The following is a 72,089-nucleotide window of genomic DNA, read 5'->3' as shown; positions in this document are numbered from 1 at the left end:
TTTTCTCATATATGTTGAGGGATTCTGTCTCAGACATAATTAAAGGATCTAACCGTGTTTTATTACTGAATAGTTTATTCTCTAATTGTCTGCCTCTCCGTAAAGGATTACAATTCTGGTTTTAGAACCCTTTCAGAAATTCTGGTTCGGCTGTGTCAATATGTCACCAAACTCGTCTAATCATGCACGGCGCAATTTCTCGTGTCCAGCAATATAGTCTCCTATTACCGAAGGACATGTCCATGGAAAATGTATCAGACAATCTAAAAGAAGCACTGAGGAAAAAAAAAAAAAAACAACAACAACCATAGACATAAGCCTATAATCCAAGCAGAGAGCTATATGAACGATGAGAATCCTTTGGAACTTTGCATTCCCGGCCAATTCCTGTGTGACAGAACAACTGCCTTGAGCAATACCCGCTGAAAGAAATCTCGCTCGCGGTTCTGCTAACTCTGCCCACACATTCACCGGAAAAGAATGATCCATCAATACTGCCCAGTATACCAAACACTACCATAAAGTAGCTAGAGATGAACAGAAAAATATCCCAACTACTAGTACAAGAAATATGGGTTGAAAATTGCTTTTCAATCTATGTGGCAGAACAAGAAGTGGCAGCCTGAAAAACATGAAGATAGCAACTTTCTATACTCTACAAAGCATCCAATACCATTTTGGATTCACAATTTTTATAAACAAACACATTGAACAAGTTAAATGAAAACACAATAAAATAAAGAAAAGAACATACCACTGGATCTGAGATTTCATAGATAGCATAATTGGCCTGCTTAACAGTTGCAAACGTCAGGAAAGCAACCCTCCAATGGGATTCGGGGTCGTGACTTAGTCTCACTTTTGTCACCACCCCCACCTTATCAAAAAACTTCCCGAGATCCTCCTCAGTAGCATAATTATCTAACCCTCCAACAAAGACCTTAAATCGCACGTCTTGACGCTCCTCAACTTCATTTCTCACTTCTTCCCCTTAGTGTCTTTCCATCTTCTCCCTCTCAACTTCCGCCATGTATTCTTTTTCCATTCCCTAAGCAACATTTCCATCAAATCTCCCTTGACCACCTGCTTCTTCAAAGTCTATATATACTTCCCGTTCCTACAATTGCACCGCTATTCAGCTCCTTTGTTATAAATGTGATAAGCCCCAATTTGAGAGAAATTTACAATAACCCAAACACAACATGGTATTGATGCCAAAGCATAAACACTAAACATATGCATGTTCCTGAACAATAACAAGATAACCAAAAGAAAGAAAGAAACTCTGATCATAAAAACAATAACAGGAACAATAGCAAATCATTGGAATATAATATAATTCAAGTCACAATTTCCAAATTGTGTTTCTTTTTCACTCTTTCTTTCCTTTTCTTTTCATTTTCACTGTATCATAATGGCATGCAAACCGGCAGCTACTAGCTATGTGTACCTTCATTAGAAGGAAGATTCTGAGGTGCAGCTTCATCATCATTTGGAGGTGGTAAAGCTGGTTGGATCTTTTCCAGAGCGATGATTGGGGATACTGTAGTGGAGGGTTTCATAGCCTGCAGAGGCATCTTTTCTGTTATTTCTGTTAGTTTCTTGAACCCTGAAGCAGTGAAGTACTTCGTGACTAGAAAAAAGGAAAAAGAAAAGGAAATGTGGAAAGCAAGTGCGATTTATGGATTTCTTCTCTCTTCTCAACTTCTTGGGAGGGAATTATTTATTTCCTTTTGTTTTTCAAAAAACTTTACAAGAAAATTGGAATAGTGATACGGTGTGGATTTTGAGTTTTTCATTGTCGATAGGGCCTTTCAGAGCACATAGAAGGGCAAATGGGCTGCAGACCGTGTGGTTTCTCTTTGAGTAACTCCAGAATTTGAACCTTCTCAAGCACCAGAGTGAGAGGGAGTATTAGCTTGTTTGTGGTTAAAACAACATCAAAATGCAAGTTTTAAGGGAGAAAACAAGTCTGTAATTTTCTGCAGAATAGCATGAACAAGAGAAGATATACACCGTAAAAACTTATCACACTTTTCTTTCTTTTTCTCTCATGCACAAAAAAAAAAAAAACTAACATTTCCTAGCCTTACACTTTTTCATCTTATTCACTTTTTAATCTAATTATAATTACTTTCTTTCACTTTTAATGTAACAATAATTAATTTCTTTCTAAAATAAATTAACGAACTAAAATCAAGGTTAAATAGATATCACAGAAACTTACTATTTACAACATATTAACTTTAATATTCTCTACCTTAATATGCTAAACTTGAACCCTTAAGTATATTTTTCAGCTTTTGAAATTTATCCTTTGACAATGTTTTTGTAAAGACATCAGCCACCGCTCCTCTGATTTGTAGAAATCCATATTAACCACTCCTTCCTCCATTGCTTTATGAATGAAATGATGTTCAAGTGCAATGTTTTTGGTTTTATTGTGAAAAACTTGATTCTTTGCCATTATTGTAGCTGATTTATTTTCACAAAACAATGTTATTGGCTCTTCATGCTTTTCAACTATTTCTTTCATAATTCTTCTTTACCAAATAGCTTGTTGAGTAACTACAATATATTCAAGTTAACAGATGATTGAGCTCCTAAATGTTGCTTCTTCAAACACCAAGCAAACACATCTGAACTAAGAGAAAAAACATAACTTGAAATACTTCTCGTATCATCAACACATTCATCTCAATCACCATTATAAAATTCAATCAATTTCAGCTGAGAAATTCTGTCAAATCTAATTCCATACAACATAGTGTCTTGTATCTAAGCACCTTTTTAGTAGCTCTAGGATGAAAGTGACTAGGAGAATTCATCAACCTAGATAGCAAACTTGCTATAAATATTACATCAAGCCTTATAGTTGTCAAGTACAATAGATTCCCAATTAAACTTCTATAAAAAGTAATATCCATCTTTTTTCCTCCATCTTTCATTAACTTTTCATTCGCCACCAAAGGCATATTAATAATTTTGTAGACAAACATTCTAAACTTTTTTAGAATTCTTCCAACAAAATCCTTGTATATTTTTTAATAAAGAATGAAAGGTTTAATGAAAAATGACAACAATACCCTTGAAAAAGTAAGTTTTAGGTATACATAGATGAAGGGCATTTTACTAATTGAACAAAGAGTTGGTAAATATAAATAGGATGGGAAAAAAAAAGAAACTGGAAAATAAAAGAGAAAAGACCGTAAGTCAAAGAAGAAAGCAGAAGCAAAGAAAAGAGGGAAAGATAAAGGAAAGAGAAGAGAGTTATAGAAAATAAGTTTAAAATGTAAGATTTAAATTTTAATATGTATAAGGGTTGTTATTAGTTAAGATTTTGAATTTGTTGAAGATTAAAGTTTTGAAGATTATGTTTTGGGTTTAATTTATGAGTTGATTGGAATATTATGGGCAATGGTTTAATTTGTTGGAATTTTAGATGATTTTGTTATGAATAATGATTTTGAGATTGATTTAATTGATGTTTTGGATGTAAGAATATTGATAAATCATGAAAATCCTTGCTGGAAATCTAGACAGTATCGTCTTCAGGTTGAAGGTCATGAAATTTCATTTTGGTCCCTCAATATTAGAAATTTACAATTTAGTACTTGAACTTTGGAAAAAATACATTTTGGTCCCTGAAGCGTAATTCGAGATTCCAAAAAGAATTGAGGATGAATTATGGGTAAACTTTCAGTATAGTTATGAGTTTATGATATTTTCAGTTTTGTTCTCTAATTTGATAAAATTACAATTTAACCCCTTAAAATATGAGAAAAATCTAGATTAGTCCCTAGTTGTAATTTAATCATTTTTTGGATTGGTTTAATGAGTAATTGAGGTTTATTCAAATAATCCTGATATTTTATCTGCAAGACATCAATAAGATTTCATTTGATATCTATTTTTGTGTTATTTTTGTTTTCGAGTTAGTTGAGTGGGTAATTTCTCACATGTTAGAATACTTGAATTGTTAACATGGAATTGATCACACTTGGAATCCTTATATTGTTATTTATTCCTTGTTTATGATTAAGCATGATCATTTTTTGAAATTGAATCTTTGATACGAGCTATTATGCACTTCTGAATTGATAGCTCCTCATTTGATTGATGTCATAAGTTAAGCCTTAAAATATGATATGTTTGTTTGATTGTGATATGAACGTTGATATGACATTTAGAATACTCATGCTAACAAGGTAGTGTCGGTTTTTTTTCACATCATATTTGAACCTTAGTTGGTCAGAAGAGTCGTCAACTTGTATGGATTGATCATCCCATATCTGGAGCCATATGCTCATTGTATTTTGATTTTCTGATGAACCTTACCTTATGATATTTCTTGTTATAGCTTGTTTGTGAAACTGTCTTATAAAAGGCCAAAGTCAAATTTGTATATGTTTCTATTTGCCTTTATTACCTTGTATATGTATATTAAACGTTATTTACTCACTGAGTTGTCACCCTTTTATTATTTATCATTTTCAGGTGTATAATTTTGCTAGTAAGTCTCTTTATTTGGACTTCAGAACCTGCTCTTTTATTGTAATGAATGTTATTCAATATGTCTAGTTAGTGTTCTACAATTGCGATAATTGTATTAAATCTTGTATTAAGACATTGTTTTATATCACGGTCTTTAATTATCATATCAAAAGCTACGTAAAACTTTAGTTTGTTTAAATGGTAAAAGTTTGTATGTAAGTTTAGGTGCATACAAGTATGAAAGCCTGGAAGGGGACCTTGCCTATGTATCGGTCATGGATCTAAGAATTGGGTTGTGACAATCCTTTTGATAAATAAAGACACCTCTATCATCTTGGTAAACCGTAATACCCAAAAAATAATGTACCAACCCTATATCATTCATCTCATTTCTTCTAATCATTTCCTTCTTAAAGTCTTCAATCCATCTTCTATTATTACTTATAATCACTAAATCATAACATATAATGCAATAATAAGAGCAACATTCTCTCCTTATTTCTTCACATACAAAGTAGGCTCACTTTTTGTTCTTTCAAACCTATGCTGAAAGAAGTAACTATCAATTTGGTTGTATCAAGTTCTTAGAGCTTGTTTTAGCCTATATAATACCTTTTCTAGCAAATATGTCTTATCTTCTTATCCACTAACAACAAAACCTTATGGTTTCTCTACATAGACTTCTTCCTTCAACTCCTTATTTAAAAAGGCTAACTTTAATAACAACCAACCATTGTGAGTTACAAGTTCAATGAATGCTCTAACAATATCCAAACAAGCTACTAAAGCAAAAACTTTATTGAAATCAATTCCAAGCATTTGAGAATAACCCTTTATTTACTAGTCGTACTTGTTCTTTTACACGAAACCATTTTGATTGTGCTTCACCTTATAAATCCTTTTTAAACCAATCACTTCTTTGTATTTTGGCTTATCGACCAACACCTAAGTTTTGTATTTCTCAGTCATCTCTATTTCTTTCTCCATAGCTCATTTCTAGTCTTTCTCCTTAGTTGCTTCTTTGAAATTCTTTGGTTCAATAACAAAAAAGTTACACCTTGTATACGTAAACTTCTCATCTTCTTTAAAATTGAGCTAGAAGATGATGATGCAATTGTTATAAGACTTGGATGCTCTCTTTTTTTCTTCATTTCCTTTTTCTTGAATTGATTTTTTTGCTTCAAATCACAAACTGAATCATTATCACCTTCAGTTTTGCCTTTTTCCCACTTCCATCTTACTTTTTCATCAAACAACACATCTTTGTTGATAAGAACTTTCTTAGTTTTTAGATTATACATCTTGTAGCACTTTGATATAGAGTTAAGAAAGATGAATTTAACACTAGTTTCTTCCAATTTATGCCTTTTCTCTTTTGGAATCTAATCATAACATACACAACCAAACACTTTTAGATGATTCATAAAAGGCTTCCTTGTTCCCCAAGCTTTAATAGTGTTTGATTATTTAAGGCTTTTATTGAACATACGTTGATTAAATAAACTACTTTATTTATAGTTTCAGCTCAAAAACTTCCTAGAAAACCCTTCTCTAACAACAAAGACTTGGCCATTTCCATCACTATTTATTTATTTTTTCTCTTGGATACCCCTTTTTTGTTATGGAGTATAACCAACTATCAACTACCATTTCACACCTTTATCTTCACAAAACTTCTCAAATCCACCTGACGTATACTCATTTCCACAATCACTTTTCAAAAATTTTATCTTGCAACCACTTTGCTTTTCAACAAGTGCTTTAAACTTCTTGAGCATGTTGAAAACTTCATATTTATGCTTCATAAAGTAAACTCAAGTCATTATACTATAATCATCTATGAATAAGATGAAATAATTATTCATTGAATTTAAATGAGTTTGAATAGGACAACATATATCCGCATTCGCCAGCTCAAGCTTTTATTTGGCTCACCATACTACTTTTTTAGAAAAAGATTGTTGATGATATTTTTCAAAAGCACAACCTTCATAAACACCATCCTTCTTTTCAATAAATGAAATTCTTTACACCTTAATTTTTCTATTGAAGTAACATAAGGTGTTGCTAAAGTTTGAATTACCAAACCTTTTATACCAAAGCCATAAGTCATCTTCTCAATTAATGTTCATTTCCACACTATTTATATGTTGTAAGTTCAAAGAAAAACATATATTTACCATCTTAACTCATGTTAATACTCATCTCAACACATCTTTATCATACATGGTGTAATAATCATCTTCAAAAAACAATGCATACCCATGCTTCATAAGTTTTCCAACACTTGATAGATTCTGGTTAGCTTGTGAAACACGCAAGACTTCATGTATTACCTATTTCCCTCTTTTCATTTGAATTTAATTTGCACCCAAACCATTTTCTTCAATCAAATCTACATTCCCAATCTTCACTCTAGACTTTATATTAGTGTTTAGTTAACAAAAAAGTCTTCCATTTGTTGTCATTTGATTGTTGCACACACTGTTAATGAGTCATTAGTCATTTTTCTGTTCTAATACACTTTGACAAGCATAAAACAAACTTTCTTCAATTATTTTCTCTTATGAATAACTTGCTTGTTGTTTCCCTTTCATTCTATAATAATTTGATATATGACCAAATCTTTTACAATTGAAACATTGAGTTCTTTCTTTTTGCCAGCAATCTCTAGCAACATGTTCTGGCTTATCGCAATGAAAACATCTTCATGAAGAGTTATCATCGTTTAGTTTACTGTCAAAGATTCCTCTGTTGCAAAATCAAATATGCATCTCCCCTTGATACTTCCAATGCTATCTCTCTCTCTACCTTTGCCAATTTGTCTAACTCCTCTAAATGACTCAAACTTCTTTTTCCTTCACTTGACCACCATTTCCCTTAGTTTTGATTGTCAAGAGTAAGTTTAGATTAAAATGCACTTTTAACAGATTTTTCAGATGATTGTACCAATCTTTTCTCAAATGACTTCAAAGTGCCCATCAATTTTTGAATGATTAACTTAGACAAATCCTTAGTTTCTTCAACAATAGCATTAAAATTTTTAGGCAAGCTAATCAGAACTTTCTCTGTAATTTTTCTATGAGGAATTTCTTCCCCACATATTCTTATTTGATTTACAAGTTCTATCAACCTATTAGGAAACTCCTCAAATTATTCATTCTCATTCAATTTCAAATTCTAAAATTCTTTTTTAAGACTTTGTAGTTTTATTATTCTTACCTTTATATCTCCTTTAAGTTCTTGTTGAAGAACCTTTCATGCTTGCTTTGCTTAAATGGCTCTTATGACTTTTGGAAAGATAGAATAGCTATACCTAATTAATCCAAGAGCTCTAGCATTTTTACTATTTCTATCCATCAAATCTCCAACTTGTGCTACAGGCAAGTTGTCTATTGATTCAAACTCTCAAAATCAGTCTTATTCATCTCCCACAAATCAAGTGAAATGAGCAAAGTTTTCATCTTTATGCTTTAAAATCCATAATTTTCTCTTGTAAATATAAGAGGTTGGACATAACTTCAGTTTAAGTTGCTTGTCTTGGTCATCTCTTGCAAATCAGCTTTCTTTACTTGATTTCACCTCCAAACTCGTATTCCTTCGCCCTCAGCTCTATTACCATTATTGTTAGCTAAATTATTAGCTTATGTGTGGTTAAACAACTTCAAAATGTAGGTTTCAAGGGAGAAAATAAATCTATAATTTTCTGCAAAATGGCATGGACAAGAGGAGATATACACCGTAGAGACTTACCACACTTTTCTTTCTTTTTTCTTTCTTTTTTCACTCAGACATCTCCAGAACTTTATATATATACACAAAAAGAAAAAACACATCTTAGCCTTACACTCATCTTAATCACGTTTTAATCTAGCTATAATTATTGTCACAATAACTTTCTGGTTACAGCATATTAACCTTAACAATATTGAATATGTAGTCGATAGAAACAACGTCTCCTAAAGCAAGAATATAAAGAAAATTTATCCCACCAAGTACAGAAATTTAAGATAAAGGATATATAAAACTTTAAGTAGGACTTTTCCTTTTGTTTGCACAGTAAGCCCATAATAAATTGTTCGGAACATATGCTTCTCTGTGCTCTGACTTTACCCTTGGCAAAACACTAACAGTGTAAGCCTCTACAGTTTTAGTATCCTCTAGTTTTGATCCCGCATAATACTCACATCATGCTAATAATAGGATGAATATTAGGCAAAGTACTACAGTGTGGGATTGCATGCCTTATTTGGTGCTGCATTGGCCACCAGATTGGTGGCAGCTGAAGTATTTCAAGGATATTCTCCTGAAGTTTTATTACAAGGAAAAATAAAACAGGGATCAGCTTCTGCTAATAGTTAGAGTAGAAGTACAACCTCCTAAGTCTAGCCAGAATATTATCGTATACAATCAACTACAAAAAGGCTTTAAAACAATTTTTATGTTGAAACCTCTGACTATATGCAAAGCAATTGTACCGCGATCAGTTAAAAATCTGGATGGTTAAAACTTTTTCTGAAGGTCTGCAAGTAACAAATGCCTACAACCTACTTCAACACTGAACTAGTTAGAGTAGAAATACTGGTGCAGCCGCGCCAGCAAACCTTCATAGCAATCATTATCCATCTTGAGGGACCATTTTATATATAAACAATTTGCGCTACATGATTCACATTTGTATGAAGAAATAACCAAATTCGCCAGTGATATTGGTGTGAACCTCTTCTGCTGCTTGATGTGTCATCATTCACACGACTATGACGGTAATCAGGTGGGTATGATCTTGCATGCACCTGAATGAAGACAAACATGTTTTAACAAGTAAAATACTAAAAAAGCATGAGGCAAAGAAGGCACACGGTGTGGGATTTTCAAGAACAGAAAATAACGATACATCATTTGATGCAGCAGACAGATGATTACTGGATGTGTAATATCCATGCCCTAGCTGGAAGGCCTCCACTGAAAATCCCCTCTACCTATCTCGCCTGCAAGAAACGAAGCTACCTTGCAAAATCCAAAATATAACAGGAAGCGAAGGAAAATGGGATTAACAGCACAGTACATGTATGTATATTTTATGTTGAATACACATACTTCCCCTGTATGCTGCAGTCGATGCTCTTGTACAATACAGTCCAGGGTAGATGGGATTATATGACACAGGGCAGATAAACCTGGATGTGCAATCCATGCCATAGCTTTGATCATACCCTCTACCATTCTCATAATCAAAACGAGCCATTGAGCGTCTGACAAAAGATTCAGTAGAGCTAGGGCGAATTTCCTCCTGATAAGAACAAGATAAAGTTAACAAGGTCACAGAGGCTGCAACAGTCGCAAATGAAAAACAAAATTCAAAATGATGCTGACTATTGCAGAACGAGCACGTTTTTAACCACAAATGTAACTGTAATCATGAATATGACTTTCGTGATGATATGAACGCTGTCCCATGTATCCGTAAGATGAAACTGTCAAAGCAAACAGACAGGAATAAGCTGAAGGAAAAGGAAAGTTGGGGGAGAAGGGGTGGTTGCGGTGGTTTACTGTTGGTAATACGATAAAGGAAAAACATACCAGGAAACCTTCTATTATATGAACTCTCCAGCGAAGAAAGCTGCCTTCTTTCTCTATGATCTGTGGCCCAATGAGTATCCATCTGAGAGTCATGAAAGCCCTGTGGAACTTTAAATCTGCAGCTAATTTCCTTGCGAACAGAACAACTGCCTCGAGCTAATTTCCTTGCTGGATTAGTTCTTGCCGGAAGTCATGCAAATGCTGCCCTGATCTTAACTGAAAAGAACGGATCCATCTCTGTAAGTCAACCCCTCTTCGCATTGACATAATTACAGTGCAATGCATTACGAAGATAGCCCATTATCGATTAGTATAACCTCATTTTCTTGCATTTTAACTTGCAGCATTTTCAGATGTTAAAAAAATCATGCAATGTAACTGACAATGATGGCAGTGAACAACAATATTATCTTTTCACCTTCACACGCACGTGGTGTCGTGACGATCATTTTCTTGGTTTGGAATCTCTAGGATAATGCGAGAAAGAACAAGGAATTCTTGTTTCTTATAAATAAAAAGAGGATGAAATCGTCACCTAATATTTTGGTCACTAAAAATCCTAATTGATCTCAGAATCTGGATAATGGAATTGGTTATATATAGAAAAGACATATTATCCCTAGTACACCTTATCTAAGATAAATTGCATTGTTTGTTTGTATGATATAAACTAAAGTATTGTTGTGTTTTCTAGTCATTAGTCTGTCTAAGATTTAAGAAAAGTTTTCTTCGATAAGGAGATATATATCTTATCAGATTAAAACCTAGCAATTCTAGAGTCAAAACATATTTTTATATTTTTTTTCTTTTAATATTAGGAATATGTTTTACTTATAAGTTCATAATCATTGATATTGGGACAAATAAATGTTTTTTGTTATTTTTAAAATGTTTACCAAATTCTCATGACTTTAATAAAGTAGTTACTAAATCCAAAAACACATAAAAATAAAAAGACTATTTTTATGATTTTTTTAATATGCTAAAATATACAAATATAATTTATTTTTTAGAGAATTGACCAATTGCAAATTCAAATAAAAATTGTACTTTTGAAAGAAAATTTTTTGTTGTTGTTTTTTTTTGTGGAATGGAATCGATTCGTATAATACCAAAAAATATCTCGTGTATAAATCACAATTTTAAATATTAAATATGTGAGGATATAAAAAAAATAGAAAATTCAAAATTAATTATAAAATGATCTTTCAAAAATTAAAAATTGAACAAAGACCATATTTAGTAAGACACAAAAAAATTGTTTTTATCAAAGCTATTTTAATCATGATATCTTTTCAAGACAAATTATTGCTCATCAAATCAAAACTAAACAAAGCCAAACATCCACACAAATCTTACTAATTTCATGAACTTCATTCAAACTTCAAGCTAATTCAAATAAATCAACATATACCCAAACATAAATCATGAACCAATATTTAATATCCAAAAAGCCATCACAACCCAAAAAATAAACTCGCAATTCAAATCAAATAATGTCAAAAATATACACAATAATAAACAATTTATCTCAAATTTCACAATGTTATGAAATTTATCCAAAAATAATTTGAGTTTATAGATTGACTTTATAAGATGTTTAAAATGTTCAAGGCATACTGAAAGGCAGGTTGGTGGATCTGATGCTCTCTAGTCTCCTCTCTGCTCATACGTTAGCAATGCTCCTTCACACTCTCCAAGGAATGACCTTTCAAAACTCTGGTCCTTTTTTCCTTTCTTTCTTCTCACACGGTTGTTTCTCCTCCTTAGATCTCCCTTGTCATGATTATTTCGCTAACAATGTCTCTTACTATTGTTGGATTATTGATGAAGAGTGGTTGTTACCAAAAGACAAGAGAAAGTGAGGGTCGATGCAGGTCTTGTTACTGTTGATGGCAGCTACAATGACAAAGTGGAGATGGAAAGAGAGGGAGACAATGAGGGGTGGCGTTAAGGGTTCTCATAGTGGCAACAGGGGGTTTGTGTTGTTAATGCATTCATCCATGACTAGTCTGGCTTTGTTGAAGAGGCTAATGGTTGCTATGTGGTAAAGCTTAATGTGGAGTTGATGTTCTTTATTTCAAGAGAGAGGGGTAGTTGTTGTGTGGGTGAAAGTTGCTAGTCTTAGACAATGAAGGAGTTGTTAGAGAGAAAAGGAGGCTGAAAATTTCATGTGTTCAAATTGTTTTGATGTATTAATCTCAAAAATGATTTTTAAAAAATGAAAAAACATCATTTTGACTTTGAATCGCAACCGCTACCACAATCTTAAATAGGCTCTAATGCTTTTTAAAAGAGAGTGGGGTCACGGTTACAATGGTGATGAAAAAGAAAAAATATGGTTAACTTGATTTGGGTTTTTTTTTATGTTTATTAATGTGGGTCTCCGGGTCAGCTTGCGCGCACCTCGACTAATCTCATGAGCCCTGAAGTTAACGACCATGTAAACCTCTAGTGGCCCTAAGGTTTATGGAACTCGAATTGATGACCTTTAGAAAGCAAACCTAGAACCTAACCAATTGAGCTACACCCCTCAAGGTTAATTTAGGTTTTTTTTGTGTTAAGGGTGGTGGCTCAGTTATTATTTTATTTTTGTTGAAAATAAAAGTTTTGGATGGAGCTCATAGGCCAATGTTGGTTGGCGATTGGGAGAAGGATATAATGGGTTGAAAATAATTCTTTTTTATTCTCTTGTGTATCTAACGGTTGGCCCCAACAAAAAATAAGTTTAGAGTTTTTCTAGAGTCACTTTTTTTAGAGTGTGTGAGCTCGTAAGAAAAATGTAGGAAATTCTTTTTTGGTGTTTTTATGTTAGTTTTCTTTTAATGGCCTCTCCCCTAAAATTTCTTGTCCCTCTTGTTGTGTAAGATTATCACCTATTTATAGGTGGAAAGTTTTGTCTTCTTCCCCTAATTGTTTGGTCCCCAAGCAACTAAAAAACATTGTGGTCCCTCATTTTTTTTCCTTTGTATTTTGGTCTTTTTTCTCCAAATATTTCTTTTGTTTCTTTTTTTATTATTTTTTTAAAGCAATGTCAACTCAATGAAAAAGATCAATGATTTTGAAAATGGTGCATTAAAAGCTAAACGGGTTGAAAAAGAAATTTAAAATTTGAATTCTTTTGAGAAGACGCTAAAAATGTTAAACATGACGCAAATACATCAAAAGCATGTTTTTTTTATTTTTTATGTAAAAAATATTTAGAAAAATAGAGGGTTAAAAATTGAGTTATTACATGTTAACATAATTAATACAATTCGCTACAGCTTCGTGATTTTTAAAAGTTTCAAAACAATAATATTTTCTTCTAGTACCAAGTCTATAGTGAGCAAGCTTAACCTTTTTCATCCTCCCAAACTTTTCAAGGTGCTTCCTAACATGTTCTTCATACCATGCATGTGGCACCGCATTAAGAATTACTTCATCTAGTAATACATGTGAATGTGTGTGTCAGAACAATTGTATATGTATAATTCCAATAATGTTAAAGGAAAGAATTGCAACTCTAAAACAATATCTTTTATAATTTGGTTAAATAAAGTCCATAAACAGTTTCATGCAAGATATAAGATGAAAAATGCTTCCTTGGGAATAATGTAAACGATGTATATATCCTTATAAAGGCTCCCTTTTTTTATTGCATGCATTGCAGAAAAAAGGTACTTAATAAGTCTTCTGAAAACAAGTCCTATTAATCAACTTCATCTAAAATTTTCACCAAAAGAAAAACTCCATATATAATATCCTAAGGATCTATCATTTCCAACCTCCACACATTCAAAGAGGCACAAACTTGCTCCCCGTGATCGTTCGTGGAACAAAAAATTATATACAGCCTTTTGCATATTAATTAGGAGGAAATGTTTTTTGATAGGTAACAATCTATTATTTTTTGTTTTCATTCCTTATGTTGTGGTATGCATCTTACATGCTAGAGGCCATTCACTATGTTAACAAGATCTACAGTAATAAAATTAGGCCTGGACAGTGGAAAAGATTTGAAATATACATAAGAATCTTTACATGAAAAGGGAATATACATGTTGAAAGTAAACTAGATTTCAGTTCCAAAAAACAAAGGAACCGGTCTACTAGTTGAGAATCAGTTGATCGACTGAAATAAGTTGAATCGGTCAACCAGTTCAGCTGGCAGAATATAATTCATGTTCAGATTAGAATTTTCTTGTATTAGTTTAATTCCTTGATTATCTAGGAATTTATACATATAAAAAGGCTTGTAATTCAGCATTATGAAAAAGCAACAAAAAGAGAGAGAATAGCTAAGAAAGCTTAGAGAGAAATACTTAATAAAAGTATATATTCCTCTCAATTTTCTTCATGTTCTTGATTTTTTGACATTACATTACTGTTTTTGATCTTCTACCACACTCATCTTTTTCCAACAAATGGTATAAGAGCTTAGGTCTGATTATTTAACATGGTCAACCAAACTTTTCACTTCAATGTCCTAGGTTAACAAAAGACAATTATGAAACTTGATGTATTCGAGTAAAAGCTTGGCTAGATTCCCAAGATATATTGAACACAGTTGAAAAAGATTTGGAGGAGCTTATAGATGGAGCAGCATTGACTTCAGTCTAAAGGGAGGTCAAGTAAAAGGCACGAAAGAAAGATCAACAAGCACTAACAATCATCCACCAATGTTTGGATGATGCAACTTTTAAGATAGTGACCAACGCAACCATTGCCAAGTAAGCATGAGAAGTTTTACAAAAATCAAACCAAGAAGCTAACAATGTGAGAAAAGTATGTCTATAAAATTTACTTAGTGACTTTGAAAAGTTATATATGTTTGAATCGGAGAATATTTCAGAATACTTTACAAAAGGATTGGTCACATGCAATTAAATAAAGAGATATGAGGAGAAGATGAAAGATACGTGTGTGGAAGAGAAGATCCTACACTCATGGTAAAAAAAAATTCTATTATGTTTTAGTTGCGATAGAGGAGTCGCAAAATATGGATTTTCTTACTATTCAATGTCTCATGGGAAAATTACAAGCTCATAAGGAAAGAATCAATGAAATTCAAGAAGATATAGGTGCACAAGTACTTTTTCAAAACAAGATGGTTCTGGAAATTTCTAATGGGGTAGAGGATATGGACAAAGCAAAAGAAGAAGAGGAAGAGGCAGATTTGGAAGAGAACGTCTTATCAGCCTTAACAAGTCAACTAGTCAACTGTCTGAAGCAAATTGGTCAACCAGTTACTTTGACAGTGGCAATCCAAAATCCATGTTTAACAAAAATGCTATAATTGTCAAAAGTTAAGTCACTATGCTAGGGATTGTTGGAGTTCAACTAAGAAGGTTGAGGAGAATGCAAGTATAGTGATAGAAAAAGAGAAGGAAGCCACCCTACTACTAGTACATGATGAGAGAATGCAAGATAAAAAGAATATATGGTATCTAGACAATAGAGCCAACAACCATATATGTGGGTACAAAAACAAGTTTCATAGAGTTTAATAAAGCAATTAGAGGTAATGTCACATTTACGGATCATTCAAAGGTTGTCATCAAAGGAAAATGTATGATTTTGATTAAATTTAAAGATAGAAGTCATTAATTTATTGGTAATGTTTATTATATACCAAGAATAAAAAGCAACATATTACGCTTAAGATAATTATTGAAGAAGGGGTATGACATTAAGATAAAAGATCATACATTGACATTACTTGACACTAAAGGAGCTATAATTGCAAAGGTAGTCATGACAAAGAATAGAATGTTCTTACTAAACATATAAATGGATGTGCCTAAATGCATATGTGAAGGATGAGACTTGGCTTTGAAATATGAGACTTATTCATGTAAGCTTTGATAGCTTAAAGATAATGGCACAAAAAGAGATGTTGAAGGCTCTATCATCCATTATACATCCAAATTAGTTTGTGTGAAGGATGTTTAGTGGGTAAGTAAGTTTGCAAGAGCTTTTTGAATAAGGCTACATCTAAAGCAATTCAACCTCTACAATAAATATATGTCAATGTTTGTGGTCTTGTCAAACCAGATTTATTTAGTAAAAATCTATATTTTTTTACTTTTTATTGATGATTATAGTAGAAAACTTAGTTATATTTTAAAAAAAAAAAATCTAACGTGTTTAGTTGTGTTAAGAAATTTAAAGCATTAGTTGAAGGAAAGTGGTTATTCTATAAAATCAATTAGGACGGATAAGAGGTGAATTTTGTTCTAATGATTTTAATGAGATTTGTGAAGATCATGGTACAAAAAGAATCCTAATGGTGCCTAGATCCCCATAACAAAATGGTATGGTGGAGAGAAGGAATAAAAGCATCCTTAACATGGCAAAAAGCATGATCAAAACCAAAAAAAATGCCTCAAAAGTTTTGGATCGAAGTTGTAGATTATACTACTATTTGTCAAATAGATGTCCTATTAAAGTTTGACTAGCATGACTCCACAAGAAGCATGGAGTGGAAAAAAGTCGAGTGTCTCTCACTTGAAAGTTTTTAGGAGCATTGGCTATGTGCATGTAGATGATCAAGTAAGGACCAAGTTAGATGGAAAAAGCAAAAGGATGATCTTTGTGGGTTATGATCAAAAGTTCAAAAGATACAAGTTGTATAACTCTAATGAACAAAAGATGGTGATTAGTAGATATGTTGAGTTCAATGAAGAATGAGCATGGGATTGGAAAGTAAAGGATGGTGAGAAATATGAATTTCTACCAATTCTTGATAAAGAGGATGAAAGATATGAAGATCATCAAGAACTTTTAGTTACACCTCCACAAACATCAATGAACTCAACTTCTCTTTTTTCTTCTTCTTCTTCTAGTGGAAGCTCAAGTTGTGGCACTTCACCAAGTCTCCCAAGAAAGATGAGGAGCCTTGATGACTTATATGAGGTAACTAATTCAATTGATGATGATGTCGCATTATAGTGTCACCTTTCTACATGTGATCCTATAATGTTTGAAGAAGCAATAAAGGATGCAAAATGGAGAATTTCTATGGATAAGGAGATTGCATCAATTGAGAAAAATGACACATGGAGATTGATTTCTAGACTAAATAAAAAGAAGTCAATAGGTGTCAAGTGGATCTACAAAGAAAAAAAGAATGTCAAATAAGAGATGGAGAGTTACAAGGCAAGGTTAGTGGCAAAAAGTTATAATCAAACGCATATGATTGACTATAATGAGATTTTTGCTCTCGTTGTTAGATTGAAGACCATTCAATTAATCATCATCACTATTGCCCAACATAGATGGAGAATCTATTAAATGGATGTCAAATCAGCCTTTCTTAATGGTTTTCTTGAAGAAGAGGTCTATATTGAGCAACCTATAGGATATGAGGTGAAGGGAAATGAAGATAAGTTATTAAAGTTGAAAAAAGTATTATATGGATTAAAGTTATACGATTGACGTCGTATTGATGGTTATTTCTTAAAGAATGTATTTTTCAAATGCCCCCATGAATATTTTATTTATGTAAAGATCAAAGAAAGTGGTGATACTCTTATTATATGTTTGTGTGTGGATGACTTGATCTTTATAGGAAATAATCCAAAGATGTTTGGGGACTTCGAGCAATTAATGATCAATGAGTTTAAGATGATCGATATTGGTATCATGTCCTACTACTTAAGGATTGAGATCAAATAAAAAGAAGATGGAATCTTTATAAATCAATAAGAGTTTGCGATAGATGTTCTCAAGAAGTTCAAGATGGAGGATTATGCAAGAGTAAATATTCTGGTTGAGTTTGGAGTTAATATGTCAAAGAATGATGAAGGAGAGAAGATAAACTCTACAACATTTAGGAGCTTAGAGGTAAGTTCTAGATATTTGACATGTAGTCATCCGGATATTCTTTTTGGAGTAGGACATATGAGTAGATTTATGTAGATACCAACTATGACACATTTTAAATCATTGAAGCAAATTCTTCGATATATTAAAGTTACTATTGATTTTGGCTTGTTCTATAGTTATTTTAATAGCTTTGAACTTATGGTTTATAATGATAGTAACTGGTTTATATGGATGATAAGATGAGCACTACAGGTTTTATTTTTTACATAGGAGACAGAGCATTCATATGAAGTTCAAAGAAGCAATCCATAGCACTTTGTCAACATGTGAATCTGAATATGTAGCTACTATATCATGTATTTGTCATTTCATATGGCTAAGGAGATTATTGAATGAACTATGAATGCCGCAAGATAAACCTATTGAAATTTATATGGACAACTCACCAGCCATTACATTAACAAATAATCTAGTATTTCATGATAGAAGTAAGCATATTAACACAAGATTTAATTAACTACGAGATTGCATTGCAAATAAGTTGAAGTCAAGTATGTGAAGAAATAAGACCAAGTTGCTGATATATTCACAAAGCCACTCAGTTATGAAGTTTTTATCAATGTGAGAGTTGTGTTAGGAGTTATGAAGAAATTAAGTTCAAGGGGGGATGTTGAAATCAAACCAGATTCCAGTTTTGAAAAAAAAGGAACCAGTTGACCGGCTAGAATAAGTTGAATTGGTCGACCAGTTCAGAAATGGTCAACTAGTTTAGTCAACATAATACAATTCATGTTTAGATTAGGATTTCATTATATTAGTTTAATTCCTTGATTGTTTAGGACTTTATGCCAATAAAAACAATTAAATTCAGCATTATGAAAAAAAAACAAAACAAAAAAAGAGAGAATAGCTAAGAGAGTTTAAATAGAAACACTTAATACAAATATATCTTCCTCTCAATCTTCTTTTTGTTCTTGATTTTTTAACTTTACATTACTATTTTTTATCTTTTATCACATTTATCCTTCTTATAACAATACATGTGTCATGGTTTTGATATTTGGTTCGAGACCACTGTATGTAAATTCACCCCTGGTAGCTTACTCCTACCAAACATAACATTTACCTTTTACAAGTGCTTAAGAACTTCTGATGCATCTTCGATGTAGTAATAATGCATTCTGCTTCACATGTGGATAATGCAACAATAGATTATTTCTTTGATGTCCACATAAAAGTTGTTTCTGCCATAAAGAATACAAATCCAGTTGTGCTTTTTCTATCTTCTAAATTTCTTGTCTAGTCACTGTCATTATATCCATCATGTAATTTCAAGACTCTGTGAAGATGAATAATATAATCCATAGCTTGCATTTCCTTTAACAAAATGAAGGATCCTCTTTGTTGTCTTCAAATGTGACTTCTTAGCTTCTCTATATATTTGTTAATCAAGATTACTCCAAATAAAATGTCTGGTTTGGTACATGTTAGATAACACAAGTAACCCACAATACTTTTGTAGAATGTAGGATTAACTAAATCTCTTTCTCCTTATTTAGTTAACTTGGTTTCATATTCAACTAGATTGTCTGCTAGACAACAATTTTCCACAGCAAATTTCTTCAAAACTTGTGTTGCATACTTGTCTTGTGAAATGAAGATTCCATCATTGTACTGCTTCACATTTAATCTCATAAAGTAGGCCATGAAACCTAATTATGTCCTTTCAAATTCCTTCACCATGGATTGCTTAAAGTCTTGAATCATAAGAGGATCATCCCCAATGAAAAGTATATCATCAACATATAAACAAACAAGCATTACTCTGATTTGTAAAATTTTCTTCACATATAAGGCTTGTTCATAAGGACATCTTATGAATCCTTTTTTATGAAAGATAGCCATTAATTTTAGAGTTATATACTTTTGGTGCTTGTTTAAGCCATAAAGAGTTTTCTTCAATATGCAAACCTTCTCTTATTTTCCTTTTACCACAAATCCAGCTGGTTATTCTATATAAACTTCATCTTCAAGGTTGTCATTCAAGAAAGCTGACTTTACATTCATCTGAAATATCTTCCATCTTTTTTTAGTTGTTAAAGAGATCATTAATCTTATTGTTTCCATCCTTGCTACTAGAGCAAAAACATCTTTATAATCAACTCCATATTGTTGCTTGTACCCCTTCGCTACTAATCTGGCTTTATGTTTTTTAATTTCTCCTTCAGCATTCCTCTTTGTCTTGAAAATCCGTTGTACTCCTATCGCATTATTTCTTTCGGAAAGTGTTGTTAATTCCCATGTATTATTTTTTATAAAGGAATTGATATCTTCCTTCATTGCTTACTTTCATCTATCTTCTTGGTATGCTTCTTCAAATGTAATAGGATCATTTCCTGGAAACAAGCAAAGCATATTAACATCATCAAGATTGATTCTTTATGTTACATCATAAATCTCTTGTATGCTTTTTATCTTTCTTATTGTTGAGCTTGAAAGATCAACAGGACTGTTAGTTTAAGTTAGTGGAGATGGAGCTAACATGATTTCTTCTTCATCTTTCTGAATATGTTCTTCATCTATAATTAGTTTCTATGGTTGATCTTCAGAATTCCAGTTCCATTCTTACTCTTTATCAAACTTCACATCTCTTAACATGATCACCTTCTTTATCATCGGATTGTACAATTTGTAATCATATGAATTTTCTTCATATCCCAACAGTATGTAGTTTTGACTTTTTTCTTCAAGTTTAGTTCTTTTTTCTTCTTGAATTTTGGTATAAACAACACTGCCAAAATTCTCAAATGATCAACTCTTGATTTTTTTATTTTTTTTAGGCTTTATGCTTCTTCTGGCATGATCTTCTGAAGTCTTTTGATGAAAATTTGTTCAACAAATACACAACACATACAACTGCATCTCTCCAAAACTCTTTTGGACAGTTTTTTTTTTCTTTTAGCATACATCTAACCATGTTCATAATAGTTCTGTTTTTTCTCTCTGATACTCCATTCTGTTATGGAGTTTTTGGGATTGTGAGCTAATGAACAATACCGTTTTCTTTACAATAAACATCAAAATGATGAAAAATAAACTCTCTTCTCTTATCTGTTCTTGGACATTTTAGCTTAAACTTACTTTGTTTTTCTACTAAATTTTTAAACTCCTTAAATTTGTTCGGCACTTATTTCTTTCTTTTAATATATATATATATATATATATATATATATATATATATATATATATATATATATATATATATTCATGTCTTACCACTAAAATCATTAATAAAAGTGAGAAAATACCTACTTCCACCTATGGAAGTAAGCGAAATAAGGCCATACATCTGAATACACTGGGTCAAAAAGCTAAGATGCTCTTGAACTCTTCTTTGGAAATGGCTTTTTGTGCTGCTTTTCCATTATACACTTCACACATTCTGCTTGTGTGTTCTAACTTTGGTATTCCAAGAACCATTTTGTTTTTCTCCATCAGCATTAGTGATCCAAAGTTTAAATGTCCATATCGTAGATGCCACAAATTCATCATGTTAGAGATTTCTACTTTAAAACATTTTACCTATACATACTTAGATCTAGAGGAAACATTATGTTTTTAGTCATTTTTACTGAAGCAATTGCAACTCCAAACTCATCAAAAATCTTCAGATTCTTATTTTTCATTTGCACTTCAAAACCTTTCTCCATAAATTATCCCAAAATCTGAATGTTATTCTTCATGTCTGGAACATAAAATACTTCTGATATAAACTTTTACTCACCATTCTTAAGTTTAATAAGAATTTTGTCTCTTTCTTCAACTAGTCTTTGAGAAAGATCTCCAAAGGTAATGTTACAATAACTTTCATCGATACCAATAAATGCTTCTTTCATACCACACATTTGATTTAATGCTCTTATATCTAGATATCAGGTGCTGGAATAGCTACCATCAAATTTTCCACAGGCCAACAATAACATAGGTTCTTTAGAATTAGTTTATTTCTCAACAAAGTAAACATTCTTGTCTTCAAATTTATATTGTGAATAATTTGAAGCAAAATGACCAAACTCATTACAATCATAACATTGTATGTTTGCATTATTATTCCTCCAATTTGAATATCCTCCTCGACCTCTTCCCCTGCTTCCATCATGACCTCTGAAATTAAAATTTTGATTTCATGTACAATGAGATTCTTGATTTCTGAATGATCTTCCTCCTCTTCCTCTTTAAAATTCTCCTCTACCATATTCACTAACATTCTTCACAGTTAACTTTTTTTGCAATGCTTGTTCAAGAGATCTTTCTTCTCCTCTTCTATCAATTTTCTACTCATGATCTTAAAGAGATCCCATTGATTCTTCTACTATCAATCTTCCAAATCCTTTGATTCTTCAATTGCTACAACCACATGATCAAACTTTAAATCTAAAGACCTTGGAATTTTCTCCATCACACGAACATCATCAATATTTTAATCATTCCTTCTCATCGGTGCACTAAAGAGATTACATTTGTGAAGTAATCTAAAATTGTCTCATTACTTTCTTTATTTAACTTCTCAAAGTCTCCTCTCAATGCTTGCAACCATACCCTTTTTGTCTTTTGAACTCCACTATAAGTCTAGTTAAGCATTTCTCATATTTATTTTGATGTCTTTCCTGGTGCCACCATCTTAAGAGTTGCTTCATCAAGTCCTTGATAAAGCCTTATTATCCTTCTTCCATGATTCTCTCAATGTTTGTCTTTCTGCATTACTCATTGCTACCTCTTCTCGTGTTGATTTTGGTTCAGTGTATTGAATACACCACATATCATAATTTTGTTTTGGAAGACAGGGAACATGAAACTGAGCATTGTTATTACTGGAAGCCATATCTACTCTCAAGCTTTAATACCAAATTTGTTGGAAGAATAATAACAGAATAACAGAGGAGGGGTTACTCACATGATTTGGTGGAATACAATACACTAAATAATAATACTCTCGCATCTTTCATTATCAGAATCCATACAATATATTTACAATTTTCAAAGTACTTAATTAATATTAGAATCTTCAATACTTACACTAGATTCATAGTATTTTTTATTTTAATGATTATTTATTATAGCACTAACTTCAATACACTTAATCATAGCAAACAAGTTTAATAACTAACATCTTTTGCTCCTCCTCTGTAACACAAATCAAATATACTAATAATTTCAAAACATGACTAATATCCGTACTCGTGCTTCTATTCTAACCACAAAATTGAATTCATTATCTAAATGAATTCTCAATTGATTCTCTCATCATCAACTTTAACACAAACATAACTATAGCTTTGATATTCTAGCATGTACATGCAAAGAAAGAAACAAAGAAAGAAAAGTTGCAGACAACCAAAGAACTTGCCATCTTCTTTTACAATCAAAATTCTTGTTTAAGAAACTAGCAAAGAAAGAAAAACTCTCATCATAAAAACAATAATAAATGATTGGCATAGGCATATAGTACAATTCAAGTCACAATTGTTTTTCTTTTTCTCTCTTGTTTTGTCTTCCTTTCCTTTTCTTTTCATTTTCACTGATACAATAATGACATGCAAAGTGGCAGTAACCACTTAAGCAACAACTATATGTGTTACCTTCGTTAGTAGTAAGAGGAAATTGTAACAGTGATACTGTGAGATGCGGACGGTGGATTTTGAGTTTTCCATTGTCGATATGGGCACTTTTGGTGTCGCACTTGCTCGTGCTATCATGTGTCCGAGCAAACAAATAAATAAATTAATGTAAAAATACAATATTCAATTGTTATTAACATGTTAAAATTGTATAGACTCGTCTGTAACTAAAAAGATAGTTTTATTTAATTATATAATACTAAAAAAACCAATCACAATGACTTATAAAAAAAATGTTTGTCAAATAAAAAAAATTATGTAACTCAATTCTAAGACAACTCAATGCTAAAAGATAAAATCAAAAAACAAATGTAAGCAAAAAGCACCTCAATAAAATAAAAAACTAGCGAAGTTGGGTAAGTTAGTCAAGCCTCGTGACTTGAATCATGCGAACGGGATAACATAATAAAAGGAAAAACATAAACAAATTTGAAACTCAATTCCCAACACAACCAAATATTAAAGGGCAAAACAAAAAAAAAAAATCAATCTTAAAAAAAAACCTAAAAAATAATCTGAGTCAAACCAAGCTAAACCGCTAGACCTATAACCTAGGTTATGAGACCAAAATAACCCCATAGAAAGAAAAGTGGAGAGAATCACAAAACTCAATTTTCAATAAACTCAATTTTAAAGGATAATCAGTGTAAAATAAAAGAATCTCGAAAAAAAAAATCGATGTCAACCTAGGTTAGCTTTTCAAACCTGTGACCTAAGTCATGAGACTGGAATTACCCCATTAAAAAAAATCACTAAGTCCAATTCTCAATCAACCTAATATTGAAGGATTAAATTAAGAAAAAAATCAATTTAAAAAAAATCCAAAGAAAAAAAATAATTAAAAGAATGAAAACAAATTTAAAATAATATTAAAATAATAGGGCAACTTTCAATTTTGGTTGGGCCAATGTGATTCCCGAGAAAATGAGAGAGAAAATAGAGAGGGGAAAAATGTCATTGGAGTCTTATTGTCATCCCTCTATCGACACACATCACCTCTCCCAAAAGACCTTGTCGCGATGCTTCCAACAACACTAAGGAATCCGCACGCGCTGCTTAAACATGACTTGTTTCCTTCACATATTGGTGTGTGCATTACATGCACCAACCAAGTTGTCCTGCCCGTTGAATTCAGCTCATCATATTTGTTTTAGTTTTGATTTTGGTCTCTTAATTGTTTTTCATCAAAAGAATCTTATTTTATTTTGTCAAATCAAAGCATTAACCAAGTGTCAGGATTTTCTCTTGATATTACAAAAACCTCATATCTAGGCAATTAAAACAAATTACCAAGTCAAATCTCAACAATTTAAAATAATCAAATTAAAAAAAAAATTGAGTGACCAAACAAACAAATCATTTCATGTGAATCAGTGAATTATTGAGCCGAGATAAATTTGAAGACAAACTTTATCCCTGATAGTGCAAATCAATCACTAATTCAAGTAAAAATAGATTAAACATTTTTGTGAGCTTCAAATTTCAACCTTAAACTATAATTCTTTTAAATTAAAGAAATGAATTTTTTTTTTTTTTCATTTAACTAAGCATTAGCAACAACATTTTCCTAACATTGCAAAATCTCTATTCATAATCATTAAAAAACAAATCACCAATATCAATCCCAAATTAACACAACATTAAAGAACCAAATAAAATACTTCAATAGACAAATAAATCCGGGGGAGGGGGGGGGGATCCATCATGGTGAATCACCTAGCCCTCTCGGTTTCTTCTTTTAATAAAGGGGAAATGGACTGCAGACCGGGTGGCTTGGTCTTTAGCCAACTCCTCAATTTGAGCCTTCTCAAGCGCCTAGAGCGAGGTGCGAGTGATAGAAATGTAGCTGACAGAAATATCATCATACTTGTAGAGATTTTTAGGAAAGAAATTGGAAATATTGGTAACAAAAAGTAAATTCCATGCCATAACCAACTTAGAATCGAGGCCCATAACCCCTTTGTGCATGAGATGGTTGTTACAAGAAACTAAATACCATATTTGGCCAACCCAAACCGTTGAGAATTGAAGCACTGCCATTTCAAAAAGGTGTAACATTTCCCATAACATAATCACCTTCACAAGGTAATAAACTATAAATTAAAGCGTTCAAATGCTAGAACAACGCTCATAACAAGCATCAAATAACAAAACAAATCTCATCTTAAGAAGTATTAAAGCACTGAAATTGCGAAAACATGATATTATTACACTACCAAAAAGGAAATGGTGAATCTTCACCAAAACTATCACCACTCTATGCAGCAACAGATGGCTTGGAAGCAATTGAGAGCCTGGATCTCTTTTTCGCTAAGCTCTCACTACGGCGCTCGCGCTGCTCCTTCAACCGAGTAGCAAGCAGTTTCTGGTACTCAGCTGCTTCTGACTTGGCCTTTGCAATTCTCTTCTTTTTGTCTGAAATCCTGGCACGCTTCCTTTGGAGAGTCAATGGAGTTACAAGCCTTTGTATCTTTGGAGCTTTACTGACTTTCTTCCCTGCAAACCAAAAAAAAAAGGCACTCATTATTGTGTATGATTTAGAACTAAATATAACAGCCTTCTACAATGCTTCTCCTAACAGCCCTGCCCTGACCCAATGACCACATCACCCAAAATCAGAAAAGATTGTTAAATTCTTATATACTTGTTCTTATCATTGTTAATGGAGAATTTATACTTTTAAATATATCAAGGGATTTGTTTTGACACTATACATTCTGTTTATCTCTGTTTGCAAACTAACAGTTTAAATCCATTACATTACTGGCTCCAAGGCTACTTGATTTGATGAAACCAAACTATCATGCATTGCAGCCCTGCCACCTTCATTTATTCAAAGGCAAAGAAGACCAAGAAAAACAAACTTTGCTAGAAGGAAAACGTTATGCAAAACAATTCTAATGTTTCAACAGCTGCAATATTTCAAATAGAAAGACTGCTAAACATGCAAATACATTCATCAGCACTTCCCTATGTATAGCCATGCAAATCAAATAAATACAAGTAAAAAAGTCTTAGAAACGCTACCAGATTTTGTTGTGAAGGTCCTGCGGTATGTGTTCACATATTTGCGAACATCATCCTCCTTGGAAAGGTTAAAAAGCTTCCTGATTTTAGATGCCCTCTTTGGACCCCTCATCCTGGGTTTCTCAGTGTCAGTCAAACCAGGTAGATCATTATCACCCTTCTTCACAATAACCAAGTTCAGAACAGAGAGGTCTTGACTAACAATGCACCCACGAACAGACTTTCTCCTGCGTTCTCCATTGCGCCTTCCATATCCACGGAAGCAAGGGGTGCCTTCTCAAACAACAAAAGATGCAAAACACATTCAATTCCTCGATTAATTAAAAAAAAAAAAACTTAATTCAAAGTATTATTCCACACCTGACCAGCCAATTACATTATTCTTAGTTTGCTAGATTATACAAAAACAGAAACCCCACAATCTACCCACCTCTGTGAAGCAACAAACGAACACGACCAGGAGTCAGAACTCCCTGCTTCATTGGAAATCCTTGCTTGTCACAGCCTCCCATGATTTTGAACACATATCCATTGAACTCCTATCAAACATTAAATCATAGGTAAGCTAAACATACCATTGACCACACCCATCATAAAAAATGCAGTATAAGGGCTGTAGGATCATACCTCACCAAGGGAATCTCCACTGACCTCCTGTGAGATCCTCTTGTCAAAAAAAGCTCGCCTGTATCCAAATTTCACATAGTAAAAATCAGTTTCTTCTTAAAACACTCAATGGACCACATAACAAAAACCTTGATAACTTTTCATAGGCCGATAAACAACAAAGGACACTGGGTTGTTTTCTCTATTAATTTTAAGCAATCGATACAAATTTCTATCACAAAAAAAAATAGAAAGTTTCGAAATTTTTTATACTCAATCTCCGAGGATTTCAAAAGGGTATTAAAAATATTGAAAAACAACAAACAAACAAATCAAATTTATCAAAAAGAAAAAAACCCATTTCATGAACAGTCAACACAAGACAGAAAATTTACTACTTGCTCAATCAAAATTGAACCAAAGTAAAACTACACTCTAGCATTTCGTTTCTAAATTTTCTAGACAACCAAGCAGAAAAACAGAAAAGGCAAATGGGAAAAAGCTTACAGCTTCTGATCATCATCGATCTCAAGCTTCTTTTGGCACCCAGTTGTTGGATTTGCAATGTTAAACTGCAAAGAACAAAAAGATTTTCATCAAACAAGAAAAAAATATCGTTTTCTTAACCAAAATTACTGAAACTTATGAAAATGAAAATAATCGAAAGAGTTCTGATGAATGAAAACTGGGTTTTGTTTGTTAGATTCAAACCTTCATTTTGGATCCACTGTTAGCTCTCGCCGCGAGCTTCAAACACTGTGGTGTTGCTTTGGTTGTGCGGTGACAAAAGAAATTAGGGATTTACGTGTGTAGGGATTTTATAGTGATATATTTGGGTTGGGTTTGGAGGTAATGTCGAGAGGCGTTTGGGCCTGATTAACGAATATTTCTCCTTTTTCTTTTCCGGCCCATAATTTTTCAGGTTTTAGATTTGAAATATAAACTAAGAAATATATTCAATTAATGTATAGATAAATTAAGAAATAAATAATTATTATTTAGCTATGCATGTTTTTGTTCTACTTTTTTTTTGTATCTTTGATTGTAAGAATGCATTCCTCATAGTTTTTTTTATATTGAAATTAAATTTAAGATTAAAAAAATGTAGCTCCACTTTTTTTAACTCATTAACGTGCACTTTTTATTTTATTTAAATGGAAATAAGTTATGAAAATTCATTGAAAAGGGAAATCAAATACAAACAAAGTAGAAAACATAGTAAGAAAAACAAAGGAACAATCTAGAAGTTACAACTACTCAAACTTAAAATACTAACTCAAGAACAATTGTCTTATCCTTATATATAAAAAAAAAAAAAAAAAAAAAAAACTGGAGTTTCAAATTGAGAGGCAACATTAGAGCTATAGTAAAAACAAATTCACAAAACAAATATTGTTATCCATAAAGTCTAAACTTGCTAAGCATAAATCACTAGCTTTCTCCTCCTTTAAGACCAGCAAAATCATATAAACAAACTCTAAATAAACTCTCTTTCAAAACAATTAGCTACCAAGAAAACAAGAAATATTGAAAAATAAATATAATTAAAACCCTTAAGAGAACTAAATCTAGAAGAAAGTCTTTAACCTCTAATAAGAGAAGAAGGATATATAGACAAGAGGCTCTTCTTATAAGAAAAGACAAAACAAAGGGAGCGGGGGAGGCAAACTAAAAAAGAAGAAGAAGAAGAGCCAATTATGAAGAGAGGACTATTTTTCTTATACCAAAAAAAAAATAAAAAGAAAATGAGAGATAATGTTTTTCTACACAAATTTCAATCAAACCCTTGAAAAAGTTCACAAATCTTACAAAAGAACAAACCATTAATATATATGTATTTCAAAGTAATACTAAACTAGTGAAAAAAGATATTTAGTTTATCATAACAAGAGCATACAAAATATATATATAAAAATATATATATTCAAGAAAAGCCTAGAATACATACATAATTAAATCTATAAACATGCAAAATTAAAACTAAAGCCAAACATGCTTTTAACATAAATAAAAGAATATTAGCAGGCATACTAAGAATATATTCAAACTTATAAATGATAAAAAATTAAAAGTCCTAGCATACATATTAATAATAAAAATAACAGTGCTTAAAATAAAGAATGGTATTTACTTATTGAAGCGCTTTAAATGAATAAAACTTTTGTTGTTGTCAATGAAGAATCATTTATCATTAAAGTTTTATTGCCTCTCGCTCATACAACTATAATATTTACAATATGTCTTATAAGATTCCAACACCACTACCTTAGTTTAAATCTACATTTAAACAAGGTCTTTGAACCAAAATAAAAGAAGTCAAATATCTTTCAACAAAATAGAAACCTAAGCCCTGCATTTGGGAGAAAAAATCAAAGCATAAAAGAGAATGAAAATACTAAAAACAATGTGAGAAAGAATTTTAAAAAAAAATAAAAATCAAGTTAAAAACTCTTTATTCACCCCTCTTTTTATAATGAATTTTGAAAGCTAAAAGGTTGAAGAATTAATAAGAACTAATCATCACCATTATCAACCTTTGATTAGTCACTATAAATTAAGAATTAAATTTAGAAAAATCAAGAGTTCTTTGAGTAGAAAAATCAAGGGTTCTTTGAGATTAATTTTTTACTCGCCTATAATTTGTTTAAATCATGTTAGTTAAATAAATTTTCAACAACCCCTCACATGAATTGAAATTGTCTCAACAATTTTAAAATGACTATAAGATTTGTTAAGAGATATGGATTTGATAGATTACTAGCTACATCAAGATAAGTAGCTTTTGGCTCTGAACCTTTTTTACTAAAATATTATCGAATTTACTCGGCTGAATAATGAACATGGTATCTTAAATTATTAATGTAAACCCCCAGTTCGAAAATCATTAAACTAATGTTAATCAGGCAATCCTCAATTGAAAAATGGTAAATTAAGTGCAAAAATTATTTTGATTTAGGATAGACATCCCTAGTGAATTATCTTAAATCTTGGATGAAATAATGTAATAAAATTGGTACGTAAAATGCTAACTAGTAATAAATTATGTAAACGTTTTGACCGAGTAAAATAATTATGTTAAAGGAATAATTTTTGTAACTTTGAGGTTAAAATATTTAGAAAAATACAAGGGAAATCCAAATAAATTAATGTATGATTTTACAAGCGAATAATGTTAGCTACCAGCATAAGCCCCGTATACAATTGCATAGTTTTTAACTGAAAAAGGAGGAAATCTAAGGGGAAACAAATTCTATTATGAATAAGGATGAAATCCCCAATGAATTAGTTGAAAATATTAATGATTTAAGTAAATAAGTAGTACATAAATTTGGATTTTTATGTAAAACTACCCACATCTAGTTTTATGATATCAAGCATAACTCACAATTGACAATCTGATCGAGCTGAAATTTTACAAGAAGTCCCCTGACATATTCTTCTACCTTAGGTTAAAATGTAAAATCAATTAAAGTTCAGGAAGGCCATACGAGAGTGCTAATGGTCGAATAAAAAAATACAGAAAATAACACATTGACTCATTAATGATATTTTGGTAATATTGTTCAAATATCCCCTTCTTCTTTTTTTCTTGAAAAAGAACCGACTATTTCAGCAGCAAGAGGGGGGAATTTCAATTCTTTTTCATCTTGTTCTTGTTCTTCTCCTTCTTTTATTTCTTGAATTGTTGTTAAAGATTTGATTTAGGAATAAATTTGGGAAAGATTTCTGAGGAAAAACTATACACCAACTTGTTTAGGAATGGGGAAATCCAAGAGATAAAGTTTTTAGAGAGAGAAAGCAAGGAATTTGAAGAGGGAAGAAGAGGAAGAGAAGGAATCGAAGGAGCTTGTAAGAGGAACCACAAAGTAAGTGCAACTCAACTTGGTAATGTGTTATTCACTAAATTATTCTTGTTGTTTTGAGTTTTGGTGCAATTTTAGTGAAAACCCTAACTTTTCAAGTTAGAGTTCTTGAGTGGAATTTGGGAGAAGATGCTTTTTATTTATAAATTATTATTGTGATATGGAATATATGTTAGCTAGACTAGAAATTAGTAAAAATTGAAAAAAACATCAAAGATGGTAATGAGTTTTAGGGTCAGCCATGGTACATGTGTCGGAGAAAATGAGAATTTAATGGGAAATTGGTGAAATTGTGTGTTAGTATAAAATAAACATGTGAAAAATGTATTTTGAATCAAGTGTTTGGTATTTATTCTATAAATTATGTTATAGGTATTTTAAGGAAATGATACATGGTACATGTGTCGGAGAAGTGTTGAAATGATATGTAAAGGTGATAATTAGAGTGTGTGGCATGTAAAGAAAAAATTGTAGAATATAATTTTGAATACTAGCTAGATTCTTAAAAGTATTGGATTTATTTAAGGATTGATTTTGAAAATTGTTGGATTGTGAGGTTGTTAGTGTGTTGGAGTGAAGGTAAAATATTAGATGGAATATGATTTGATGATGATTTAATCTAAGATGATGGAGTAGATGATTTGTGATAAGAAAATGTTGTGTGAGTTGTAATATAACATGTACATGGATTAAGGTTAATGTTTTAGAATGGATGGGTAAGAATGGAACTTGGGATTTAATATAGGTTAGTATGTTGTGAAATTTAGGAAATTTAAGTGTGTAAAGAAGTGATGGAACTAAATTGTGATTTTGGAAAAATAGTGTGAGAAACATTAAAATGGATGAAATAGGAAAGTGATAAATAATTGGGACATGGATAATAAAATATTATATATGTTGTCATGATATTGGACATGTTTGATATTAAGTGTGATTGGAGTAGGAGGATGTGAATACTAACTATCGGGTTGGGATTTATTAAACATGAAATTGGGATTTAAGAGTATATATGTCCAGTATATGAATTTAAAATATGATGACATGGATAATTACTTGTGAACTATACTATAAAAAGGATGTTTGAGATATGTATGGATAGTAATTGAAATTTTAGGATTTATTGTATAGATATGATTATGATTAAATTTTAAATCATGGTATGATACAAATTGTTGTCATTAGAAAGTTATAAAAGAACTGTCCAGGATGGGACTAGACTTCTCAAGAATTTGGATAGCAGGAGTTAAGGTAATGTATTGTCCTCTCTTGCTCTTTTTGTTTAATTATTTAAATAAAATGTTTTTGGTAGTTGTTAGATTTTCAATGAATATTAAATTGTGTTGCTTATAACCAGAAAATTATGAGTTTTGTAACTGATCATAAAGGTGGTAAAAGGTTACATATAAATTATAATAAACTACAATGATAGTAATCAATAGATAATTATAATAAACCTTAACAACAATAGCCAGTAAATAATCATAACAAACCAAAACAACGATATCTAGTATATAATTGTAATTGATTGCAACGGTGATATCTAGCATATAATTGAAATCGATATAATTGTTAACAACTGCAACGATAGATATCCACTAAAAAATTGTAAATGGTTGCAACGTCGTAAAGCAACGTCTAAATTTCAAATAGACCATAACAATGAAATTGATGAAGATACATAGTCAAGCCTAGTGATGAGGACTATGGACTTAGTTGTTCGAGGATGTTAACTAATGGATTAATGGTTACATAGTTAGCCCTAATGATAAAGACTATAAACTTAGATGGTCAGGGATGGAAACTAAGAGATTGTTAGCCTTAATGATGAGGACTATGGATTTAGTTGATCGAAGATGGAAACAAAGGGATTTTTGGTTATATGATCAACCCTAGTGATTAGAACTATGAGCTTAGTTAGTCGAGGATGGCAATTAAAGGATTGTTGGTTACATAGTTGGCTCTAGTGATAGAGACTATGGATTTAATTGGCTTGAGAAGCAAACTAAGAGATTGTTGGTTACACAGTTGGTTATTGTGACGAGGACTATGAATTAAGGTTATGGTTATAGAATAAATGATATGAAAGGAAATAGAATTTCATGATAGGAACTCAATCTTTTGCAAATTAAATGAATCACAACGACAGGTTGTAATGTGTAGAAATTAAATTGACCGTTATAAAGAGAATTAATATGTAAAAAAAATTAATTTGGTTACAATAATGAATCTAGAATGAAAAATAATTGAGTAGGAAAAATGTTATATTGTAACATAAATGGGCATGAAAAATAATTGAGTGAAAAAAATATTATAAGGTGTCATAAATGAGCATGAAAAATAATTAAGTAGGAAAAATATTATATTGTGTCATAAATGGGAATGGAAAACAATTGAGTGAGAAAATATTATAAAGTGTCATAAATAGGAATGGAAAACAATTGAGTGGAAAAAATATCATATCATGCCATAAATAAGCATGGAAAACAATTGAGTCAGCAAAATATTATAATGTGTTATAAATGGACATGAAAAGGGTTCAAGTTAGAAAAATATTATAATGTGACATAAATGCCCATGAGAAATATTCAAGATGAAAATAAACATTGGAATGCCTATAAATGAGTCTTAGAAATATTCAAGATAAAAAATATATTGAAAATAGCCAAATAAACTCAAAGCATATAAAAATGAAAGTATGTGTATATAAGCTAGAAACATATGATAAGCATATTCAATTTGTAAATTTGTATGGATAAACCATATGGATGAAATGGATATTGGAATTGAAATTGACATTAATAAGCCAATAATTATATAATGGATGTCGAGATGAACAAATGAAATTAGTTTATTAAAATGAAATAAATACTTGGGAAAGCTAAAGGTATAAAATTGCAATTAAGAGATGAAATGTGGTGTGAAGTAAGGGTATTATGAAATGAAATAATAGCATAAACTAAATATACTCATGAGATGAAATTGAGGTATATATTAAATGTCATGAGAAAAGGAAATATGTTATTGAAACATTATAATGAATTCAATGAACATAAAAAGGAGTAAAAATTTGTATTGAGATGAGTTAAGGAATAGATGGTAAATTAAGGAGTAGTTGTACAAGTGATGATGATAATGTAATGTGTTTAATGAAAAAAGAAAGAGTTTATCAGTGATTGATGAGGAATTATTAAATTGAAAATGGCATATATTAATGTGCTTATGGAAAGGTTAATAATATTAGTTTTGTTCATATAGTTGTAAAACTGCAGTAATCATGATGCTGTGAATACTTACAGTAATTTTCATGATCTTGTTAGCTTTACAAATATCTTCTATTAAAGGTCTCAATTTTCATAAAAGGGTTATCAACCTGTTTAACTTTTATATAGGATAGGTTTTGGTGGTATTTAATGAATGTTTTGTAAACAATTTATGTATGTAATTTGTAAGGCATTGTAATTACGTTAATGTGTAAGTATAAATATTATACTAGTGTACTTATAGAAGAAATAAATGGATCAAAGACAATCCTTATAAAAGATAACATTATCTCTAAAATTCATGTACATGACAATCGTATAGATAAAAATTGCATTAAATTTTCAAGGAATTACAATTAAGTTTTTTATATAAACCAGGAAACTAAGATAATAGTACTCACATGGTTCTCTACCTAGAGATTTTCTTTAATTCTCATTATTGTGTTTATTTTGGCCTTGAACAACTCTTGGATTTATGAGTGTCATGTAGTTTTAAATTGTTCATAAACACCATAAAAAATAGTTAAGGAATTTTTCATTTCAAAGTATCTATTTTCTCTTAATCGGTCCTTTATCTTGTAATCAATTTCTTTAATTTCTCTAAATTTCTCATATATTCTGTTTTAAAACCTAAAAAAAGCAATTTTTCCAATTGCAATAAAGAAAATAGATTTAAGGCATTAAAAAATTACTTGTCATAACTTAGCAATGGTGATTTTTAAAGATCTTTAATTTCTCTTTATAAATCAAACATAAACCCACTCCAAATAACAATCTAATAGTGCATGTGGGCTGTCACACATATGCGGCATTGCGATGATCGTTCTTTTGGATCATGATCCTCGGATGTGGGTGGAAATAACAAGGAATTCTTATCATTTATCAATTAAAAAGTTTTAGAGTCGCCACCTAGTATTTCGGTCACTAGTATTTCTAACTTGTCTTAAGAGTTTAGATAAGGAGACTGATTGTGTATAAGAAAGATAATATTACCTTTAATACACCCTATCTAAGGTAAGTTGTTTGCTATTTGTCTGATTACTAAGGCACTATTGTGTTTTTTTAATCGTGGATCAGTCTATTGGTTAAAGTCGATCTATCTCAGTATAATGAACTATGACTTTATAGATTAAACCTAACTATTCTAAAGTCAAAACATATTTTTGCATCTTTCTTCTTTTAATATTCAAGAATACGTATTGTATATAGGTTTGTAATCTTTGATATTAGAATAAAAAAAATAATTGTTTTGGTATTTTTGAAATTAGGCCATGTTATTATGAATTTCATAAACTTGTGTATTAAATCCAAAAATACATGCAAAAATATGAATACAACTATTTTTCTTGAATTTTGGTATTTAAAAAAATGTTAAATCATGCCATGTATTTTTATTTTTTAAAATTATTTATGCAAATGTGATTTTTATTTAAGAGACTTGGCCATATATAATTTAAAATAAAGTTGTATTTTTTACAGAAAGATTTGTTTTACAGAAAAAGACAAGTTTATTTAATTTGAAAAAGCATCTCATGTGTAGGTCACAATCTCAAATATTAAATATGAAAGGGTAACAAAATATGGGGAATTCAAAATTAATTGCAAAATGATCTTTTAAAAATTTGAAAATTTATTAAAATTAGACTAAGACCACGTTTGGAAAATTATATTAATCAAACTATCAAGATATCAACTCAAAACAAACTATTTATTCATCACTCACCAACATAATAATCCAACAATCACTAACAATCAAACATCAAGTCTTATTAATTTCATGAATTATATTCAAATCTCATACTAAATCAAATAAATTAACATAGACCCATGCATAATCCATGATCAAGACTTAATATGTTCAATTAGAAATCATAACCCTAAAAATAAATTCACAATCCAACATAAATTATCAAATCATTTCAAAATGTAAAAACAACATCAATTCAAACTAATAATATCTAAACAATCCAAAAAATATACACAACAATGAACATTTCATTTCAAATTTCATAACATTTTAACACTTTGTAAAAAGATGATTTGAGTTCATGGATTGACTTTCTAAGGTGTTTGGTGTGTCTAGGATCTAATGAAATTAAATTGAAAGGGTTGTAAGAATTGTGGTAGCGTGTGTACCATGCACCCAAACACTGTTTGTATGTGGATTCACACGTCATCACTACTGAAGGATAATGAGCTGCTGGATCCGATGTTCCTATGTCTCCTTTTCGGTCCTACACTAGCAGTGATGCTTAACGCTACTTGAGAAAAGAGAATTAGACACCTCAAGCTCCAGGTTTCTCTCTCTTCCAAGTTTGTTTCTTTCAGCTCTCTCTATTGGTTTTTTTACCACGATGGAGACAATGTTTCTTTGTCTATTATTACCATAAGGAGGAGTTTGTGTTGTAATACGTAATTGGCCGTCAATTTGAAAGGAAAAAAGGCCATCATTTTTTTCTCAATGAAGAAATAAGTGTTATGGATGAAAGAAAAAGGAGATTGTCACTGGTAAGGGACACCGCTACCATTGCCTACAGGCCGACATGGATGTGACAACTATGTCTATACTATGTTCCCCGATGATGAAGAAGATAAAATGAAAGAGGAAGATATGGCAATCAATTATTTTCTTAGAAAAAAAGAAAAAAAGAAAAGGAGGCAAGTTTTCTTTGTCAATGGTATATGGGAGAGTGAGTTGTCATGGTTGGAAGAGATACATGGTTATTGAGTGGGAAAATATGGCTAGTAGTGGACTTTTTTTGGTGGAGGTTGTTGATAGATTAGGATAAAGATAGGGTATTTGGTTCTAAGGTGTTGAGCATAGTTATGGGTTACAAAAATAAGGGAGATAGAAGGCTATGGTTCCAGTCGGGTTTGTTGGTTGGGTTTTAAAGTAGTGTAGTGACTTGGTTGTTGTGTTGGCATGATGGTTTAATGGTGGAAAAGGATGAAAATCAATGAAAATAACAACAAGGATGATGAGTGCTATGTATTTTAATCAAATATAAAAGACTGAGATGAGATTTTGCTAGTTTAAGGAAGGGTCGACTAAGAGAAGGAGGTTGAAGATGGTGGCTGTTAGGTGGAATTGGGTTTATGAGGAGAAACAACTTCGAGTGGCTATGAAGATTTGATTTTGGAGGAGAGACAATCGATTTGTGATGGTCTAGTTAAAGGAGGAGCTCCTCATTCAATCCTTGTTCTCAACTGTGAGGAATAAGGGTTGGGGCAAGCGGTAAGCTTATGGCAGAGAGGTTACCTTGTTAAAGTGTTGGGTTTGGGCGTCTTAGTGTTGTAAAGATAAGATCTAGGTTTTTTTTTTTTAATGTTTTTAGGGAGAATGTGTAGTGGAAAAAATTAATTGATTGTGTATATTTTTAAGGCTAATGCTATAACTAATTTCACTTCTCCCCCATTTACTTGCGAGATTCTTTCATTATTTATAGGCAAAATAAATTTATCTTTTACCTCTCAATTGCTTGGTTTCCAAGAAAAATTGGTGACCAAGCAACTTAAAATCATTTTGGTCTTTCATTTTCTTTCTTTACACTTTGGTCTTTCATTTTCTTTCTTTACACTTTTGGTTCTCTTGTCTATATATAATGTTTTTGGTTTTGTTAATATATTTTTATGTTTTTTTTTAAAAAAAATCAATGTCAATACCAACTCGATAAGAAAAATAAATAATATTTTGAAATGAGTGCATTAAAAACTGAATGCGTTGAAAATAAATTTTTAAATTTTAAATTCTTTTAAAAAGACATTAAAAATAACATAAATACATCAAAAATATATATTTTGAATTTTTTTGCTAATTTGTTTTAAAAGAATTGGAGATGATTCATTATTGCATATATGGTGCTGCATCAATCAATTCATTGAAATGTTTTCTTTTATTCATATTTATGGAATTTATTTTCATAAATGTAATTGATATATTGATATAGAATTGATCTAGGTAATATATATATATATATATATATATATATATATATATATATATATGACTTGTATATGTCCATTCATATAGCGGTTTTGCTGAAAAAGTTATCAGAATAATATATTTAAAACTTACCTAGCATGTTTGAATATAATTGATTCATTTTAGGATATAAAAATTATCAGAATAATATATTTAAAACTCACTTAACTTATATGAATATAATTGACTCGTTTTAGGATATAAGGATAGATTGAATACTTACCTCATCTCACTTTAAATTTTTTTCACAATTTTTTAAGATGTCTAAAATATGTAAATTCTTATTTTCTACGTAAATATATAATTGGACTTCAAATAATTAAAAATTAATGCTCGAAGTTATGTAAAAAAAAAAAAAAAAAAACAACACTATCGTGATAATCATCAATTAAAAAACAAGGTACTCATAAAACTTGGCCCTATGAAACCCTAATCTAATGGCCCAACAAAACCTAGCCCATAACTAACAACTAACTCCCAAAATATCCAAACACACAGCCATCCTCTCTCACTCAAAACTCAAATCTCCGCTATAATTCTCCAAAACAACACTCAATAAAAATCTGACAAATTCCCATTTCAATTCAGCAAAAACCCACAAAAAAAAACCCTAACAAAATGGATCCTGAAATCGCCAAAACCCAAGAAGAACGCAAAAAAATGGAACAACAACTTGCCTCTTTAACCTCTTTAACCTTCGATCGTGACTTGTATGGTGGAGTCGACCGTGAGGCTTATGAAACATCGATTCCAGCTACCGATGATGAAGAACCCGACATGGGTCTTAACGAAGTTGCTCAGAGACTCGCTTCGTATACTGCACCGAAATCAGTTCTTAAAGAAATGCCTCGTGGCGGTGATGATAGCGAAGAAACTGATGGGTTTAGGAAGCCATCGAGAATTATTGATCGCGAGGATGATTATAGGAGGAGGAGATTGGATAGAATTATTTCTCCGGAGAGGCATGATCCTTTTGCTGCCGGTGAGAAGACGCCGGATCCCAGTGTGAGGACTTATTCGGATGTTATGATGGAAGAGTCTTTGAAAAAGCAAAAGGAGGAGTTGTTGAGGAAGATTGCCAACAAAAAGAAGGAAGAAGAGGAGGCGAGGGCTGATAAGGAGGAAAAGGTGGCGAGTTCAGTGCCTAAAAGGAGCAATAGGTGGGATCAATCGAAGGAGGATGATGGGAAAGTGGTTAAGAAGGCGAAGACAGGTTCGGATTGGGATTTACCTGATGCTACACCGGGAATTGGGAGATGGGATGCGACACCTACTCCGGGGAGGATTGGAGATGCTACACCTGGTGCTGGGAGGAGGAATAGGTGGGATGAGACTCCTACACCGGGGAGAGTGGTTGATTCAGATGCTACTCCTGTAGGTGGGGTTACGCCAGGGGCTACTCCTGCTGGTGTTGCTTGGGACGCTACTCCTAAAGGAATGGTTACCCCTACCCCGAAAAGGCAAAAGTCTCGTTGGGATGAGACTCCTGCTAGTATGGATAGTGCGACTCCTGCTCTTGGGGCGGTTACTCCTAGTCTTGGTGGTGTGACTCCTGGACCTACTCCTCTTGGTGCAATTGATATGGCTACTCCAACTCCGAATGCACTTGCCATGCGCGGGGCTATAACGCCTGAGCAGTATAATCTGCTGAGGTGGGAGAAGGATATTGAGGAGAGGAATAGGCCATTGACTGATGAGGAGTTGGATGCTATGTTTCCTCAAGAAGGGTACAAGATTTTGGAGCCACCGGCTTCTTATGTGCCTATTAGGACACCAGCAAGGAAGTTGTTGGCTACCCCAACACCAATGGGCACTCCTCTTTATTCTATTCCTGATGAGAACAGAGGGCAACAGTTTGATCTAGGGCAGGAGCCTCCTGCTGGGTTGCCATTTATGAAACCTGAGGATTATCAGTATTTTGGTGCTTTGTTGAATGAGGAAGATGAGGAGGAGTTGTCCCCAGAGGAGCAGAAAGAGAGGAAGATTATGAAACTTTTACTGAAAGTGAAGAACGGGACACCTCCACAGAGGAAGACTGCCTTGAGGCAGTTGACGGATAAGGCTAGAGAGTTTGGTGCTGGGCCGTTGTTCAACAGAATTTTGCCACTGCTTATGCAGCCTACCTTGGAGGATCAGGAGAGGCATCTTCTGGTTAAGGTAATTGATAGGGTTTTGTATAAATTGGATGAGTTAGTTAGGCCTTATGTTCATAAGATTCTTGTTGTTATTGAACCACTCTTGATTGATGAGGATTATTATGCCCGTGTGGAAGGGAGAGAAATTATTTCTAATTTGAGTAAAGCAGCTGGTTTGGCCACTATGATTGCTGCTATGCGTCCTGATATTGATAATATTGATGAGTATGTTAGGAACACAACTGCAAGAGCTTTCAGCGTTGTCGCTTCAGCTCTCGGGATTCCTGCATTGTTGCCCTTCTTGAAAGCTGTGTGTCAGAGTAAGAAATCCTGGCAAGCTCGTCATACTGGAATCAAAATTGTTCAACAGATTGCTATTTTGATTGGCTGTGCTGTTCTTCCCCATTTGAGGTCTCTTGTGGAAATCATAGAACATGGTCTGAATGATGAGAATCAGAAGGTGAGGACAATCACTGCCTTGTCCTTGGCTGCTCTTGCTGAGGCTGCTGCCCCATATGGCATTGAAAGCTTTGATTCTGTTCTGAAGCCATTGTGGAAGGGCATTAGGTCACACCGTGGCAAGGTCTTGGCTGCCTTCTTGAAAGCAATTGGTTTTATTATTCCTCTTATGGATGCTATGTATGCCAACTACTACACCAAGGAAGTCATGTTTATTCTGATACGTGAGTTTCAGTCACCTGATGAAGAAATGAAGAAGATTGTGTTGAAAGTGGTTAAGCAATGTGTGAGTACAGAGGGCGTGGAGGCTGAATATATACGTTCTGATATTCTTCCTGAGTTCTTTAGGAACTTCTGGGTTAGAAGGATGGCCTTGGATAGGAGAAATTATAGGCAACTCGTGGAAACAACTGTTGAGATTGCTGACAAGGTTGGTGTTAAAGATATTGCTGGCAGAATTGTTGAGGATCTGAAAGATGAGAGTGAACCATATAGGCGCATGGTTATGGAAACAATTGAGAAGGTTGTTGCAAACATGGGTGCATCTGATATTGATTCTAGGTTGGAAGAGCTTTTGATTGATGGCATTCTCTATGCTTTCCAAGAGCAGACCAGTGATGATGCTAATGTGATGCTTAATGGGTTTGGTGCAGTTGTCAATTCTCTTGGACAGAGAGTGAAACCTTACCTTCCCCAGATTTGTGGTACCATTAAGTGGCGCTTGAACAACAAGAGCGCTAAAGTGCGACAGCAAGCTGCTGATCTTATTTCTAGGATTGCTGTTGTCATGAAGCAATGTCAGGAGGAACAACTGATGGGTCATCTTGGTGTTGTGTTGTATGAGTATTTGGGAGAAGAATACCCTGAAGTTCTTGGTTCAATTCTAGGAGCTCTCAAAGCAATTGTCAATGTCATTGGTATGACCAAAATGACTCCTCCTATTAAGGACTTGCTTCCAAGACTGACACCAATTCTGAAGAATAGGCATGAGAAAGTCCAGGAGAACTGTATTGACCTTGTTGGTCGAATTGCTGATCGTGGAGCTGAGTTTGTTCCTGCCAGGGAGTGGATGAGGATTTGTTTTGAGCTTCTTGAGATGCTTAAGGCCCACAAGAAGGGCATTCGGCGTGCTACTGTGAACACTTTTGGTTACATTGCTAAGGCCATTGGACCGCAGGATGTCTTGGCGACATTGTTAAATAATCTCAAGGTCCAGGAGCGCCAAAACCGTGTTTGCACAACTGTTGCAATTGCTATAGTTGCAGAAACCTGTTCACCTTTTACAGTCTTGCCTGCCTTGATGAATGAATATCGTGTCCCAGAGCTTAATGTGCAGAATGGTGTCTTAAAATCCCTCTCTTTCCTGTTTGAGTACATTGGTGAAATGGGTAAAGACTATATCTATGCAGTGACTCCATTACTTGAGGATGCACTCATGGACCGAGATTTAGTTCACAGGCAGACTGCAGCTTCCGCTGTTAAGCATATGGCTTTGGGTGTGGCTGGTTTGGGTTGTGAAGATGCATTGGTCCACTTGCTTAACTATGTGTGGCCCAACATATTTGAGACTTCCCCTCATGTGATAAATGCTGTCACTGAAGCCATTGAAGGAATGAGGGTGGCCTTAGGTGCTGCTGTGGTGTTGAACTACTGTCTTCAGGGGCTGTTCCATCCTGCCCGGAAGGTCAGGGAAGTATACTGGAAGATATACAATTCACTGTATATTGGAGCTCAGGATGCTCTTGTGGCAGCTTATCCTATACTGGAGGATGAGCAGGATAACGTCTATAGTAGGCCCGAGTTGATGATGTTTGTATAAACTGCAGTTAATTTGCAGTCAGAGAGTATCAAGGGAATCATCTAGAACATGTGTTAGGCCTTTTTGTTTTTCTATTTGGTCGCTGTAGTTTGACTGATATCCATATGCAATCTTAGACTGGATTAAACTGTCTTTGCTCTGGTTTTTTAGCTTTTTCTCGTCTGGATCATTTATGTGTAATAGTACTGCTATGAAATAGAATCCAAGCTTTCTTGAGATCTCAAGCTTCCAGTATGCTCTTCCTGGTGCATAAAAACAAAACGTACTTGTACATGTTTTGATGGAGTTCAGGTGTCATGATTCATGACCCACCATTATTGAGGCATTTTGTGTTGTCTTCTTGGGCCTTCGGTGTGCACGATACGATGGCATTATCCACCACCTGCTTGTTATGATGGTAGGTGTGCGTATGCCTACGCCTCAAAATTTCCATCGAAGAAAAAGAAGAATCAGACAAGTATGGCGAAACTCCACATCTCAGCCTCTCTCCTTCGTCGAACAGCTCCCTGACAAATCAACCACAACACAGAATCAACCACCGCAAACAACATAACAACAACTCCTCCCATTTCTATTCCTCATCCCAAACCACACAAAACGACCACCACAGCCGCAACAGCTCCTCCACGCCAACAAATTACCCAGCAACCAGTGCCCCTCAATTACCGCGAACATCCCCTCGCAAATCAGTTTCGGACCACTATGGTTTCGTGGAATACCATGGGAAAGAGAAGGAAGATTCACAATGGGAAAGAGAAAGGAAGGTTAAGCGGCATTTATTATAATGTATTCTTTATTTGTGGGATTTTTCCCGTCTCCAACCACAATGTTTATCATGATGTTTCTGCTCTGGACTTACCTGTAGAATACTGATATATTATAATGCAGGAAAAAAGATAGTGTGTTGGCTGATTAAGGGGTACCCGCCATATTAGTTATCAGAGTTAAATAAATGCAAAGCTTTTTTATATATATAATTTTTGGATGGAAGAGTGCATTTATCTTAATAAGATAAATCAGTAGTATATTATAATGATTCAGGATTCAGCTTGGCAATATAAGCTCTTTTGGATTTAATAATTTCTTCGAATTATTAGTTGGGATTATTAATTAAAATTAAATAGAGAAGAAATCTAAATGGTGTGTTGTTTTTACAGGGGGGGCACTCTGAAATTGTTATCTCTATCCCTTTTTTCAATATTTCGTTTTTTTTTTATGTACTCTTTGCCTTCTTATACCGTTCATGATATAATCTTATTTTTTAACCCTGAAAAAAGGAGTGAAAGAGGGGGAGAGAAAGTGAAGAGAAGTGCCTAAAAAGAAGAAACAATTATCGGGGAGAGGTTTGTGAGTAGTAGAGGGAATTGATGTCAGAAACTCCCTTAACATTCCTAGGTGAACAAGGCCTGCAATCCTCAGAAATGTATTTATTCACTGAATAGTATTAGAAGGCATTTTCAACAAGCAGAAAGCTCAACTGTTTTGATGTGTGGTTTGAGATATATACTTGGCAAACTGAACAAGTGGAAAGATGAGAAGAAACAGGAGATATATTACATAGAACTTCCCAAATCTACATTTACAAAAATGACAAGGGCCACCTTCCTTGTCAGATCTAAATGCCATTATGGCCACTTCTGTTTAGACTTAACTCCTGCTACATTTGGTACTCAACTCACTGAGTTTGATGCTTGTTTATCATGTCTTTGCAAACACCCAGCCGGATGCGAAGCATAAGGTGACAGTGAAAAGGAACCCAGTCATAACTCCAAGTCCAAATTGCAAACCGATTATAGTCATTTCTTCATCAGCCAGCTGAACATCATGAGGAGCCTGCTGAGGCTGAAAAGGAGTAAGCTGTTGTTCACGCAGACCTTTGTTTCCCTCAAAGCTTGAAGGTGGAAATGTCAGGAACTGGCCTCCTGTAGGGATATCTCCGTGCAATTGATTGTATGCAATGCTGAACTTCGACAGAAAACTGAGCTTTTCCAGTGAGAGAGGTATTTCTCCTGATAAATCATTATAGGATAAGTCCAACACTTCCAAGTTTGTCATGCCTGAGAAACTATCGGGAATGGTTCCTGAGAGATGATTTTCTTGCAGCTTCAGAACGTGGAGTTCTTTCAAATTTCCAAAACCTGGCCATAAGGGTCCTGTGAGCTTATTGTAACTCAAGTCCAAAGTTGGTCGTAAGCCCCAAATACCTTTATACTTGAGTTTTGCACCATCTGCTACGAACAAGAAAAGTGGGAAGCCTAAAGAAAGTCCTTCTGATGATATTTTCATGTTGATCAGGCCCTGTAGCTCTGTCAAGCTCTCAGGTACTTCACCAGTGAAAGAATTGTTCGACAGATCCATGTAAAAGAGATACTTGAACTTATGGAACCAGAAGGGAATAGTTCCATACAATCTATTCCATGACAAATCCAAAAGTTGCAACATCTTGCTGCCACTCAGCCATGTTGGAATGGAACCTGTAAGTTCACAATTAGGAATAGCAAGTGCCCTGAGGTTCCTGAAGTGAAAATTCACATTTCTGGGCATTTGTTCACCGTGAAAGTTAAAACTAAGGAACAGTGAAGTTAAGTTTCTGCAATGTTGTAGAATTGCTAGGGCTGATGATATGTTAACAAGGCTGTTGTTTGAGAGTGAGAGGGATCTTAGGGCTTGGAGATTCTTGAACGCAAAAGGAACTTCACCACCAAGGTTATTACGAGCAAGATTCAGATTGGTCAGTCTCTGGCAAGAGGAAATAACATCAGGCAGCGGACCATGGAAATTATTAGAACCAAGATCGACAGAGATGAGATGAACCATTGCAGAGCAATTGAGATTGATTGGACCATTAAGGGTGTTGTTGTTCAAATTCAGAATTACAATATATGGAGAATTTACCAATGACATGGGCAAATGGCCACTGAAGTTGTTTGAGCTGGCAAAGAAATTCTCAAGCTTAAGCCTCTCAAAAACATCTGGAAGAATTCCAGAAAACTTATTGGAGGAGATATCCAATTCCACAAGGTTGGAAAGTTTACCAATCTCATCATTTAGTGGCCCAGAAACTAAATTATGCTGAAGGTGCAATATACGAAGATTTCGCAGTTGGCAGAGGCTTTTAGGGAGATTTCCTGAGAGGTGATTGTCATTAAGAAAGAGTTGCTGCAGAGAAGAACACCTTCCAAAGTTTGCTGGAACTTCACCAGTGAAATAGTTGTTTCCAAGATTGAGCGTGTGAATATATGATGAGCTCTCACAAAGCGCTGCATCGACAGAACCATTAAAATTGTTCGCTGAAATGTCAACATACCTGATCGAGGATAAATTGCTACCTCCTGGTAATGGACCGACAAGATCATTATTGCTGGAGTCAATGATCTCAAGATTCTGCAGGTGGAGTAATCTGTCTGGAAGGTATCCATGAAGGAAATTCTGAGAGAGGTTCAGTATACTCAGCTGATCCAAACCTGCCAAGGACTCGCTAATTATTCCGTTGAGTCTTTTGCTCCCAAGTTCTAACCTGACTACCCTTTTACTCGAAACAGTGGAATTGTCACAGGTGACTCCTATCCAAGTGCAACAATTTGAGTCTGACGTATTCCAATCAAGCCCATAGTCTATGGATCTGGAGAAGTTAGTTAAGGATCTAAGATCATTTGAATTGCATGAGAAATTCTCAGATCTTGTGAAGGGAGCCTTGAAACTGATTGTCAACAAGATGAAGGTGAAACAAAGGTACGAGTATTGCATTTTTCACCAAGTATCAAAGAAAAGAAACCAGTGAAGTGAAGATATGGTGTCTGAAATGGAAAAGTTTAAGCGTAAGGGCATGATTGTTTTCCTTTTCCTTCTACTCCTTCCATTGCTTTTGCAGTAGGTCTTTACCCTTCCGTGTCATGTAATGCCTGACTTAGAGCCCGGTATTAGAAGTCATCAAGTGAATCACTTCCGGCTTGACTTTTCACACTTCTGTCTTGAGAAAGAAAATTATTTTTGAACGTTCCATTTCATGGCTGCTTCTGTAATTTAGACTTTTCAAGGATAGTTTGTTTACGTTGTAAGAACTGCTGTCCTAATAAAAAGACACAAAGATCAGCTTGAAACGCGTTTTACCTTCCAATGGATGAAGCTGTCCATTCTATCACGGAACTCTTGCATGTGTCCTTTAAGACTGAAACATATAAATATCCAATTTGCCCTTATGCTTAAAAGCACCTTGGAGTGAGATGCAATTATTTCCAGCAGTCTCTGAAACTTCAACAACCTCCTATAATTCCAATCTGAGATTATCCCTCTCTTTCTCCGCTTCTCTAAAAATTCCAATCTGGGATTTGCCCTTTTGTAATGGTCAGTCTCAGCAGTACAAAAAAAGCAAAGTCCAGTTGAGGACATTAGCAGATCTCATGGAACAAACATATCATAATTCGACAATGGTGATGAGCAGTAATGTGTTGCCAAAGATCAAACAGAAAGTAAGAAAAAAAAATTAATAAAAGGATTGATACAGAAGTTTCTGCAACTTTGATTCGCTAAAGAAATACTTGAATGTTTCAATCAGCATTATTATTTTCATAATGCTATACATGTGAAACTAAAAGAGAAATCCAAGATAAAAAAAAATAATTTCTTCTCGAAGTTATAGGCTCAGCTGTTTCTCCAAGTCAGCAAATCATTTCAAAAGGAGCCCCAGCAGTTACTTACAGTGCATAAGAAAATCAGTAGAGGCCTAGAAACTTCCACCAGAAAGTTGCAGTAACTCCCCAGATGATGGCATTAGTAAGGGTCATCACAAAGCCGAGCTTGAACACATCAGGAAGGTCCATATAACCAGCTGTTGCAAAAAGCATTTAAAACACTATCAGATTGCTATGCTAAAGACTCGACGCAGATAATCTAGGACAGAACTACTCCTCAGTGCGATCACAACAGATAGATCTCTGTAATTGAAACCCTAAAAACAGAGCAATTAGAAATGAAAATAAAGTTCATGAAGCGAGATTCAAAGCAGAAATGCTTCACAGCTGCTTGCATAATTTGGGGAGCAGATCCGTACCTCCATAGTATACAGCAGATTGACCGCTGCTATAATGGGTAAGAGCACCGAAAAGATTTGTGTTGTAAGCTAAAGCCAAAGCTGCCATTGTAGCGGGCACCCCAGCTGCCAAATGCATTGCGAGAAATGCAGAGTATAAAGCACCAACATGGCCGATTTGACCAGCAAAGAGGTAATGGATAAAGAAGTAAGATGCCTGAAGAACCCCAAACGCAGCAGGCCAGCTCAAAGAGAGAGATTGGAGATTCTTGGATACACAACTGGACATCCAGGATATAACACCGAGGTTTGTTAATTGGCTCGCCATTCCCACAAGAACTGCAAACCAAGCCAAGGTATCCCAAGCCGATTTTTCACTTAAGCAGTCATCCCAATCAAGAACTCCCAGTAGGAGCAGTATTGATAAGCCAATCATTGCAGCGACTACGCTTGGTATTCCGATAGCATCCCTGCAAAATCTTTAAATTATGAATTCAAAATATGATGTATATTGATATCTTTTATAAATATTTATATGGCAATATATTAAATTAAATGATATTGTTTTTCGAGAAAGGATATATTCGATTGATGTAGATTAACTTGTCAAATTTATAGCCTTGATTACGAGACAATAACAATCCTATAAAAATTAAATCAAAATAAATTATAAAGGTTGATTTCTAATTAACTCAATATTGAAATATAAAGTTGAAAAAAAAAATTAAAAAAAAAACAAAAAAAAATAATACTTGAATCGACCTTGGTTAATTTATCAAACCTACAATTTGAGTCATGAAATTAGAATAATTCCATAAAAAGCAAATAAAACAAATTATAAAGCTTTATTCTCAACAAATCTAATATTAAAGTTATTAAAATAAAAAACACTACATCTATAAGATTAGGATAACTCCACACAAAAAAAATTATATATGAAATTGGGATAATTCCACATAAAAAAAATTAAAAAGAAATTACAAAACTCAATTTTCAAACAACCTAATATTTAAGGATGAAATTAAAAAAATAAAATTAAAATACCGGAAGGTAAAATTTAAAAAAAAACTAAAATAAAAAATAACCTAAAAAATCAACTGAGTCAACCAAGATCAATCCATTAAACTTGTGAACCAGATTATGAGATTGGAAAAATATCATAGAAAAAAAAAATACAAAATCCAGTTAAAAAAATATTCAATTAATAATGGATTTAAAAAAATAAATTAAATGATTAATCTATCAAACCTGTAACTCAAGTCATGAAATCAAAATAATCATATAAAAAATAAGTTGTAAGGAGATTCTGATCTCTCCACATTTTTTTTATCTATTAATTTACGCTGATGGGTCAACTGTAATTCATGCTTTGTGCATGGAGATCATGTTCCAGGTACATTTAAAAAGTTCATAAAATCTGAGGTGTCGTGAGATAAATGACTTACCCAAAGACCCACAAAGAAACTGCAAGAAGCATTGTACCAACCATGGTCCATTCATTTTTTGTGACAGAACCCATAGTCTCCAGTTTCTTTGCAGCCACTGCAGGGGCGTCTGGAGTGTCTTTGGTTTCAGGAGGGTAGAGCTTATACAAGACGAGTGGAGTTACTACAAGAGAAATCAATGCCGGCAAGCTAGCAGCCTTCAACCAAGAAATCCAAGGGTTTGGAATCATCACCCCAAGTTCCCCGGCTAATTTAAAACACAGCAAATTTTGAGCTGCCGCTGTTAGAAAAAGGGAGCTGGAGCTGCCAGCACACTGGACAACATTGCAAGAGAGTGGAGCTTTAGGTAACAGACATGAGAATATATAAAAAAAAAAAAAAAAAAACAGGTATAATTTAAGAACAAGCTATCAGAAACCATTGACATGCCACAGAGGAAAACAAAGCCGTGCTTTTAGTTGATAACATGGAACAGAGATGAAAGGGTTTTGAAAGCTAACAATCCATTCAAAACTGATGCAGGAACAGACTGCCCGTTGCTCCCAGAAACCTAGACTAATGGTAGAGGGAAATTTATTCCTAAATCCACATGTTCATAGCATCCCAGTTCCTAAAACCAATGCTCCTTTATGCGTGGGTCCCTTGCATGGACCACCGCCATCGTGGGTCCCAAAACTTGGATTTCTGCTCCAAGAAAGAGAGGATGCCCTTGCATCATTCACCCCTGTAAAGGAACTGATTGAGCCTGAGACCTCCTGGCTGGCTCTGATACTAACTAATGTAGGAACAAAATATCAGTTGCTCCCAAAAGCCTGGACTGATGGTAGCGAGTGAATTTATTCCTATATCCACATGTTCATGGCATCCCAGTTCAAAAAACCAATGGACCTTTTTTTGCAGCTCACCCCATCATTTGTGCAGCATCCTCATTGTGGGCCCCACCACTAGGATTTCCACCACAAGAAGGAGAGGAAGAGCTCTTATGAACTCTCCAGATAATAATAATCAGGTGAAGAACTGAGGAACCCAGCTAGCATGCATTTCCCTTCACAATTAAGCCTGCACATTCTCTTACGAGATGGCACCTAGACATGACGTAAAGCCTCCTCAGGATGGTGGCAAGACATTTACATCAGCCTAATTAGCAATTCACTACAGATCAACCAAAAAAAGGCACTTTCCCATGGAAACGCAGTTCAACCACCCATTTCTTTCTGACGTATTGATGAATCTTCTAAATTCACAATGAAGAAAAAGAGCTCATCAACAAGCAAAATCCGCAAACAAATTATCATTCTTTTAAGCAACAACGTCTTCAACATTTAATCCCTCCAGTTGAAACAGGAAAATAAACAACCTCACAAACACAAATGACATTACAAATTGCACTGTTCCATCCACAATAGAAAAAGTAACCGCACCTACACGTCCACACAAATTGCAAAACCAACAAGGAATGATACAAAACCAAGATACAAAGTGTAAGAGAAAATAACCTGCATTTGTGACTGGATTAAATAAGAACCGAGCTTCTTCGAAGAGGAATCGCCAGGCTTACTCCCTGCTGACAATGACAATGACTTGATAATAGGCAAGAAAACCCCACCAGCCCTAGCAGTAGTACTAGGCATCGCAGGCGCAATAAGCACCTCACTGAGTATCAAACCATAAGACAATCCTAAGGTACTCTTCCCTAACCACTTAACAAAGTAAGTAGCAATCCTATCACCTAATCCAGTCTTAACAAAACCGCGAGCAAAAAAGAAAGAAATGACAATCAACCAAATAACTTCATTAGTAAAAGCACTAAAAGCAGTCGTAAATGTCAAAGTTCTAGTAACAAGTAAAGTTGTTAAACCCAAAAAAGCCCATGCCGCAACTGGCAAAGGACTTAAAATAAGACCAGCAATGGTAGAAAGGAAAATAGACAACAATTGCCAGGCTTGTGGGGTAATTCCTATTGGTTTAGGCACAGCAAACCTTACAATCAAGCCTATAGAGACAGATATCAAAAGGGGTATCAATTTTGCTCCTTTTTGAGCTGGGGTTGGTTTTTCTGACGAGTCTGATAACGGGTTGTCGCTGGATTTTGTGTCCAACGCGAGAATTCTAAAATTCGAATAGAAGGTTTTGTTTTTAGTGTGAAGTGCAGAGAAAAGGAGAGGTTTTTGAGTGGATGATCTGATGGTGGAGAGTGAGAGAATGGATGGTGAGGATTTGGTAATGGAGAGAGGTTTTGGTAATCTGTGGAGTAGGGAAATGCGGGTGTAGAGAGAGGTGGAGAAGGTGGTGGTTGTTGTTGTGGTGGTGGAGAGAGAGTGGAGGGCAAAGCTCTCCATTTTCACTCTGTTCCTTCGTTTTCTATGTAACAGAGATTGGGAGGGAGAGATATACAGGGGGAGGGAGAGGGAGCGGAAACTACAAAGAGAGTTTTTTGTGTTTGACGTGTGAGGAGGGAAATTATCGGAAGCCACAAAGGCAACAAGATATGAGATGTTACTGAGGACCTTTAATTCTTTAAGTTTTTAAGGTCAAACGTTGTTAACTTGTTATTACCTTTTATGTTTTAAAATATTTTAAAAAAATTTTTAAAAAATTATTTTTTATTTTAAATTAATATTTTTTTATTTTTAAATTATTTTCATATGTTAATATAAAAAATTATTGTTAAAAAAATAAAATATATTCTTTTTAATATACTTTTAAATAAAAACTATTTTTAAAAATAACTATAATTATATTACCGAACACATTCTGGATGAGAATGGAGAATCGGACATGTTTTACAAAGGATTCTTGAAGCTATTCATGTCTTACGCATGGTTATAAAACATAACTACTTTGGAACAGTATCTAGGTAGCGGATTGAAAGCGTAAAAAACAGATTAAATCGAAAACATTTAAGATTAAATGTTGTCTGAAATCCAAGAATGTATGTACATCATTAATTTACAAAGGCTTTTTGAAGTTATTCATGTCTTTTATGGCTACTCCATAAAAAAATGAAAAAAAATCCTTGTATTCTAGATTTTAAGTAGGTATTTTTCTTTAATAAGAGTGTAAATTTAAGTAATTATCTCCTCCATAGTTTTCAGGTTTTTAATTTTAATTAGTGTGTGTAAGTTTTTTAAAAGGGTTTTTGGTTTTACTGTATACTATCTAACGGATATTAATTTTATTACTTTTATTATAGCTTTATTTATTATTCATTTTATATTGGAATAGTGATTTTTTTAAAAAAATCAATTTGATCCTTAAATTTTTATTTTGTACAATTAAATTCTTTTAAGCTCAAATTAGCATTTAATTATCTTGAAAGTGCCTAAAAAACAAATATGAGCTCAAGAAATTTTATAGTTTCAGGTTAATTGTGAATTTATTTATTTTTTTTGTGTTTTTTAAGGTCATAAATTGTTTAGCAAGATTTCTACAGTATTTTCTAGATATTTTGGGTTAAAAATTAATAACTATTTAAAATGCAACAAAGGTTGGTTTAAACATAAAGTTATTATCCGTATAACTATTTTTTTCTAAAAAACAAAGCTTCAATAGTAAAGCTAAATTAAGTTTCTTTTTTAGATGGAAAGGTGTATATTTTCTATTATTACTGGATACTATCTCACGGTTATTTTATTGGTTTTATTGTAGTTTTATTTATTGTTAATTCTCTCACAGATTATTTTAGATTAGAATAGTGATTTTAAAAAAAAAATTTGATCTTCAAATTTTTATTTTGTATAATTGAGCTCTTTTGAGTCCAAATCAGTATTTAATTATCTTAAAAGTGCCTAAAAAGCAAAAATAAGCTCAAAAAATTTTATAATTTCATGTTGATTTTGGGTATAAGGTGATTTTTTTTTTTGTGTGTATTTTAAGTTCATGAATTGTTTAACAAGATTTCTAGAATATTTTCTAAATATTTTAGATTAAAAATTAATAACTATTTAGAATGCAATAAAGGTTGGTTTAAACATAGAGTTATTGTTCGTATAACTTTTTTTTTTAAAAAAAAAAAAAAAAGCATCAAAAGTAATGCTAAAGTAAGTAATTGTTTCAGATTGACAGGTCTCTAGTTTTAAGAGTAAACAAGTATCTTTGATACGAGGTCAGTCCCCGTCAAGATCTCTAAAATTGTTTAAGAACTATAATCAAACATTGAAATTGAATATGTATTTAAAATGTAAAATAGATTACATGCATATTGCATATTGTTACAGAGATTGTTGTTTCATTAGAAATAATGGTATGGATGTTTAGAGGTTTATTTAAATTGATAAAAAAAATATAAATATTTAGTTGAATTTAACAAGGATGTTTGATTTTGATAAATATAATATAAAATGAATCTGATTTAAATAAATAGTTTTAATCTGATAATTCCTGTTATGAAGGGATAAACATTAAAATAACATGTCCAAAAAAGAGAAAACAATCCTGTCACGCTATTCAATTACTGAGTCAAAATGAATTACGACTCACTTAACTACAGGTGTTGCGCGTTATTAAGGTTCGGAGTTTTCCTTTACGAAACAAACCTTGACAAAATATAGCGATAACTACAAAGAAAATATATATAATTAATCAAAATAACATTCTTTTTTTAAAAAAATTAAAATAAATTTTAACCAAATTATAGATTAATTGTGTCAACTCTCATATAATTTTATTTAATATTTTATTTAAATTATATATTAAATTGACATATCACCAAATCAATTATTAGACTGTATAAATATAGATATATATGTTTTATTTAAATAAAATAATAACAAAACAACATTAATTTGATAATTAAATAAAAAATAAAAATATAATTATAAAACTTAAAAGGATATAGATGAACTGTTGAGATTGGACAAAAAAAATAACTTGCATGAAAAAAAAAATCCAAATTAATAATTCGACTCAGTTAAAACTCAGCCACCCTGTTGAATTTGTTTTTTTAAGACAAAATTAGTCAAAGTAACATTGTTTGGATTTATATAACTGACATAAACACGTCTTGCATGCCAAAAAGGTCTAAGCATTGTCAAAGGAGGCAGGTGGTGGTCAAAGCAAGCATGTTAATCATGCAAGGCAACTTAAGAGGCTCCGAAATGGCGTGACTTGTGGGCCAGCCACTGACCATCTTTCTGATTAGCCACATTTCATTCAGTGGATGGGGACACAGATCAGTATCAACGTCCAATCACACGGCTCCAGTTTTTATGCCCTTTTCTGGCTCTTTTGCCTTTTCAACGCCTCTCTTCTGGTTTTTGGATCAGTTGTTGAGGGTGAGGGAGGACCTTGCTGCGTCAGAGCTGCTGCTCTGATTGGCCAAATATTAGCAAGTAGGAAGGACTCCTTTATTTCTTTCTCAGAGTTTCCACCTCGGATATTATCCAAACGCCAGAGAGACACGTAACTCTTTGTTTTTTTGGTATATTTTATGAATTTTTGAAAAATTTTACTTTCAATTAATTCTTTTATATTTTAAATAAAAAATACTTTAAAAAAATAAGTATGATGAGGTACACCGTTGCATGTGGTGACCATTTCATCAAATTGCAAGGCACACATTTTCATGTCGTGTTCTTGCTACTACGAGCTATCCTACTGCACAAACATTCTATCGTCTACCTGGCAACCACCTCATAGCATGACCACATAAAAAAAAACAAAAACTATTTTTTTTTTAATCACAACAATAAGATTTTCAAATATTTTCTATATTTTTATTTTTAATTTAAAAATATTAAAATTCATTTTAAAATTATTTGAAAAATAAATTTATTTTATATCATTTTTATCTATTCAATTAAATATGTTTTTATCTTTTTCTACATGTAATCATAGTTTTGAAACCCAATCCCGCCTAGGCAGGTTGATCCGAAACTCGACCGATCTAGAATTGGAATTGAACCGAGTTGAAAAAAAAACAGAAAAAGAAAAAACTCTGTGTGGCCGGACAAAAACCCTGGTTGCAATACGTTGACTTTTATTTTATTTTTTTTACTAAAACAATATAATTTTAATTTTTAAAAAAAATTAATCCGATTAAAATCTAAAATCCAAACCTTTAGCTAGATGAGATCCAAAAACTATGCTTGTTACATTAACCCAACACAATTTTGGATTACTGACATATCTTTGTGTTAAAGAGATTTGTAGCATTGATGCTTTAGAATAATCAAAATATCTATTATAAAAATTTTAAACTATAAAGTACCGTATTTAATCCACCTTGACTGTGAGATTTTTCGAAGTGGACAATTATTAATGTATTTATCACCGTGGAAGTTTCAAATTTGTTTGCTCTTCCAGTTAGAATTTAGTTGTTTATTCCCTTAATAGATGAACATCATCAGTATTGATACAAACCAATATTTATGTGTAATCTACTTCAAAAGTTTTTAATCATTTATTTATTTATTTTGCAATCTTCTTCTTCTTCTTTATTCCTCCTTAAACTAGCTCTTTGATCTATTATCATAGTTGTACTGGTGGCTAGAAATTAAATCTTTGATTAAAGAAAGCTATAGAAATATTTGTTACAGGGTTTATAAAAGACTGTAGACCAACAACTTTTTATTTGGAAGTTTTCTCTTTCTAATATATATATATATATATATATATATATATATATATATATAGAGGAGCTAACCCGCTCATAAAAGCTAGCAGGATTGAGACTAAGAGTATATTTATTTTTGAGATAGTTTTTATTGTTATAATTTAAAAAAATATTGCTAGTTATGGTTGGTTGGAGGATCAAGACTAAGAGTATATTTGTTTTTGAGATAGTTTTGTGGTTATAGTTTAAAAAAATATTGTTAGTTATGGTTGGTTGGATTTAGATATGTGTTTGGTAAAAATTATGATTTAAGTTTATATATATATATATATATATATATATATATATATATATATATATATATATTTGATGTAAGTATGGTTGCAGTTGCTTTTCAAAGTGTTTTTTACTTGGAAATACATCAAAATAATATAATTTTTTTATTTTAAAAAAAATATTTTTAACATCAGCTCATCAAAATGATATGAAAACACCGAAAATATATCAATTTGAAGTAAAGAAAAAATATAAAAAAATTTTAAATTTTTTCAAAAACGCTTTTGAAACGCAAAACAAATAGAATTTTATGAAACTTGGTTAAAAAATCATATAAAAACTGCTTCACAAATACTGTGTTTCAAACTTAATTTTTTAGTAGGTTCCATAATATAAAAGGCAATTTAGTTTGTTACTAAATAACTTGCTGCATTTGTTTCACCAAAACACACAAAAGCTGGTGAAAAACAAAAGAATTCTAAAAAATTCATGCAAGAAATATAAAACTACAGGAAACACATTTATTAATCAAAAATGAATTTTTGATTTTAGAAACTAGTTTTTTCATTTATCTAATTTTTTAAAGAACTAAAATAATACCAAAAGGTTGTTTTTCAAACTCTCCATAATAATAATAATAATAAAAAGGAGACTTGTTTGATTAATATTCTTTTCTTTTATTACCTTAAATACAAGTCAAACAATACCCTTATTTTCTATTCTAAAACAGTTGTATTTTATAGACTTGTTTTCTTAACATTTTTTAAAACAAATAGTAAAACTATAGATTAAAACCAGAAAATTATTTAACAAAAATAAACACCATTATTTCTAAGATTGTGTTTAGTTGGTGTCCTAGAAAAAATAAACAAATACTCAAAAGAAAAAACATGTTTGTTTGTTGAAATAAAGATAAAGATATAAAATAATTAAAAAAAATTAAAAAATATATACTTTTAAAATAAAAAATACATAGTAACATATTATTTGCATCATAATACTGTCTCTATATGTTATGTCAGACTGTAACAAAACATTATTCAAAAACTTAACTTGAATAAGTAATGCATTCCTACGAGCATCACCCAACTCCCTTTCAATTTGCTAAAATAAATAAATAAATATTTGGGTGGAATATTAGTCAACTTCTTGAATGCGTGACTTAATGTATAGAAAAAACTAATTTAGGTAACACCGTAAATGTGCCAAATACAATCCGTTTGGAAAAACTTGATTTTTTTTTGTTTTAAATTAGTTTTTTAATATTTTAAATTATTTTAACTTCTTGATATTAAAAATAATTTTTTAAAAATAAAAAATATTATTTTAATATATCTTTAAAATATAAATATTTTTAAAAATAATCATTATAACATATCTACATACCAAATCCTATTTATGACTAACAAATAAATATTCCAACGCTCTGCCAAAAAAAAAACAAAAAATGCCAAAAAGGGACAATTCCAAATACCAAATCCCAATTCCCAAAAAAAAAAAAAAAAAAAAACATTAACCCATGACATAATACCATTGGTTGGTGACATGTAAACCACGTCACCTGCGGGTACTCGTGCGCTTACAATTCGCCGTTGCTTCCTTCTTCACGACCTTCTTTTCTTTGTTCTTACTTCTTCAATTTTGCCTCCCCCTCTTCCTTTTTTCAATATAAATACTAGCCAAAGAGAGACCCTTTTATCTTAAGAGATCCATAGGAATAAAATCTTGAGCTTCTTCTTCTTCTTTTTTAAATGACTTCTTTTAATGTTTCTTCTTACCCTTCAACTACCACAAGAGCAGCTCTCTCTGGCTCCCAGTAAGTTTTTTTTTTTTTTTTTTTTTTTTTTAATTTTATGTTTTGGTGGTTATTTTAATGGCTTAGCATGCTTAAAGACTTTTGAATTTTGCTTGCTCTTTCATGGTCAATGGTTCCTTTGTTTGATTTACATTTGTTTTGAATGATAAATGGTTATCCGTTTTGGTTTTGCTATCTGTATAAGCGATGTTTGGATCAGTTGACCCTTCGTGTTTGATTTTATATTTGTGTATAAGAAATAGGTTTTCTGTCTTTCGTTATGCTGTTATCAGATCAAGAATTCTTCATCAAATATGATTTTAAGAAGAAGAGTTAGAGAAAGGATAGAAATGATTGTCTGGTTAGTAATGACTGAGATCACTAGAAAAGAATAATTTTTTTTTTTACCATTCATTCTGGTAAAGTTTTGATTTTAAGAAGAGGAGTTGGAGAAAGGCTAGTTCACATGAACAATACTTTCTCATGATTCAAAATTTGGATTTTCTTTAGTTCCACTCTTTAGCAATCCAATGGAGTATATGTTTGTTGCATTTTGATAATTTTATTGTTGTGTTGTGAATTTTTGCGGTAATGGAACTGCTCTGTCTATTGATTTTTGATATTTGAAATAGTTATTGACTGATATTTATGTGCAGAACATGCAGAAATCTCAAATTGTTCAATGGATTACATGTCGTGAATTCATTTTGTGCAAATGGGAATGCATTGAATTTGGCATTGATTCGTCTGGATGGTTGTAAATCATCTTTTGGTATTAAGGGTGCTGGCAAAACTCGAGCCACGCTGATATCTGGTGATGACCTGCTGTCCTATTCCAATGGCAATGGTGTTGCAGCAAAGAGTACTCTTCTTGATAATGGTTCAGTTGGGACCTTGTCAGCTGGTACTGCTTCCATCACTAATGATTTTTCCGTTGGTAATGATGACCATGAATTGGATCTCCCCACAGAAGGATTTTCTTCCATCCCCGATGCCATTGAAGATATTCGCCAAGGAAAGGTAGTTGCTTCTTGCATTTTGCTTTGTTGTTTATGATAGCTTTTCCATGCTTTACTGTTTCATCAAGTTGTTTTAATTTTTTGTTGCAGATTGTAGTGGTTGTAGACGATGAAGACAGAGAAAATGAAGGGGATCTCATTATGGCAGCAGAGTTGGCAACTCCTGAAGCTATGGCATTTATTGTGAAGCATGGCACTGGAATAGTTTGTGTTAGCATGCAAGGGGAAGATCTGGACAGGTTACAGCTCCCTTTGATGGTTAGGCAAAACGAAAATGATGAAAAACTTCGTACAGCATTCACTGTGACAGTGGTATGTACTTTTCTGAATTTGGGATTTCGTATGTGAAATAAGAATTGAGTTTCTAGTGTCAACACAGTTGCGCAGATTGCACTTCAGTGGAAATAAGAATCTCTCATTTCTCTTGGAGTAATATAAACTTCTAACATTTAATCGATCTAGCCTTGGTTGTGCTTGGAAAATGCTTTCTTTTTATGATGATATATTTGAAAAGTATATGAATTGTTTATATGCAAGACAGTGAATTTTTGTATTTTATTCTGTGATGATTTTGTTCAGAAGAAACAGACATACAACACCGTTAAAATGTTTCATTGCTCTACTTTCTCCAATGCTTTACATTCCATGGTTTATTCTTTGTCAACCATTTAAAGTTACTTATTCAGACATAAGCAGCTACACAAAGATATAACTAATTAATGTACTTCTAAAGTTCACCATCACAGTTCTCAGTTTTTTTTGCCTGCAAATGACTATTTTAGGATGCAAAACATGGTACAACCACTGGGGTTTCAGCTAATGATAGGGCAACAACAATGTTAGCTCTAGCATCCAAAGATTCAAAACCCGATGATTTCAACCGCCCAGGCCACATTTTTCCATTGAGGTATAGGGAGGGTGGAGTTCTGAAAAGAGCTGGACATACAGAAGCTTCTGTTGATCTTGTTGTTCTAGCTGGATTGGACCCTGTTGCAGTTCTGTGTGAGGTTGTAGATGATGATGGCTCCATGGCTAGATTACCAAAGCTCCGTCAATTTGCAGAGAGGGAGAACTTGAAAATTATATCTATAGCTGATTTAATCAGGTAATGTGTTCCATCTTCTTTCTTCATTGGGAGCTTTATGTTATCCTCATCAAACAAATAGATTATGGTTAAGTAGCTTTATCGATGTCTGGTGTTTATCAGCTTGGTTTTGCAGTAAAAGTATAGTTTGTCTTGCTTGTTTTTTTTTTAAGTGATTTTGTGGTACTTTCTTAACAAAAATATAATAATTGACAGGTATAGAAGGAAGACCGATAAATTGGTAGATCGTTCTTCTGCTGCTCAGATACCAACAATGTGGGGACCGTTCACAGCTTACTGTTATAGGTCAATATTAGATGGCATTGAGCATATTGCAATGGTTAAGGTGAGGAATTAACATAATTTAGTAATCCAAACTATTTGCTTAGCTTTTTAACTAATGTTTCCAAAGACAGGAAAATGATTTCAGGTCATTTTCTTATAGTAGTACTGACTGCTTACAAGGTTTTTGTGTTGTCGTCGCTCCATTGCACTTTCAACTTTCAATGGTTTATAGAGATAGGATCTGCCAAATGTTAAGAGTTATTAGGACGAAGATTAGATCCTCTGGAAAGAATCATTTCTAAATCAGGTTTGAAACTCCATCTTGAAAGAGAAGGAAAGGAAAGAAAGTGCTTTAAAACATACAGAAAGTCCATGCTAAGCTAGTTTTCTGGAATCTAGCTAATCCACAGCTTAATGTAGCATTTGGTTCTTAGAACAAGAATACCTACATGCACACGCACACGCACATGCAATCTTGTTAACAGTTAACTAAACATGAGTTCACTTCCAGTCAATGCAGAGAACATGGAGAAACGTCTTCAATTTTTTCATTTTGAAACAAGAAAAGTTAGCATTGAAATTTTATGTTGTGTACAGATGCAGAATACCATGTGTATTGAAATGAATGCAATTGTAGTTTTGTATTTTCCAGCTAGATAGAGGTTTTCTAAGGTCGAACACCCATTTTCTAACTTTTTACAAGAAAAACTCGTGTATTTCACACTTACAAGTAGTTTTCTGGTCCAAACAGGGTGACATTGGAGATGGGCAGGATGTTCTTGTGAGGGTACATTCAGAATGCCTCACAGGAGATATATTTGGCTCTGCTAGATGTGATTGTGGGGATCAGCTGGCACTTGCAATGCAGCAGATTGAGGCTGCTGGCAGGGGTGTGTTGGTCTATCTCCGTGGGCATGAAGGGCGTGGCATTGGTTTAGGTCATAAACTTCGTGCATACAACCTCCAAGATGATGGACGTGATACCGTGGAAGCAAATGAGGAGCTGGGGCTTCCTGTTGATTCACGAGAATATGGCATTGGCGCCCAGGTATTTCCTAAACCACAATGAAAGCATCCCATTGTTAACTAGGATTTCATTTACATCCACTTTCCATGACCAAACTAGAGGGGGGCAGAGGAAGGTGTGTTTTCTCATAAATTTACAATTATATGCTCTGAAACTCTGCGTCGGTGTAGGACACGTCATAACAAAAACATTAATAAATCGGTTTTGGTTTGCAGAACAATGCAGTACATTCATTCCATTTAACTGAAATTTAAAGAGTGTTCTGGTTGTTGTAATTCAACTTGACGAAGCACTGATGATATCCAAAATGGCTAAATCAAGTAGCAATCTTGTTGGAACCCAATGACACAAACCCTTTTACCATCTCACAACATGCTACCTTCATGTTGATAGAAATGAGTGTGGATCAACAAGTCACACAATCTAGTGTTTTGCTTAACTAACACGATCTTATTGGAAATTCTTGGCAGATGTTGCGTGATCTGGGAGTCCGAACAATGAAGTTGATGACGAACAACCCTGCAAAGTACATCGGGCTCAAAGGTTATGGATTGGCAGTTTCAGGTAGAGTTCCGCTATTGACTCCCATCACAAAAGACAACAAGAGATATCTGGAAACCAAACGTGCTAAAATGGGGCATATCTATGGTGCTGAATTCAATGGCCACTTAAGCAACCTCATCAATGGCAATGTTAATGGTAAATCCGGTGTCGAAGCTCCCATCTGATCTCCTAACTAATGGATAGACCAGCTGTATCCATGCTTCGGACTCCCACCAATCCAAGTCAATTATGAGGTTCCAGATGGCTTGTTTAACACGAAAGAATGGCAGCATTATGAATTGAATTATAGATAAAGAGCATAGATTCTTTTATTGTACTCCAACTCAAAATCAAAACTATGATTACATTGCTTTGCCAGAAAACTTTTCAAAGGTTTATAGAGTGTAATGGAGAGCCTTTCATTCTTTATTTAAGGTGTAAAGTAGACAAAAAAAAAATCCCATTTTACTTTTGTAACGCAGTTTGTAAGGATGTTAATGCGATTCTCTCTTTACCCATCAATCCAATTAGTTTGAAGTATGGGCAGTTATTAAATCCAACTTGAAGCTTGTAAGATTCTATCCTATCCGAGTTAATTTAAAATATTTATTTTAAATTTTATTTTATGAGATTTTTACATTTTAATTTAAAACTTTTTTTTTTTTTTAATCTTTAGGGCATCTCATCGTGAGAGAGAATAAAAAGAGAAGAGAGAGACTTGCTAGAAGATTGTAAAAGAAATAAAGAGATGGTAGGTCTTATTTTTTTAATAAAAATAGTCCAATTTGGTGTAAAAGTATTTATCTTAATAAAAATACTGTTATTGAAGTGTTTTTTAGATTGAATATCGCTTGAAAATATAAATTGGGGTTGATGGAGAATTCTTGTTTTTTAATCAATTTGGATTTTTTTTTTTTTTTTTTTTTGAGGATTAATTTCTTGAGATTATACAGGTGATTTTTAGCTATTTTTAGGTGAAAATGGGTTTGAAATCAAGTTTTGGGGTAAGAAAAATTATATATTCAAATTTTTATCCATTTCTATGGTGCTTGGAATCTGGGCTTGTAAAAAGTTAAAAATAAGCGTGCAATTGTGGATTGATAGACCTTTATGCTGGTTTTTTTTAAAAGGTCTTGCATTCTAGATCACCAAGCCCGTGTATATGTTTTGTTTTGTTTTTTTTTTTTTTTATTATTAACTTTCTTAATAATTTAAAACATAATGTGTACTTTTTTTAAAATTTTTTTGATTAATTGAGAATTATTTAGATATTATTTTTTAATATTCCATCTAATTTTTTTTTTTAACAATTGTTCTTTTCAAACCATCATGATTTTTGTGTGTTTTTGTTTTGTTTTGGTTTTTCATATTTGTTGTCATATACTTACATAAAAATTAGTTTACAAAACAAACTTATATTAGACTCAATCGAGATCATGCCCAATGCTAGGAGTTTGATAAATTACCTTGAATCGATTCAATATGTCATCAAAATTTTTACAAAAAAAAAACACACATCATCTTAAATTTTTTTGAATCAAGTCATTTTTTTTTGTTCAATCTTCCATGTTTAATTTAAACATGTCAAATCAACCACCACCTCACTATTTACAAACCAAAATAGCATCATTTTAAAATTATTTTTTTGTAAAGTTATTAAATCAATGAAGTAAAGTTTCTCACATCTTAATTTAAAATTATAGACAATAATTTACATATAAAGATTTCAAATAACCATCAAAACCAAGTTTGATATAGTCAGAGCCTATTTGGAAATATAAGGACAGTTACTTTTTAAATTGTTTTTTCACTCAGAAATGAATCAAAAAAAAATATATTTTTTATTTTTTAAAAAAATCAATTTTGATATCAACATATCAAAATGATCTTAAAACACTAAAAATAAATATTAATTTGAAGCAAAGAAAAAAATAAAAAATTTTAATTTTTTTAAAAAATATTTTTAACATGTAAAAACATATATGGCCTTTCAAAATATTTCTAAAGACAATACTCAAGTATTATACTATTCTTATATATATTTTTAATGAACTTACATTAAAATTGTTAGGACTTTTCTTAAAATTAAAACTTAATGATAAAGATTATGATTTTTTCTTGCTAGAAAGAAAAAAAAAAAAAAAACCCTCGCTAATTGCACTTGAATTATTAATTTTTACGTTAAGAAAATTCAAACTTGCAGTGGCATATCTGGACCACCTATCTAGGTGTCCTCTAAATAATATATTACTTAATTAACTCCTTAGTTTTTTTTTTCCCCTGATAATGATCACGCGGCCCATCTACGCGGACACGCTTTCCATTTTTCGACCGTTACGCACATGACAAAAGTTCTCTATTTATCTTGACGGTCCATATTTCTCCAACTTTCAAAATTCGCACGTACGTGTACGTCTCTGATTCATGTGACAACTGTACTTTAAACCTTATTAGTGCTTGACCACCAACCCAAAGAAAGACTCAAAAACGTGTTTTTTTTTACCTAATCTCCGTGTTGACGGGGAAGCAAAATATTGTAAGAAAAAATAAAATAAAAAATAAATAGTAATGGAGATTATTAGCAATTTTATTAAATTTACATTATTTTATTATGGAAAATTATTATAAATATTACCATATTTTCTAATTCATTAATCTTGCCATTCTAAAAACACTCAATGATAAATATAACAAATAAAGTAATGTAATATGGTTTTTATAATTATAGAATATAAAAATAATTATTTTCAACTAATTGTTAATCATAATGTATTAATATTAAAGGTAACAATTAGTTAACTATTCCATAAACAGATTTTTATCCATTATTTAATTTGTTTTATTTTAATTTCAATAATAAAATAGATATGTTTATATTCTAACTCGATAAAAATAATTTAGAGAAATTTAATAATATTTAAATTATCATATATTATCAAATAAAAAATAAATAGCTTAATTTTTATAAGTATAATTTAACTAATTAAATTTTAAATTTATTTTTTAAATATTATTAGTTTTATAAAATTACTAAAAATTTATATAATTATTATTTAAAATTAGTGAGATAGGATGTTCAAGTTGTTAATTAAAAAAAAAGGGCTTATTATTGTATTTTCATAAAACAAAAAGCATTAATTACCGTTCAATATCCTCGAAATGCGTGTAAAAAAAGAATCCAACGGCTCTCAAATTGACCAAAAGTCATCTCTCTCTCTCTCCAAATGTTCCCCTATAAATACCCCCTCCACCCTCTGTTGTTTCTCACACTTTGCCGAGGCCAAGCACGAACAAGACTCTCTCTCCCTCACTCTCTCTCTATCTCTCCGATTGTGTACTTTTCTCATCGTTTCTTTCACTCCACGGAGAAATGGCTGCAAACAAAAGCATGGTCTTCTTGATGCTAATCACATTCCTTGTAGCTTCCACAATGGCGCAATCTCCTTCATCTTCCCCTGCATCCTCACCCACCAAATCACCACCAGTCGCTACCCCACCACAAAAAGCCTCTGCTCCTGCACCCTCCACCGTGAAACCACCGGCATCTGCACCATCTCCATTGAAAACCCCACCACCGGCAGCAAATGCACCATCCCCCACCACTACCACTTCTCCTCCTTCTCCTCCCCCAGAGACTCCAGTTCCCTCAACTGGAGATGTCCCTCCTTCTACAATCGGCTCTCCAGCTGTAGCCCCCGCTCCTGTCAACGGTGCCGTTTTGAATAGATTTGCTCTCGGTGGATCCGTTGCCGTTGGTGTCTTGGCTGCCGTTTTGGTGCTTTGAGGTGGAGAGACTAGGAGATTATTTTTGCTCCATATTTTTTTATGATCGATGTATTTTTTTTTCCTTATGACATTGCTTTATTGCTGAATTATTTGTACTTATATTCATTAAATTAAATATATTATTGATATTGTTTCAACTCATTTTAGCGCTGCTATATATATATATATATATATATATATATATATATAGTGGGATTCCAATATAATTGCTCCCCCTGAAAAAATAATCAAGAAGGGCAAATGTTGAGAAGGTGATTCATATTTTGAGCAATAGTTTTTTTAAAACTAATTTGAAGACTCTTGGAGGACTGGGAAATAAATATTGGAAATAATTTGGAATTGATCGTCGATTTGGAAATAATTTGTTGTCTTCTTTTTTTAGTATATCAAGGGATTAAAATCCTACATCTCTCCAAGCCACAAACCGCCCTGTTGCCTTACTAGCTGGGCACTTGTAAATGACATCTCATCTTTCTTCTTTATTTATCTTAAATAGGAAATAAAATCAATGACGGTATCTCATCATAATATATTTGATTTTTTACACCTTTGAAAAAAACTTCACTATATTTTTTTTTTTTTTTTTAAAAAAAATCATTCTTTTTTTAAACAGTACTTCTGTATAGGGTTTAAGTTTGTTTTACTAATTAATTTGATGGTTTTTTTTTTTAAAAAAAAAACAATGAAATACAAACAGGTAAAATAATTTTCATGATTGTTATTTTGAATAAAAAAAAACAGAAATATATATGGTTTATTCAAAATTCAAGTGAGAATAGATTTACGAAAAAATCCATGATTATTTCCATAGTTAAAACAAAAAAGAAAAATTACTTCTTACGAAAAATCACTATTAATAAGTAAAGAAATAGAGAGCAAACTCCACCATTCGATTGTGGTATCGGTCTAGCCCATTCAACGGTGCACAAACGAAGTCATCAAATAGACATACCTCTATATAAATACCCTCTACCACTCTCTCCTCTTTTCAAGCCACTTCTTCTACTCTTCCTTGGCTCTTCTCTTTAACAATGGCCAGCTCAAAGGCTCTGGCCTTGGTGCTAATGGCATTGTTCTGGACCTCCACCATGGCACAATCTCCATCGTCCTCTCCAACTTCTTCTCCCACAAAATCTCCACTACCAGACACCACTCCAACACCTGCACCACCACCAACTCCGGTGGCTACAACACCTACTACCGCTCCAACTCCTAGCCCTCCAGTCTCTGCACCTGCACCCAGGATCACTACCACTCCTCCTGTGGCATCTCCACCATCTCCCACCACAGTCAGTTCTCCTCCTCCAGCACCAACTTCTCCATCTCCATCATCCAGTGTTCTTCCCTCCAGTATCTCCACTTCACCATCTGATGCTCCTGGTCCATTTCCTAACGTCGCCGTCTTGAACAGAATTGTTGGTGGGGGATCTTTCTTTGCTGGTCTCTTTGCTGCGGTTTTAGTGATTTAGCGTTGTTAACGAGAGCCGAGTCTTGTTTCGTGGCTTGTTTACATGTCTTATTTTCTTTTTTATTTTGTGTTGTGATTGTGGTTAATGTAGTGAAAGTCATTTCATAATTGACTAATTGTTTTGTTTAATGAGGAATTGCTATATATATGGGCATTTTTTTCTTCTATCTTTTTTTTTTTTTTTTAATTTGAATTTGTTTAAAAAAGAAATATTTAAGATGGTAATTGGTAAAATAAACTCAAACTCAAAATCTATCTTTTAGCCATGGTTATGATTTACAAATAAAGAGACATGAATTCGCACCCTTCACCAAGATTATTGAACGTCTAGCAAGTCATCCTTAGTGCAATTAAGGTTTCAAATTAACTCTTGAAGAGTTGATTTAATTTAGTTAAATTAATGAACGAAAAACCAGGTTAATATGATCAAACCTGATTAATTTGATTTTTTTAAAAATAATATTGTTATAGCTTATAAAAAATTCTTGAAATGACACCGATTTAAATTAATTTCGGTCAACTTCAAATTAATTAATTTAGAGGGTGATTAAGAGTATAATAACAATTGTTTTCAAAGTGTTTTTCACTCGAAAATTATTAAATATTTTTTTTAATTTTTTTAAAATTATTTTTGACATTAGCATATTAAAATGATTTAAAAACACAAAGAAAAAATAATTTAAATAAAATAAATTATTTCTTTTTAAATATGCTTTTTTAAAAAAAAAAAGTTTTTAATTTATAACTCGAGTTTTAAAGTGGATATTATATCAAATTGGATTTAATAATTTTATTTTAAAGTCCAAAAGTGTTTGTAAGGAAGATTTATTTTTTATAAGATGGTGATTAACACTGCTCAAATAGCAATGAACTACCATGATTTTTCTTCAAAATAGCAGAAGGGAATGGATGGTTGTCTATTCGTGTGTATATATATATATATATAAAAGAAAAAAGGTAGGGAAAAAATAGTTGAAACAAAAATTTCATTTTTGTGAGAAAAAGGAAGGGAAGGCCTGCTGGTAATTGGAATTCAACGGTCACGGATTCTCTTGGACTGGTCCCACCATGTCCGTTTTTCTTGTTAGAATGGGCCTACTTAAAAAAAAAACAAAAACGGTGTTATTTTAATAAAAATATTAATTTATATTAAATTGGTGATTTAAATATATTTTTAATACAAGTCATGAGTTGAATCGAATTTGACAACTGTATTATAAAAAAAATATCAATTTTTAATTAGATTTTTTTACGAGTTTAACTGCCATAAAAATCTGGTGATTTCTCAATTATCATAAGAAAATCGTGAATTTATTAATACCCCTCCCATCATGTGATAAATCGAGATTGTACGAAGAAATATATACAAATTTAGTAGTGCCAAAATGACTGCTTTTAAATGACTACGGTGGTTCGATGGACTGCCGAGGCAGGGGATCAACAAAAGCACCAGTCAAGATTGAGCTTTGGGTTTCTTTTTCTTTTTTGGATTTTCCAAAGCTAAGAGAATGATTTTCCTTTTCCATGACCCATATGCCGTGAAAGCTGAAATCACTTCTAAAGAGAAAGGGTAGTCGCCGAGAGGTTTTTTTAGTGTTTTTTTGATAAGTTATAGCTTGTGATTCTGGTTTTTTTTTTTAAATATATTTTTTAAATTTTAAATTTATTTTTATTTTTTTTTATACTTCAAATTAATATTTTTTTAGTATTATTAGATTATTTTGATGTGTTGAAATTAAAAATAATTTTTTTAAAATAAAATAAAATATATTATTTTGATATATTTCTGAATAAAAAATACTTTAAAAAACAATTATAAACTACACTTCCAAACATGCTTTAAAACGTTTGAATGTTAAATTTGGAATAGAGTCAAGAATAAACTATTTTTTTTTATTTTGTTTTCAATGAATTTAAAATCAATTTATATATTTTTTAAAAATTATACAATATCTTAAACTCTTTATGTTTTGGGGTCTTTTAATTAGCCCATAGTGCATGCTAACTTGCTCGATCAATTCTTCTTACTTGATTTTAGGATTGATTACTGTAATTTTAATTGCCTTTTAATTGTGGTAATTTACTGCCAATAAACATTCTTCTGGTTTTGGAGTAAAATTATTTTTTGATATTTATGGATTGATCATTTGTAACGAGGTTTTTTGCTCGAATAGTTTTTTGATTTTGGACAATTATTATTGCAGAAGGGTATTTTGATGGAAAAATTAAATTGTTGACAGAAATTATCAGGTTCTTGCCTACTACATTTTTTTTATATATATAAAAGGCAATAGTTAATTTAGGAGGTAGTAAAAATATTATTATTTTTTATTTGACTTCTTATCATTTTCAAGTTTAGCGAAATCAATTTTTTTTCTTTTCCTCCCTATATCTTTGATAAGAAAAATTAATACTCTGACTTTTCCTAAATTAACTATTGCCTTATATATATATATATATATATATATATAGTACTAGAGCTCGAGGTTTCCATCTTCCATGATGTGGGTTTAATCCATGCTTCTGTAGTCTTTGGTTTAAAGACAATTTACTTCCTAACTAATATTATTATATATTCCAATTGTGAAGCATTAGCATGTCAAAATAATTTTAACCTCTCATTTTTTTTATTGTGGAAATAACATTTAAGAAATTTATTTATGCTAAACATTTCAGGTGTATATTTGATGTTGCGGTGCACAATATTTTTTAATTGAAAATATATCAAAATAATAATTTTTTTTATTATTTTTAACATCAATACATAAAAACTATCTAAAAACACATATAAAAAAAATATTAATTTGATATTTTTTCAAATAAAAAACAATTTAAAAAACATGTTTTAACAAAATATGAGTGATGCATTATTAAAATCATCTGAGGATAAAATTTAACATTAATTAACTCATAAACTAATCAAATATTCTTTATTATTGAATAAAAAGATATAAAAATAATATATCCACTCACCAACCAACCCACCTTCTTCAAAATTATAGTAGTTTTTTCTCTAACCGCTCTTGGATCTTTTCACTCATATATATATATATATATATATATAACTATTCTCCTGGAAAGGGGGAAGAAACTGTTCTATAGTGAATTAGTGATCTTTCTAGGATTTAGCAGCGCCGTGTGTCTGTGTGCTGCTAGATTTCCTGTGACATGTTAGATCCCTATGTTTACCTTTTCTCATCTTCATCTGATAAATAAATAAACTTCATGTGTGGAGACAACAGAGGGATTTGTTCATGTTTGATCAAGATTTTTCTTTTTTTTTTTTTAATCAGAACGTGACGACAAATCTTGGAAGAATAAGTTTATGAACGTCGGAAGTGGCAAATAACGGTAATAGTCGGGGCATCCATGTTCCGTCCACTTTCACCTAGTTTTCTCCGTCTATTATTATAACAAAAGTTAAAAAGAACTCAATATTTTAGCGTGTACATTACACAATAAAATTACCATTTTATTCCTGGTTGGGAAAATTAGTTGGCTTTGTTTTAGGGAAAATGTTTTTTTTTTTTTTTTTTCAAGAGACTCATTAATCATTACAGGAAAAAGAATAGCATTAGATTATTATTTTCTTGTATTTTTATTGCATAATGTAATTTATTCCTGAACATGGTTTCGAAACCCGGTCCGGTGAGCTAATCTAGAATTCGACTTACTTGAAGCTGAAACAAGACCGGGTTAAAAAAAAAAACTCGGTGTGACCCAGCTAAAAACCCGGTTGCAATCTATTAATTTTTTTTTTTTTTTTACTAAAATGATGTTGTTTTGATTTTTTTAAAAAAAAAAATTGACCTGAATAACCTAATGACTTAGTAAAAATAAAAAATCTAAACCTTAGATCGGACCAAATCTAAAAACTATTCTCCTGAACAAAAAAAAATAAGTTTTAGTCAAGGGGTTTTTACTTTTGGTTTAATTTCCAAACAATTAAATTAGTGAAAAACTTTGTCTATGATGAAGGGGATTTTTTGTCTTTTACTTTGTCAATTCAAAAAAGAGGTTTTTAATGTACATTATAACAGGACCTTAAAGTCCCATTATGTACAGCTGCTATCACTCTGTTTTATCTGAGCTGGAAGACTAATTTGCTTAAACACGGGAACAAAAGTTGTCAACAATGGGATTGTGGTTCATACAAGCAAGTAGATTTATGGGTTCAAGGTTGTTATTAGGTGTCATTAGCAGCCGCTTGGTAATTTTATAAATAAAAAAATAAAAACATGTTTGGACGCATGTTAATAGTATCTAGCGGTTAAGATGAATTGTGTTACGCCGTCTAGTTGCCAAAACTTGCTTTCAAAGTAATAGGTAAGAGTGTGTTTGACAGTATAATAGCGGTTATTTTTTAAATAATTTTTCATGTCAAAATACATGTTAATAATATTTTTTTTATTTTTTAAAAATTATTTTTAACATCAGCACATCAAAACAATCCAAAAGGTACAAACCATATTAAATTTTAGCAAAACAAAAAAACTTTTAAATTTTTTGGAAAACGCGGTTTCAACTGCGTTTCCAAACGCTACTTAAAGCGTCTCAGCATCCCCTTTAAAAACAGGCAGCACATGTTGCATAATTATTGTCAGTGTGATGCATGTGATTTTTTGTTTTTTTCCCTCTCTTCTACTTGATTTTTATGCCAACCTTAAAAAGAATCAAATCAGCTCCCGAGGTTGTCGTCGTCAAGTTTTCATCCTTATTCTCTTTGTTATAATTTTTTTTTAGAATAACTTTTTTAGGTTAAGGATTTTTATCAATTTCATCCAGTATTTTCTTTATTATAATTTTGTTTATGTAGAATAATTTATAAAGTTAAGGATTTTTTTTTCAATTGCATCCCCAATAGATATTTTCATTCCTCAAATTTGGCTCTCATTCTTTTAATTATTATTTATTTTATTTTATATGGTTTTTTATTTTTTTTTTCAATTTCATCCTTTTTTTAATTTTTTTTCCTTTCAATATAATCCTTTTTTTTATTATTGTACTGTTTTTTTTTTGCCTTGCAAGATTTTTTTAGATTAATTTTTTTTTAATTTCATCCTCCAA

At 32.2% G+C, this 72,089-nt stretch overlaps 7 protein-coding genes across 7 annotated transcripts; 4 read left to right on the top strand and 3 right to left on the bottom strand.

The window, feature by feature from the left end:
- Positions 1-25,600: 25,600 nt before the first annotated feature.
- LOC118055318 (small ribosomal subunit protein eS6) lies at positions 25,601-28,031 on the bottom strand. The gene is made up of 6 exons (XM_035067181.2): positions 27,906-28,031; positions 27,702-27,766; positions 27,216-27,273; positions 27,019-27,127; positions 26,589-26,861; positions 25,601-26,057 (listed from the first exon to the last, which is right to left on the bottom strand). Exons 1-6 carry the CDS (start codon positions 27,909-27,911, stop codon positions 25,819-25,821), a joined length of 750 nt encoding a protein of 249 aa, XP_034923072.1. The 5' UTR covers positions 27,912-28,031; the 3' UTR covers positions 25,601-25,818.
- Positions 28,032-38,782: 10,751 nt separating this feature from the next.
- LOC118055319 (uncharacterized) lies at positions 38,783-42,928 on the top strand. The gene has a single exon (XM_035067182.2). The coding sequence runs from the start codon at positions 38,918-38,920 to the stop codon at positions 42,710-42,712; it is 3,795 nt and encodes a 1,264-aa protein (XP_034923073.1). The 5' UTR covers positions 38,783-38,917; the 3' UTR covers positions 42,713-42,928.
- A 1,253-nt stretch (positions 42,929-44,181) lies between these two features.
- Positions 44,182-47,020, bottom strand: LOC118055320 (phytosulfokine receptor 1). The gene has a single exon (XM_035067184.2). The coding sequence runs from the start codon at positions 46,457-46,459 to the stop codon at positions 44,411-44,413; it is 2,049 nt and encodes a 682-aa protein (XP_034923075.1). The 5' UTR covers positions 46,460-47,020; the 3' UTR covers positions 44,182-44,410.
- Positions 47,021-47,172: 152 nt separating this feature from the next.
- Positions 47,173-51,650, bottom strand: LOC118055321 (dicarboxylate transporter 2.1, chloroplastic). The gene is made up of 4 exons (XM_035067185.2): positions 50,683-51,650; positions 49,187-49,500; positions 47,763-48,211; positions 47,173-47,540 (listed from the first exon to the last, which is right to left on the bottom strand). The coding sequence occupies exons 1-4, from the start codon at positions 51,523-51,525 to the stop codon at positions 47,425-47,427; spliced, it is 1,722 nt and encodes a 573-aa protein (XP_034923076.1). The 5' UTR covers positions 51,526-51,650; the 3' UTR covers positions 47,173-47,424.
- A 6,001-nt stretch (positions 51,651-57,651) lies between these two features.
- Positions 57,652-62,389, top strand: LOC118055322 (bifunctional riboflavin biosynthesis protein RIBA 1, chloroplastic). The gene is made up of 7 exons (XM_035067186.2): positions 57,652-57,831; positions 58,467-58,830; positions 58,920-59,141; positions 59,612-59,934; positions 60,130-60,259; positions 60,950-61,246; positions 61,696-62,389. The coding sequence occupies exons 1-7, from the start codon at positions 57,767-57,769 to the stop codon at positions 61,951-61,953; spliced, it is 1,659 nt and encodes a 552-aa protein (XP_034923077.1). The 5' UTR covers positions 57,652-57,766; the 3' UTR covers positions 61,954-62,389.
- Positions 62,390-65,021: 2,632 nt separating this feature from the next.
- On the top strand, positions 65,022-65,691 carry LOC118055324 (uncharacterized). The gene has a single exon (XM_035067188.2). The coding sequence runs from the start codon at positions 65,139-65,141 to the stop codon at positions 65,550-65,552; it is 414 nt and encodes a 137-aa protein (XP_034923079.1). The 5' UTR covers positions 65,022-65,138; the 3' UTR covers positions 65,553-65,691.
- Positions 65,692-66,460: 769 nt separating this feature from the next.
- Positions 66,461-67,187, top strand: LOC118055323 (uncharacterized). The gene has a single exon (XM_035067187.2). The coding sequence runs from the start codon at positions 66,586-66,588 to the stop codon at positions 67,021-67,023; it is 438 nt and encodes a 145-aa protein (XP_034923078.1). The 5' UTR covers positions 66,461-66,585; the 3' UTR covers positions 67,024-67,187.
- The last annotated feature ends 4,902 nt before the right edge of the window (positions 67,188-72,089 follow it).

The sequence above is a fragment of the Populus alba genome, chromosome 1, assembly GCF_005239225.2.
Source record: "Populus alba chromosome 1, ASM523922v2, whole genome shotgun sequence".
In the NCBI taxonomy this organism is placed as follows: Eukaryota; Viridiplantae; Streptophyta; class Magnoliopsida; order Malpighiales; family Salicaceae; genus Populus; species Populus alba.
The sequence above is the reverse complement of the archived record's forward strand: the minus strand, read 5'-3'. Positions and strand labels throughout refer to the sequence as shown.

Excerpts from the sequence above, each read along its gene's own strand:
- LOC118055320 (XM_035067184.2), bottom strand. The coding sequence starts at position 46,459 with ATGCAATACTCGTACCTTTGTTTCACCTTCATCTTGTTGACAATCAGT.
- LOC118055319 (XM_035067182.2), top strand. The coding sequence starts at position 38,918 with ATGGATCCTGAAATCGCCAAAACCCAAGAAGAACGCAAAAAAATGGAA.
- LOC118055324 (XM_035067188.2), top strand. The coding sequence starts at position 65,139 with ATGGCTGCAAACAAAAGCATGGTCTTCTTGATGCTAATCACATTCCTT.
- LOC118055322 (XM_035067186.2), top strand. The coding sequence starts at position 57,767 with ATGACTTCTTTTAATGTTTCTTCTTACCCTTCAACTACCACAAGAGCA. Across the intron at positions 57,832-58,466 it reads GCAGCTCTCTCTGGCTCCCA|AACATGCAGAAATCTCAAAT; the intron begins GTAAGTTTTTTT and ends ATTTATGTGCAG. Across the intron at positions 58,831-58,919 it reads AAGATATTCGCCAAGGAAAG|ATTGTAGTGGTTGTAGACGA; the intron begins GTAGTTGCTTCT and ends TTTTTGTTGCAG.
- LOC118055321 (XM_035067185.2), bottom strand. The coding sequence starts at position 51,525 with ATGGAGAGCTTTGCCCTCCACTCTCTCTCCACCACCACAACAACAACC. Across the intron at positions 48,212-49,186 it reads GTTTCTTTGTGGGTCTTTGG|GGATGCTATCGGAATACCAA; the intron begins GTAAGTCATTTA and ends AAGATTTTGCAG. Across the intron at positions 47,541-47,762 it reads ATCTGCTGTATACTATGGAG|CTGGTTATATGGACCTTCCT; the intron begins GTACGGATCTGC and ends TTTTTGCAACAG.
- LOC118055323 (XM_035067187.2), top strand. The coding sequence starts at position 66,586 with ATGGCCAGCTCAAAGGCTCTGGCCTTGGTGCTAATGGCATTGTTCTGG.
- LOC118055318 (XM_035067181.2), bottom strand. Across the intron at positions 27,274-27,701 it reads ATCGATGATGATCAGAAGCT|GCGAGCTTTTTTTGACAAGA; the intron begins GTAAGCTTTTTC and ends ATTTGGATACAG. Across the intron at positions 27,128-27,215 it reads GTGGAGATTCCCTTGGTGAG|GAGTTCAATGGATATGTGTT; the intron begins GTATGATCCTAC and ends AATGTTTGATAG.